Consider the following 72089-nt stretch of genomic DNA (forward strand, 5'->3'; position numbering starts at 1 on the left):
CCCAAAGGATTTGAAAGAAAGTTTTTGTCTAGGCGACTATACTTGGGCCGCACGTCTAAACCTTGATTCACAGTGTCTTATTGAATTCAGCGACTTTCAATTTAGACTTCCAGAAGCCATTGGGAAGTCAAGCGCAAACCATTATCAAAAGGTTTATGTTAACTGCCCGAAACATAAGACCTCCAGTTACAGACCGCACTCGCGTGCAGACTGTCGTGGTCTTTTCGAAGAACAAGTAATCCAAAGATTTTCTCCCCACCCTCCATCGACAGAGACGTCAACTGAACAAGGAGGAAATCAACATCCTACTACTGAAGGCGAGAAAGTTCCCGCCACCCAGCCTAATCAGGCTGGCGATACGTCTAGCATCACCCAGGTAGCCGCGAGCGCAGTTACAACTATTGACTTTGTGCCTATTCTCGTTCCAGAAAATGCGACCATAGAAGAGCGGCTTAATATCCTTCAACAGAATTCTGCTGCATACCATGAGATGATAGAAAAAGCCTTTGCAGAGGACCGTCGACGGCTTGATGAGTTCACGATCTCGGTCAAGAGGCTTGAGCTAGGGGCACAACAAACACAAGGTCAATTGGATGGCATGAACCAAAAAAATGCAGAAGAACCACGAAGAGCTGTTGGTCGCAAGCAAACACATCGCTTCAGAAGTCACGACGATTCGCAAGGAAGGATCCAAGGTCGCGACCCAGGTGGCCATGCAGAAGGCTGACCTCGATCAGGCCAGAGAGGTTCTACATAAAACACTGGGAGATCCTAGCGCCATTCTGGGCTCTCTAGGTCAGTCCCCCATATCTGGCAAGTACATACTCCAAATACTCAAGAAAAAGCAAGCGGCGGTAGTACAACTACATCCGCTACTGCCGCATCAGTCAGAGGTAAAGAGACTACTCTGGCAACGGGTGGGAAGAACAACGCCGCGTCATCAGTCACGCAAGAGGCTAGGACTTTGAAAATCAATGAAGGGACCCTTTCATATAATAGCCTGTTTCCCCAATACGACAGCGACGGAGTTGAATACGTGCACCACGATCAACCTCCAGCAAGCCATTATGGTATCGACCAAGTTGAAAGTCTAGCAAAGGTCACAAAGGGTCAGCCAGTAGTGGGTTTTACGTCACAGATGTCAACCCGACACAAAATGACCCATGGAGGCAGCGTATCTTTGGTTAATCAGGCTTCACAGGCGCTATCGCTGAGCTGGCCAGTTGATGATACAGTGGCTCACCCACCTCATCCTGATCCAAGATATGTAAGGAGAGAGGAGGTAGAAGCAACGATCAGGGCCGCGAACCAGAGGCCTAACCTGGAGGAAGCCTACCAGGGGCCCTTCCCACCGCATATTACACAGACACCTTATCCTAGGGGATATAAGAACATTACGTTCTCTACTTTCTCGGGAGAGGAAGTCTAAAATGTCGCGGCCCATTTGGTTAGGTTTCGAGTACAGTGTGGCCAGTACCAGAACGACGACAATCTGAAGTGTAACATCTTCGCTACTTCTTTATCGGGGTCTGCCTTCACCTGGTTCACTAAGTTGCAACCGGGATCAGTTGTGAGTTGGCCCGCGATGGAAAAGCTGTTCAAGGAAACCTTCGGGACTATCGAGCCGGAAGTAGATCTGGCTTCACTCACTCAGATGGCTCAGCAGCCAACTGAATCTGCTGTCATGTACCTTCAGCGCTTTCAGATCCAGAAAGGAAAGTTGAACGTGATTCTGCCGGAGAAAGAACTGGTGAAGTTGGCAATTAAAGGCTTAGAGCCCCGCCAACGCAAAAAACAGCATGGAAGCATGTTCAATTCCATGGGGGAACTGATCATAGAAGTAGGAAGTTTCGAGCACTTGCTCAGGGAGATGGACGCTATGAAAAACGCCTCGAAGGGGACATACATCCTAGGGAAACGCCGAACAGTGGCTGCGCTCAGCCATCAATCCAGTTCCTTTGATCCTTATTACAAGAGTGAGGAATCTAGTATAGTAGAGGCTGATGAGTCTGAAGAAGACAAGATAGCTGCCCTGGAACTCACCGGGAAAAAGGCTTCAACGCTAAAGCAACTGAAGCTGTGCAAAAAGCCGGTGAAGCTCAAGTCGGTGGTTTTCACCAAACCAGAGTTCGCAAGTTATACTTACGACGCGAACAAAGCGCATGAAATCTTGGATGAAATGATCGCTACGAAGATGGTGAAAACCGACTTCGGCCCATTTGCCAAACCAGAGCAGCTAAGGGGGAAGAAATACTGCAAACTCCATAATATGTGGAATCATAATACAGCCGATTATATTAAGCTGAAGGATCATATCAAAATCTGGTTAAATAACGGTAGTTTGCAAGTAGAGACGCAGACAACAGCAACAGCGTTGGTGGACCTAGATCCCTTCCCAGATACCGGCATCAACATGGTGGACGTGGCATGGGGTGAAAAAGATCAGCAGAATCAAAGTCCAGACCACGCGGCTAAGGATTTGAAAAGGGCTGGAGACAAAATCGTGAAGCGGGAATCCAAGACTCGTTTACCCATCGTCCTATGCTCGCGGTGCAAGGAAGAATGTGACACTCAAGCCCTGCATGAGGAAACATCCCAGATTGTCCTCTTTGGATCTCTGCCGCTAATACGGTTAGTATCATCCTCTAGAAATTTCCAACCATGCAGCCTAAGAGTACACGGTGGTTTAGAAACTCCCTCTCCAAGGGACTCAAACTTATTCAAAAAGTTGAAGACCGCGAGGGAAGAAGGGCAAGCAGATAAGCGACAAGGGGTTTTTACCAGACCTTACATTCCGCCGGTGTCGACGTCCTCCATCAAAGAAGGGAGATGGTATACACAGAAGAAGGGCAAGGCGGTGGAGATGAGCTCTTCAAGGAAGAGAAAATTCCAACGGAGGTTTGGAGAAGCAAAGCGAACCTTGGAAGCACTAGATCAAGGACTCATCAAACCATCGCAATTACTGAAACCTCCAGAAGAGTATCAGAGACAATTGAAGGCACTGGCCTCCAACAGATTCGTTTCCCCGCAAGTTCAGAAACAGCAGCCCAAAGTATCGCACAAAGAGCAAAAGCCACGTGCCCCCAAGAGCAGCGCTCAAGAGAAGTCCTTGGTTCCTGCGAGGCAAGAACCGCCGCCAGCTCATAAAGTCAATGTTTGGCGGAGAGTATCTAGCGAAGGAAGAAATAGTGAGCCTTCCATCTTTGACAGGCTGGGAGGCAAAGACAATCGGTCCGCAATTGTGCAGAAAGTTCAAAGTTTGGTGGTCACTCTCCCAGAGGAAGTGCCAGCGGCGAAACAAATTTCAGAGTCACTGAACCAGGTTCCTGTAGTACAGGAGTACGAACAATCCAAGGCGGTGATCCCAGCAGAGGAATCATTGGTTGCTTTCATGGTTAAACAGTTCAACGCCGATATCCCAGCAGATGAACCCAAGCTCAATCTTTATGATGACATGGACGAAACAAAAATGGAGGATACCTCTTGCAATATGGTTTATGTGCTCCCTGCTAAGTATGCCTTACCAATCGCTGCGCAGGAATGCGTAGAAGCTGAGGCTATTGGAGAACAGCAGTTGCAGATCACTTCAGCAGCAACAACGCCGGTGAAAAAAGCAGTGTTCCTTGAGACTGAAGATGCTAACAGCAAGGGTTTCTTCATGAGCTTCACAAGGCCCACACCCGCCATGGTGCAACACATGCGACCTTTGTATATCACAGCAGAAATTAATGGGACTAAGGTCAGCAAGATAATGGTTGATACCGGCGCGGCTGTGAATGTCATTACTACCAGAACCATGCATCGGCTAGGGATCAGGAAAGAGAAGATCCAATCCACGTCCCTTACGCTAAAGAACTTCGCGGGGACTGTGACCAAAACATTGGGTTTGCTTTTCCTACGAGTCAAGGTGGGTCCAGCAGAAGGGGTTTACGTTTTTTTTGTTACAGATTGCTATGCGGCATATAGAGCAATTCTGGGCCGCGACTGGATCCACAGGAGTTATTGTGTCCCATCCACCCTTCATCAGGAGCTGATCATATGGGACAGAGTCGCGGACAAGGCAGAAATTGTTAAAGCAGACCCGCGACCTTTTTCAGTGTCCGCCAGCTACGTGGACGCAAGGTATTACCTAGAACCAATCTCTCCTTTACAAGTCGTTGATATTGATGATAAGGGCGGCCCCACAGGGGTGACGACCTCTGAATTGGCACAATGGGGGCTCGCGGTCGTAAAAAATGACCTCGAAAGGCCTGGATATGCGGTGCCATCTCCAAGTGTTAATTAATGGATCACGAACTCATGGAGGAAGAGGTAGAGGCCTTCCATTCCTTGTACGAGAGGCTATCCTCATACTTGGTGGAAAAAGAGGCCTATGATCGAGTCGCGACCTTAGAAATTGTTAATGAAGAGTTCACGGACCAAGAAGAGGAGGAAGAAGAGATTCAGCTTGCTCCAGCGGCATTGGATGACACACCTCCGAAGGTTAGGGACCTTACTGAAAAGGTCAATCTGGGAACAACTGATGAGCCTATAGAAGTGGCTATCAGCACTTACTTAGAGCCTAGCGAGAAACAGAGGCAAGTCGAATTATTGCTGGATTTCAAGGATTGCTTCGCGGAAAAATACGAGGACATGCCAGGCCTATCACCAGACTTGGTATGCCACCAACTACCAACGCTGCCTGATAAGAGGCCTTTGAAGCAAGAGCCGCGAAGAATGAACTCGGAGACCCAAGTTCTGGTCCAATAGGAAGTCGACAAGATGCACAAGTCGGGCATTATCAGGGTAGCCAAGTACAATAAGTGGTTGTCCAATATAGTGCCTGTTCGCAAGAAGAATAGCAAGATGAGAGTCTGCGTGGATTACAGAGACCTTAATTTGGCTACACCTAAAGACGTCTACCTCATGCCTGTTGCGGACATGTTGGTAGACGTAGTTGCAGGGCACGAACTGTTGTCTTTCATGGACGGCACAGCGGGATATCACCAGATTCCGGTCGTGGAAGAAGATAGACATAAGACCGCATTCCGCTACCCTGGGTTCACGGTAATTTTTGAATATGTGGTCATGCCTTTTGGACTGAAGAATGCCGGAGCAACATATCAGAGAGCCATGAACCTAATCTTCCACGACATACTTGGGAAGATCTTAGAGGTTTACATTGATGACGTCGTCATGAAGTCTAAGAAGAGTGGAAATCATTTCACGGATCTCAGAAAAGTTTTCGAGCGCATGCGACTACACAAGCTCAAGATGAATCCCGCCAAGTGCGTTTTTGGAGTTCAGGCAGGCGATTTCCTGGGATTCATTGTCCATCAAAGGGGCATTGAGGTCCCTGAGGATAAGGCAAACGCGGTCATCAACGCATCTCCCCCGCGAACGAAGAAAGAATTACAGCGACTACTGGGTAAGATCAACTTTTTGCGACGATTCATTTCTAACTTTGCGGGCAAAATCCAGCCGTTTTCCCCACTGCTGAAGTTGCAAGGATAGAATGAGTTTGTGTGGGAACCTAAACATCAAGAGGCTTTCGACAAAATCAAGGCCCATCTGGCGAGCCCGCCAGTACTTGCTCCTCCCAGAGCTGGATTTCCATTAAAGTTGTATGTTTCAGCAGCTGAGGATTCCATTGGCAGCCTCCTCGCTCAGGATGATGAAGAGGGTGTCGAACATGCCATCTTTTACCTCAGTAGGACACTCACAGATTGCGAAACAAGGTACAGTCCAATGGAAAAGCTGTGTCTTACATTATACTTCTCAGCATGCAAGTTGCGGCATTACATGTTGTCCTTCACTATTTGCATAATTGCTCAAACCAATCTAGTCAAGTATATGCTATCGCAACCTATCCTGAGAGGCCGTATTGGCAAGTGGGTGCTCGCCTTATCAGAATTCTCACTACAGTATGTCCCACAGAAAGCAGTAAAGGGGCAAGCCATCGCGGACTTTCTGGCATATCACCCTATGCTGGGTGTCCCCGTGGTTAGAGATTTAGAGGTCGCTGCCACAACTTTAGATCACCCAGAATTGGCGTGCTTACCAGAGTACGCCGCACTGTATCAAGCCATAGTCTCACTCCAGTCCTGGGTGTTATATTTTGACGGGTCAAGAACGGATACGCTAGCAGGAGCAGGAATTGCACTGGAGAATCCGGGAGATCACTTTTCGTACTCATTCCAGTTGGAGTTTCAATGTACCAACAACCAAGCAGAATATGAGGCCTTAATCATAGGCCTAGAAGTACTGTTGGAAATGGGAATTAGAGATGTACAAATACTTGGCGATTCTCTCTTGGTTATCAATCAGTTGTGCAATGAGTTCAGATGCAATACCTTCACGTTGGTCCCTTATTGGAACAGGACATTAGAATTGTTGGACCAATTTGATAACGTACATCTTGAGCACATTCCTCGCGAGCGAAATTTTGCCGCAAACGAGTTGGCCCAGCTGGCAACAGGAGTAACATTGAGATATGCCGTATGGGAGAGAATCCTTAAAGTCGAGCGTCACACGCTTCCTTCATGGATGGCGAGAAGAGATCCTCCAGACGATACCTCAGTCGCGACCCTGGAATCCATTGACGTGGATTGGCGCATCCCTTTGATCAATTATCTCAAGCATCCTGATCAGACCACAGATAGAAGGATTCGTTATCTTGCCCTCAACTACTTCCTCAGAGGTGATGAACTTCGCAGACGAGGAGAAGATAGCGTGGATTTCAGATGTGTTTATGGCCGCGAAGCGAAACAACTCATGCGCGAAGTTCATTCTGGCATTTGTGGAGCTCACTAAGCAGGTCCAAAGATGCGATGGTTGCTCAGACGACATAAATATTTTTGGCCCAGTATCTTGAAGGATTGTATCGAGTTCGCTAAAGGTTGTTTGGATTGCCAAGCTCATGGGCCGGTCCAGCATGTTCCTAATATTCCAATGCAGCCCATTATACAGCCTTGGCCCGCAAGAGGATGGGCGCTGGATTTAATTAGGATGATTCACCCACATTCATCACTTCAACACAAGTTCATCATCGTCGCGACTGATTTCTTTACAAAGTGGGTTGAAGCAAAACCTTTGAAGGAAGCATCTGGTGGCACGTTGCGACAATTCCTATTCAGAAACATCATCTGCAGATTTGGGATCCCAGAAGTTTTTGTTTCGGACCGGGGGGCAGCTTTCATGGGTGGTGAAGTTGATAACTGGCAAGAGAATGGGGAATACAGTTCATCCATTCCAGTCCATATTATGCTCAGTCTAACGGTCAAGCGGAGGCCAGCAACAAGATCATTATCAATTTGCTGAAGAAAATGTTGGAAGCTAATCCACGACAGTGGCATGAGACACTTTATGAAACTCTTTAGGCCTACTGCATCTCTAAGCGGAATCCCACCGCGACAACACCTTATGGTTTGATGTTTGACCATGATGCAGTCCTGCAGTTGGAAGTCAACGTCCAATCATTACGAGTTCGAGAGCAACATCATCTCATTGGAGAAGACTACGTTCAGGCTATGTGGCAGGAACATGAAGACCTTACCGAAAAGCGCTTGGAGGCTTTAGATAATTTTGTCATGGAAAAGCAACGAGTCGCTCGCGCCTATGACAAGCGGACGCGGGGAAGGAGTTACAGCGAAGGAGAGTTGGTTTGGAAAGCAGTTCTCCTGCTTAGCAAAAAATTAGATGGTCGCGACAAATGGACTCCAAGATGGGAAGGCCCGTACATCATCTATAAAATCTTAGAGAAAGGAGCTTTTCATCTCAAGGACCTGGATGGAGATGTCCATCATAACCCTATCAATGGGAGATTCTTGAAGAAATACTTTCCCAATGTCTGGGACTCGGAGGAGTCGTAGACAGTTTATTCGCATAAGACATGGGGGACAATTCTAGTGTTCCTACACTCGCAAAGCCCATTCATGAAGGCCTGTTTTTGAGAGCCATAATCATTTCTTTGCTATGCCTAGCAACACTATACAATACTAAGCCATTTTAGCATAGCAACACTTCAATAGAAATTGTTTGTTTATATTCATATTTCGGTTTTTTGTTCTTCTTTGTTCTTTATTTCGTTGGTTGTTTGTTTATTATTAGAGTCAAAATGAATTTTGGGTAAATATCTTCTTCATAGTAGGCGCATCCAATTGGATGTGATGTCTAAGGTCTAGTTTGGATACTAGAAGTGCTGACAAAGGGTCTCGTCCCCTGCCAATCAAGTGAGCTGAGCTCCACCAAAATTGTTCCTCTCTTCACCTGGTCATATTCCAAAGGAGTTACCAAAAGGAGAAGAGAAATATCCCTAAGTCCAAAACGTTTTTTCTTGTTTGTTGCGTCACTTTATGTGTTGTTCTTGTTTTTGTTTTAAGTCTTAAGATGCCCTTTCAACTGTCTTTGTTGAGTTTATATCTCTAAAAAAAATAAAAAAATAAAATAATAATAATAATAATAATAATAACAATAATAATAATAGTAATAATAATAATAATAAATAAATACAACTCTTAGGGGGCAATTCTAAGTGTTCCTACACTCGCGAAGCTACTAAGCCGAGTCAGCGGCTCCGGAAGATTGTTCCAGCTTTGCCCTCACAGGAAAGGCTGAGCTCAAGGGAAGTGTGAGAGCCACCACCATGACCGCCACCTCCATCGGAAGTAGTCTTCATGTTGCCAAAGATGTCCTCACCATGCACGGGAAACAGTGAAAGGGTTTCAATCTCCTGGTGATCTTCTCCTCTTTGTTCCATGAAAGTTTGTTCTACATTCATGTCAAAGAAAGTAGAACTAGTTCCCCCTCCAGCTGAGATTGACCAATCCCTAGCACTCTTCTCCATGTTCATGGATCCATAACCGCCATAGTTCCCCATCTGCCCGTTAAAAGCAATTATCACACCAGCGGAAGAAGCAGAAGCAGGTGCAGAAGATCCAAAGTTAATATACTGATCCTCATGTTTCCAATTGGTAACATTGTCATCACCAACAAGCCCTGATCTTTGCATGGGCACATGAACATCCGAAGTGGACTTCTTCTTCTGCTTCTCCCGAGCCCTTTGGTTCACGAACCAATAATAGACATTCTTGAACTAGATCTTGCCGTACCCATTTCAGCTGGAGACAGATCCTCTGAACCTGCTCTATAGTTGGGGACCTAACTCCCTTGTTGTAGAAAAGCTCCTTGAGGATTCTTATATGATCTGTAGTGGGAATCCACCTAGTACTGCTCTTCCTGCGAAGCATGTTAGCACTACTCCCGGCTGCTTTGTTGCCTCCTCCATCCTCGGTTGGTTGCTGGGTTTGTGATTCCATTGGTGATAGGTTGAGAGAATTCAAGAATTGAAGAGTGGTGATGATGAGTAATTAAGAAGGGATTATTGGCGTGTGGGGGAACCGAACGGTTTTTGAGGAAGTAACTGTTCCATTTTCAATATTATCTTCTCACTGTGGAATTAACCGAGCGGTTTTCGAGGAGGTAACTGTTCTATTCACGAGATTATGTTTTCACGACCGTTGTTTTTCAACGAGTGATTAGTGCCTTAAATCTCGAAAAAGATGGGATTGTTGGCACCAAGAGTTTTCAGTTGGGGCCAGCAAGTGGATCCAAAAGATACATATTTTCTCAAAACCCTATCCGCAAGGCTCTTTTTGACGCGGAACATATTTTAGAAGTTCATATTTTTTTCAATATACAGCTATAGGGGCCTATATTTGGGGCCTTGCGAGACACGTTGACTCAGCTTCTCACGGATATTTGATTATCAGGATAAGAAAATATTATTGTATTCATAAAGTGGCTTTGCGGCCAAAAGCAGTACATTCATTACAAAGCCAAAAGTGGCTAGAATACAAAACAGGAATCTTCAGATATCTTCCGAATCTTTTCTCACTTGGAAGCAGCTATGGAATCCAACGTCGGGTTGAGCCGCGGCCCCTTTACATGGAAGCGATAGTGGAATACAACATAGGCTTGGCCAACACCATTATCCATGAGAAGAGGAGCCTCCAAGCCCCCTCAATTGGAAGCTGCTATGGAATCCAACGTCGGGTTGAGCCGCACCATTATCTCCTGGAGGGGCAGAGAGTGAAGGAACCGAATATCAGCTTGAGTCTTTGCACCCCCTCTAGCCTTGGTAACCACCATTAGTTGGACGTGAAGTATAGGAACAACCATTCTGTAGCTTGAACCCATTCCTTCAAAGAGTCCATCCCTTCTCATCCCTCCAAGATTCTATCAAGAAGAGAAAGGGGGAGAAGGAGGTGAGAACCAAAGCCCCTTCCATCTGGAGGGAACAACATGGGCCGGGTCTAGAAGGAAGGAAACAGAGGAGGAAAGACGAACCACATAGTGGCCTTCCTCCCTCTCCCTGCTTCGCTCCGTGTGTGGGATTCTAACAAAGATGATCTCGCATGATCATGGATCCCACACTCGGAGCCCCCTCGCGTTTCTAAACCAATCTGAAGCCTAGCATTGTCGTTGCAGGATTCCAGAAGGACGAAACAAGGGGTTGCCTAAGATTACGCCATAAGGCCTAACCTAGGCTTAAGATTACGCCATAAAGCCTAAAATTTAGAGGCTAAAGGTCATTTTATGAGGGGAAGATTTGTGAAGGAGAAAAAGAAGCAAGGACTGAAAGGCCATTTCTTGTATATTTCAGAAAAGTTGTGTTGAGTATTCCTTTCCCGAAATACAACTATTTATAGGGACTTCAGGCAAATCCCCACCCTTGGATGAAGCTCAATTTCAAAACTGATGTCAGTAAATCGAAATTAGTAATTCCAAATCTCGGGAAAAAAGGGACTAGCAGCATGTGAGGAGCGGTTTTTGAGGAGTTAGCTATTATTAGAGGATCAATAGCATGTGAGAAGACCGAACGGTTTTCGATGAGGTAACTGTTCTATTCACGAGATTATTTTTTCACGACCGTTGTTTTTCAACGAATGATTAATGCCTTAAATCTCGAAAAAGAGAGAATTAATAGCATGTGAGGAGACCGAACGGTTTTCGAGGGGGCCTACAGAGATTGGCCGGCAAAGCTCAATTTCAAACAAAGTTCCTCCACGCGGAGGTTCGCCGCAATACAACTAGCTTCAGCCTGAGTGGCCCGTTCTCTGACACGGGCCAGGTTGCGGCCCATTTCTTCATAAGCAACAAGAGGTTCATCAAGTTGGGCTTCTTCTGCAGCAATCGCATTTTCAACTAAGGCTAAACTGGTATGGAGGTCCTCGATCCGAAGTTTGAAGTCGGACCTTTGGATTTGTAGTTCTCGCAGGCGGATGGTTCGCTCATTTAAAATACCGCGAGAGATGTCCATTTCTCGAGAGAGGCTATTCAAAGCCTTTCGAGTGTCGTGAGCCTGGGCGTTCTCGGCCGGTTGAAGTTGGCGGGCCCTACCAAGTTCATTAAGCAGATCGTCAATAGCACTAAATTGCTGCAGGGTCAATGCCTTCTCCTGGCGAAGATACCTTAGAGCTTCCAAGACTCGCAGGAGGATGTCAGTCTCCAATACTCGAGGACCCAGATGTTCATGAAGCACCATCTTATCCTCATCCACAGCAGAAGGAGGAGTTACCTCTAACACCCTCATCAATCTCTCGAATCTAGTAGGAGGAGGAGGCGGCGGAGGCGCCACAGGATCACGAACCACCAATGCAAAAGGGTGGACAGCTTCCTCAGTTTCTTCATCTTCAACAGGTTGGTCTGTCCCTTCAGCCGCAGGAGAATCTGGAAACTCAACTCGCGGCTCACCATGGACAAGTGGACCAGATTCAAGCACAGAGCCCTCAGCTTCGACGGTTGTCTCATTTATTCGCGAGACTTGGGGGGCACCACCACCGTCAGTATCATTTTCCATCTCTGGGGCGACTGTCCCGCCGATAGGACCCTCAACGTTTACAGCCACCTCTTCAGTACAAACAGAATCCTGGTCAGATTTAGAAATGTCAGAGAGCGGGGTTGGATCAAAAAGGGAAATGGAAAGCATTAGCCAACAGTGGCTTACCTCTCGAGCTGTCGGGTCAATATCTGGTACGTGGTCACCAAGAGGAAGAGGCCCCGCCTCATTCACCTCTTGGACCTCTAGTGCCGCAAGAATCTCTGTCGTCATCAGTTCCTCATAAACGGCAGAAATCTCAGAGTGGCTTTCCACGCTTTCATCCTCTGAGGAGTCTTCATCAGAGATCGTTATTAGAATGGTAGGACCTTGCAGATGCTTTGTAGATGTGGGAGACGGAAGAGGCACCACGGGGTTAGTTGATGCTTGAACTAGCAAGAGAGTTGGCTTTTCTGCAGTGGTTAAGGGTCCAGCCTTGCTCTGGCGAGAGGGATCAGTGGTCCTTTGACGGACCTGTCAAAAGATACATAGTGAAAATCCTGCCCAGATTCTAAAATTTAAATAGGATAAGACGGGGCTGGAATTTACCAATCGCATTCCTAGAGGTTCGTCATCTTCAAAACTCTCTTCGACGAATTGAGCTCGATCGCATTTGCAAGCAAAGACAGCAGTGGCCTGTACAACAAAAGAGTCATAACTCAAAAAGAGGGGAAGCACCAAATATACAAGTTTGGGATCGTTCTTAACCAAATTACCTCAGTGGGATCTTCATCATGCGAAGACTCTCCCTCAGAAGTCTCCTCTGCTATTGCCTTTTGTTTCCCGGCTTGAACAAAGGCTGTCCAGCTCCGGGTAGTTTGCTGCAAAACACACTCTGGAATAAGAGCGGGAAAATCAACACAAGGAAAAGGAATGGTGAAGAAAGACAAAAACTTACTATTGCCCTAGGCTGGTGGATTTGTATCCCTGGACGCAATGATCGAGAAGGTAGAATAGGTCACGGGGGTTGTGCTGCAGGGTTGGAGAAGCGCTCAAGAATCTTGCGGTCCTTCGGACCAGGACTACTCATGCCACGAAAGATCAGGACGAAGAGTTCGTCATGTGGCAGGTCCCAACAGTTCACTGACACTTCTTTCCACCAATCAGCATAATCATCATCAACATCGTTGAGGGGGTATAGCGCTCTGACCCAAGGGGGAATCACTATCAAAGTAAACTGACTCTGAAAGGGAGCAGACCCAGGCAGGGCTAATCTCCGCCAAGAGGTGTAGTAATTGGCAGAATCAACCAGAGGCCAGGGTACCAACTGGGCCAACCCAAATTGGCGAGCAAAGTGGTTAGGGGCATAGAGCTCATAACTTACGCGGTCGCTGGGAAGACGAATATCCAAGCAGGAGATGACGTGACAAAAGGCCAGGAGGGCTCTTTCGCTATGATCCCGTCCACTGGGTAGAAAGCCATCATCAAGGGGAGGAGGGAATTGCCTAGAAAGGACTATTTTTGGGTCCGGCATCTCTCCCAGCAAGTACAAGTAAATAAAACACTCGGAGTAGGGTGGAGCTCGATACCTTACGTTGCGGCAAAGCCAGTTCCCCAAAAGGGAATCAACTGGAGGTTCCTTTGGAATATCACCGCGACGGAAGAGAGGGAAATAAATCTGCAGCCAAAAGGCAAGGATCCAGAAGGGGCTACTAATGTCGGTATCAAATGGGTGCATTACGGCTCTATAAAGGGAGCGATATAACGCACCCAATATAGGTTGCCCAAGGCCAACGCAAATACCATTGTAGAGAGCAGTGGCCAGAGAATTCCAAGGCCCAGTAGGTTTGTTGGAAGAAGTGCAAAAGATAAATTTGCAAAGCCAGAATTCCAGGAATGCGATACCTCCTGTATGGTCACGCTGGGAGCAGTAATAGTCACGCCAAGATGGGTAGGATCTGTTGTGATGCCCTCGACCAGCCATATCTATTCTCAAAGAAAATTGAATGCCATCAAACTGACCATGCACATAGGGGTCAAAGTCAATGGGCAACCCCGTGATGGTAAGAACATCCAGCAGAGTTATGCTCATCTGCCCAAACTGGAAATCGAATGTATTGCTGGAGGTGTTCCATAAGCAAAGAGCGGCGGCTAGCGGTGCAGGGCTAGTATTATTGGGAAGACAGAAGCATAGATCGATGGTTTGGGTGATACCCACCGGATCCCATCGGGCCAAATCTCTCGCTCGGACCTCCTGATACCAAACATTTTCCTCGGGAGCGACGGTAGGCCAGTAGCCCACTTTCCTCCTTGGTCCCCAACTGCTAAAATCACCAGGCACCTGCTGAAGAGCCGTTATGGGACGGTGGATGGGAAGCCCATAATAGGCCATAGCATCATCTGGCGAACGACCGCGAGGTGTATGACCCAGACTCGCTTGACTATCACCGCCACCAAAGCCCATCAGTCAACTTCTCTCCTCTCCGGTCTGACTTCTACAGCGAACACTCATGTTAGTCCGCCAGGTGAATGCGGCTTTCTCAGTGATTTCATCTGCCTGATCGATAACGATTAGTTTCTTGGATGCCATTTCTAGGTCGCAAGGAACACTTCTCCAATACACCTTGATTTATAGCTCAAATATTTTTGGAGATTAATTTATTAGCTGGGTCGGTGAGTGGCCCTAGTTGATAATTAATGAATCATTATTCCATCTTAAGAATCGCATCTAAGGCGACAGTGAAGATATTCCACCTTTTCCTACCACCGCAGGGCCAACATAGTGGCCTGATGTTTTTTAAATAAAACCTGATTAAAACCGATGCGGTTTTAGATGCTAAAGTTGCAGCAAATATGGTGGTTTCACTTGGTCACACGTCATGATGTCGATAGCCATGATCCAATCATCCTCTTCGGCATAAGACTCGCGAAGGATTAAATGACAACAAACAGTTTGCTGTTTTGCGTCTTATTTCGCCAAGTACTATAGGCCTTGATCTAGCCAGGAAAACGGCTCCAACACCTACATTTGAGAAAATCAACAGAGAGCCAACGAACAAGGCAGATACCTTGTTGCTATACACATGGCGAAGCTACCACCAAGGAAGAGAAGGATCCTCATTCGCGATAAAAAAACAGTCTCCTTCGCATGGGGGGCACGCTAAAGTCTTGATTTCCTACAACCTGCCCAAGTTTCTCCAGATCCATGGGAGGCAATAAAGTTGGCAAAGGAAGCGTCAGTTCATGACAAAGGCATTTCAGATTATAGCATTCAAATTTTATGGCCTATTTAGAGGCCTATATGGAAACAGTCAAGCCAATACAAGTGGCTTTGGAGCGACAACATTATAAGAGTAGTGCTGATTCAAGACCTCTTCAGTCAAGACGAAGACCTTTGACTTCGAGGTCTGGGGGGCAATGTTTGGACCCAAAATGAGCAGTTTGGCCTGACAAGGCACGTCTTAGAGAAATTGAGCCAATGTCAGTGGCTCAAGCTATATATTGTCGACAAGTTAGAAATATATATTTAGAGGCTAAATAAAGCCTACTATGGAAGCATGGAAGCATGAAAGCATGAAAAGTCAACTTTAGCACATTTTCCTACTTCGGCTAGGAGAAACCGAGCTAAACAAGGAAGGAAGGGCGGCAGACTAACCAAAAGAAATCTAAATGAGCTAAACCTTTCCAGATTAAATCTAGAAAGCCCAAGGATCATTTCTTATGAAGAGTGTCAGAGCTAGTTTTGAATGGAAGGCCTTCAAACAATCAGTCCAATTTTCTGCAGAAGTAAAACTGGAAAACTGGACCTGTAAGAGGTCCAGCAGCGTTTCCGGCCCAACCACTATATCAAAAGCTCTAAAATTTGACCAGGATGATCTACACTCATAGTGGAACATTTGTTATGAAGAAGTCACGGTCAAAATCTGAATGCTTGATGGAGATATAATTGAAGGAATAAAGGAGCCGAAAGTGCTTCCTTATCTCCAAAATTCATCATTCCTTATCTCCAATTATGCCTCCTTATCTCCTTATCTTCGAAATTCATCATTCTTTATCTCCAATTATGCTTCCTTATCTCCAAAATTCATCATTTCTTATCTCCAATTAATGCTCCACTATCATTTGTTTAATGCTAAACACTTTGGCATGATAGCCTATAAATAGAGGTTACAATGAAACACTTAAACACACAATTCACAACAACAATCTCTAAGATTATCCAAGCCTCTCTAGAGCAACCCTCTCCTTCTCTTACCGGTAGTCATACTCCAGTCCTAGTCTCCTCACGAGCTGACCGTTAGTGCTACCAAACCTTCCAGCCAAGCTAAAGTCACGCTTTAGCAAGCTCTCCTCACTTCCTAGTAGTTCTCGCTCTGCTCGATCTACAACATCGAGTATCGATTGTGATTTTCAAGAAGCTCAGCAAAAGTCCTCGCCACGAGGCACAAAGAATCCCACGACGAGGTTGGAGCTCTCCTCGTCCACAATCGCTTGAAAGAAGTCAGGTCAAAGGACACCCCCGACGACCGCACCCGAACGGTGCTGGCACGCCCGCTCAGAAAAGAGACTGTTGACCAGCTGCAACAAAATTGGAGCCAAACATCTATTATCACTGAATCTTTAAGAGCAAGAAGGAGAGGGAATCACCACCACCACCATCACCACGAAGACGTGAGCATGGAGACCATCTGACACACCACTAAGTCAACTCCCTTTTACTGTAGATTATATTTTGGTGTTTAGTTTGATTATGAAGTTAGTATATGCAATTATGAGTGAATGGTACTTTGTTGGGGCTAGGGTTGAAAGCCCTAGCCAATCTTGTATGAATTGATGTTTTAATTTACATTTGATGTTATTTCTGATTTTCATCTTCATATGCTAATTCAAGAAGTGAATGCATTCATTCAAATTTAGCTACTTTGAATGTGTTATGTTTGTCATCTCATGAAAAAATGTTTAGAGAGTAGTTAACCTTAGGCATTGATAGCATGATAGCATCCTCTATGTGCATGTGAAGGCTGTGAGTTAAAATCACCTTGATCTAGGATTGGTTTGCTTGCATGATTATCTAAACTCAAAGCTTTATGCATCTAGGAACAATGAATTGAGACTTAACTGATAATAGGATTTGTTCTTAGGTAGTTAATTCTAGACTTATCCGGTTGAAATTGATAACATTAAAGGAGTTTAAGCTTTTGTAATCTTATCCAGATGCAAAAAGGGTAATTGGGAAATTAGAATAACATCACTTGTATTTGAACTTCAATAGTTACAAGGGAGGTTAGTGGTAGACAATTATCCAACCTCTAACTTCATCCATTATATTACTAGTTTAGTTTAAAGTAGTTTAGTTTACATTTGAGCATTTATTTTAATTTGGTTCACCACTCTATCCATCAAACAATTTCACTACCACCACAATGCACATACTTGCCATCAGCCTAGATTTCCTTGTGAATTTAGGTTTGTGATTGTATATTTGCATATTCTAGCACTTCTTAGGTTAACACCCTAACTACTGAAAGAAATTCAATCCTCGTGGGTTCGACAACCTTTCTTAAACCTCTATACTATTACTTGTATCCCTTGTACTTGAAAGTGGCTATTTGGTTAGCAAGTTTTTGGGGTCGTTGCCAAGGATTGGAGTAAAATCCGATTCCTAGCTCGGTTTGCCTTTAGGGAAGCTAAAAATTTCTTTTCTTGTGTTCTTACCTTTGCTTTGTTTTGTTAGTTTTTTGTGGTAGTTACCTTATTTTCAAAATTGTGGTAAGTACTTTGGTAAGTAAATTAGTAAATTTTGGTAAGAAAAGGATAAAATGTGAGCATGTTGAAAATGAAAAAAAAAAAAATATTGCCTATTTTCTATTTGCTTATTACTTATTGTAAAATCATCTTTTTTTTTTTTTTTTGAGGAGAAACGTGAACACTTTCATTACTTCAGCCAACAAAGTTACAAAGGAACCCGCCACGTGTGTGACCCTGTTAAAATGAGAACCTAAACGTAACCCTATACTGACAAACACAGCACGCTCTAACGGTAGGAAGAGAGAGAAGGACATTACTCAAAAGAATGCCTCATATGGACCCTAAACCTCCCCTACCAAGCTCCGTTTCATTATTAAAAATACAACGAAAGAAACAAAACCAAATGAAACTAAAAAACACAGAAAAAAAATCTTCAAGGAGTAGAAGCCTCCTCCTCAGGCCTAGAGAGCAATGCACGACACTTTGCAGCTGAGAGAATCTTTGGTTTATGTTTCTTCCCAACCCCTGACTTACCTTCCGTGGGGGATGAAGACTTCCCTACCTCAAACTGCAGACCATTTATAGGAGAGGTCTTCATACCAAAACTAAAGGTGGAAGCATCCACCCTGCGCTTCCGCTGACCCGAGGAATCCGGGCTAAGAGCATCAGATTGCGCACCACCCATTGAAGCCCCATGTGAGCCTGTAAGCCCTGAAACAACACCAAGCCCCAAACACCCTTTTTTCAATAGGGAGGTAACTTCTCCTCCTCCACCCCTCTTGCCCAGCATCGATCCAACCATGGTATGCGCCTCATCAACACTGTCCTTCAAACTAAGAAGCAGTGAACTCATCTTCCCTTCCAACAAGAGAGGCCCAACTCTAGAGTGATCACCGACCTCCTTTGGATCGGGTAAGGTAGCAAAACCCGGTGGCACACTCACCCTACTAGGATGGGCTACACTCTCTACCACCATAGATGAACCACCCTACAAAACAACACTCCTCTGTCCACCCCCAGAAGAAGCCGCTGCCACACCAATACCCCATTCCACCGTCGAAGGGCTACCACAACCCCCCATACCATGCTTAAAGAACCCACACACCAAACACAAACCCGTAAATTTATTCCTGATCAATCTCTCTAGCAAAAGAATAGGAAAAAGAATACCTGAAGTGCATTGGGAGGGGCCGCTCGAGACTCACCACCACCAACACCTTCACCTCCTCATACCGCTTCAACCTCCTTTCATCCACATGAACAACCTGACCCAGACACCCCGCAATCTTCTGGACCCAAGTCTGTGTAGTGTAGGCCGGCGGCAACCCACTGATCTGCACCCAGATAGGTAACCGGTTAAGAGGCACATCCATAATCTCGCTCACCCCATCATAATCCCCTAAAACTAGAGTTGCCGAGCGATAGTACCACGATGATTTTGCCAGGACCCACTACTTATCCGTCGGATTAACAAAACGGAAAAGAAATCGACCGTTCAGACGTTCACAGATCACCAAACCATGATCAGAAACCGGCCAGACCTGCCCAATCTGCACCATGAAGCAGTGCGTTGCCGCCTTTGTTGTCTCCACCTAGACCAGACGGCCCACCAACCAATGGTAGTTTGGATCAGTCGAGTCCCCCACAGGATCCTCACATTGGTACTCGTCTCCCCCAATAGCTAGGGCCGCAGCAAGCTTCGAAGTCACATCATCAACACCGGCCATTTGGATTAAGGGAGAAGGAAGGAAGGAGGGAATGAGAGAACAAAGCAACAATAAGAACTAGACGGAAACGGCCTAACGGCTACAGCAAGACGAGAGAGAATTAAAAGTTCTCTCTCAGACGTAGGGTTTTCGTTTTTTTGTATTGCAAAATCATCTTTTAGTTGGTTAAAAAAAACAATTATATTTAAATATTTGGTACTTAGATTTATTTCTTCTAGATTAGGAGTTGGTCAAAATTTGTAAACATTTAAAGTAAATAGATTCAGAATTTTATCCATGTAACGTCGAGCTTATTCACTCAACACAACTAGGTCCATCGAATTAATGCGATGTCTAGGCCAATGATCGAATAAGAGAAAGGTAACCAAGGATTGGAAGTACACATGTAAATACTATTTCGCAAAATTTCATGTCATTCGCTGTTCAAATGAATGGTCAAACAAGAATCCGAAGTAACAGAAAATGCTGATTTCTGCAGAAATCCTGAAACACCGTACTAACTTCGAAATAGCATAAGTATCTCATCGCAACTCCGTTTTTCAAGAAACCAAGTTCAAAATGATCATTGAAGATTCTACTTTAAGCTTCAAAAACGGAGAGTAAAAAAAGAAGTATAGGTTTTTTGAAAATCATGGAATAGCCCACTGGTTCAGCTTGGGTGTTGTCTTTGAGCATATCATCAAACACATGGTGTGCTGTAATTGAACTTTGATCTTTTCCAGTCCTATTCATCTTAATGGAGTTACTAAAGTTGGGTAATAATCAAAAGTGCATTCCACAACAACCTTGAATAGATTTAAGAACAAAAATTTAACAAAAAGTAGAGGTTCTTACCAAAAAAAAGATGTAAGTTTCTGGTATTCATGCAAAATAGAGAGAAGTTTAGTGGTTTGAAATCGCAAAGTCCTCCAATTGTTCTGTCATAGTGAAATACGTAAATTAGAAGGGGTTTACAAGACATGCAAAACAAGAGAAGACATGGAGCTGCGGAAATTGGAAAAGTCCAGAAGGAGATTTGATCAATCCATAGCTTCATACCTCCTAACTTGATGAGGAGCAAGGCGTAGAGATAAGGTAGCTATTGGTTTTCGACCTTAGATGAAAGCAAAGTAGACAGATTTAAGTGTTTCTGAGTGTTTGGTTGGAAAAGAGTCTAAGTAATGAAATGGGAAGAGAACAAAAGTAGACTTAATTTTTTTTTTTTTTTTTTTTAGTTATCTGAGTGTTTAGTTGGAAAACAGTCTAGGTAATGAATATAAAGATGACAATTTAAATAAACTAAATAAATATAAGCTAAAAGACTTTTGTTAATAAAAGAAGCTGAAAATATAAGAAATAGATTAAGAAGTCGAAAATCATTTGATTTCTAGTTGGAGTACAAGACATATAAAGAAATGGGAGAACATATCTATGAATAATTTATAAATTGAGATAGGTACTAATCAAGATTAAGGAATGTTCAATTTTGACTTAAGAAGTAACTCCCTAAGCTAGTTTCTAGAATGGGGTCGTGACCACTTACCCGATTTTAGGCTAAAAATTGCCCACTCACTCTACTAAGAGTTTTTTAACCCCATTTACCCAATCTAACAGTGTTTGACAGTATTGCCCTCATACTCTCTCTCTCTCTCTCACTGCTTCATGCTCCGGCGAGGTTGGACGGGCGAGGCGTCATTGCCGAGAGCGACCGTCTGGACGCGTTGGACTTCCTCACCTTGACATGGAGCTTGCCGTCGTCGCCGATCTAGGCGTCGGTTTTGAGGAAGTCGCGGCCGTCGAGGAACATGACATCGGAGTCTACCTTGAAGGAGACGATGGAGGCGACGGTCTCGGGGAACTGCTCCATTATCAGCAGCTTGGCTCCGGAGCTCATCCTTCACCTTCTGCCTCTCTAGAATCTCGAATTGGTGCTTCTCCTCCAGCACCGCCTTTTCGTGCTTGTGTTTGGACCCAAAATGAGCATTTTGGCCTGACAAGGCACGTCTTGAAGAAATTGAGCCAATGTCAGTGGCTCAACCTATATATTGTCGACAAGCTCGAAATATATATTTAGAGGCTAAATAAAGCCTACTATGGAAGCATGGAAGCATGAAAAGTCAACTTTAGCACATTTTCCTACTTCGGGTAGGAGAAACCGAGCTAAACAAGGAAGGAGGGGTAGCAGACTAACCAAATGAAGTCTAAATGAGCTGAAACTTTCCATATTAATACTAGACATCCCAAGGATAATTTCTTATGAAGAGTGACAGAGCTAGTTTTAAGTGGAAGGCCTTCAAACAATCAGTCCAATTTTCTACATAAGCAAAACTGGAAAACTGGACCTGTAAGAGGTCCAGCAGCATTTCCGGCCCAACCACATGGAAATAAATTCTGAAATTTTACCACAGTAATCTACACTCATGGTGGATAATTTCATATGAAGAAGTCGAAGGCTTATACTGAAGTCTTGTTGGAGAAATAATTGAAGGAATAAAGGGGCAGAAACTGATCTAAAACCAGCTCAATATTCACATGTTCATGTTTCCTACCCACATGAAGAAAGCTAGATGCTTTTCCTTTCTTCCTTGGATATATTTCTCTACTACAACCTCTTTAATAGATCATCATCACTTCCATGTTTCTGCACCTTCATGCTTTGCTTTCATTTCATCATTTCTCCATCTTTTCCATATTTTACAAATCACTTTCATACTCCACTTTCATTATTTTTCTTCCACTCATCATTTCACTCTTCTTTTTCTTCCCTATATAAACACCTTCTCTTCTCATTCTAGACACACACATTCACAACATCAAAACAACTCTAAGATGATCTAAGTTCTCTCTAGAGCAACCTCTCTAAGAGCAACTCCTCTCCTTCTCTTTCTCTTACCGGTGATCACACTCCTTGTCCTAGTCTTCTCAAAAGCCGACTTTCAGTGCCACCAAACCCTCTGTCAACGTGCTTCGGTCCTAGTCTCCTCGGGAGCCGACGGTAGTGCCACGACCACAACGGTTACAGAACCAGCCAAGCAAGGGTAACACCCTAGCAACCCAGTCAAGCTAAAGTCACGCTTTAGCAAGTTCTCCTCACTTCCCAGTGGTTCTCGCTCTACTCGATCTACAACATCGAGTATCGATTGTGATTTTCAAGAAGCTCAGCAAAAGTCCTCGCCATGAGGCACAAAGAATCCCACGACGAGGTTGGTGCTCTCCTCGTCTACAATTGCTTGATAGAAGTCAGGTCAAGGGACACCCCCGACGACCGCACCCGAACGGTACTGGCACGCCCGTGCAGAAAAGAGACTGTTGACCAGCTGCAACAAAATTGGAGCCAAACAGCTTGTGTTGCTCAATCTCTTGCCTCAGCTCCGCTTCTCTGGATGACAATCCCTCTGCCGCTCGGTCCAACTCTGCAACTATTGAACTGCCGTCCTCGGCCATCTCCGGCTGTCGTGCCGGGTTCCAGTGAGGTTCTGTTTTGGTCGGAAGTGGGGAAGCAGTGAGATGGAGTCAGAATTTGGTGCTCTGCTTATTTGAGTGTGGTGATTGAGTGAACGAGATGTTGCCACGCAGTTACACTACACCAAAAAGTTAATCACACAACACTAATCACACAACGAAACGAAAATCATCTGTTGTGTGTTTTAGTAAGCTCTATTGTACAACGGTATTAGTGATATTTTGTTGTGTGAATGTCAACAAACTGATAACTTTTTTATCAGAACTAGATTGCACAATGGAATTAACCATTGTCCGTCGTCTGAGTCTTAAAAAATTTAGCGGCAGATTTCCCCCCACTTTAGAGTCTTGGTTGGCTCTTGAAACACTGAAATTTGGGTTACTAGGTACAACGGGTTTCACTATTTCCGTTGTGTGATTGAAAAACTAAGCACCAAATTACGTTTGAGGAAGCTTGAATGTCTTCCCCTAGATAGGACTAGTGTAAGCTGCTGTAATTGTACAACAGATTTAAGATTTTCTATTGTATGAACTTGGACTGGGCGGCAACATTTTGAGCCAAAATGTTATACGCGGCATATTTCCCTCCATGTTTTGACATTTTGATTTTGTATTAGTGTGCTCCTACAACAGTATGTTACACAATCGTTGTGGGAGTGACTTAGAGAATTTATTGAGGGTTAATTGTGTCCCAAAACCTAGCCATATCTTGACCTAATTGTAAAGTGGATAAAAAAGAAAACAAAACCTCTCTCTCGCCCCTCTCGAACCTGTCGACCCGTCTCGACCCTCGATCATCTTCTTCGCCACTTTCCCTTCCCCTTCTTATCCAAAATGCAAATCCTGTGCTCTCCTTACTTGTAATTCAAATCCCTAGATCCAAACCACTAATTCAAACCCGCAATTTCCCCCATTTCCCACTCAATTTTTCGAAATCCATACCGAAGTTTTCCTCAATTGAAAAAATGGGATTCGAATTGAATGCTTTAGGGTTTCGAGTAATCGAGCAGCAGTGCGATGAGCAACAACACGGAAAGTGCAAATTCTGAGCCTCTTGAGCGTGACGATGGCGCTGAGGCGGTTACCTCAATTCCCGATTCTTCTGGCATTGAGGATGCGGTGCCGCAGCTTCTGCACGTCGTCGTTTCAGAACCATCAAAGAGCAAGACGAGAATGAATCTAACGACGATGAGGATATCCCCAATAAGTTCAGTCGGTTTCTTCACGTTACAAACCCTCAAGCTCGCCGCAATTCCTTCACCTTCTTCTTCTTTACGCTCCGTTTTCAAACCATTATCCAAAACCTTCCTCTACTGCCATAGCCACACACCAAGACCTCAAGTTCCTCTCTTCTTCGTCAAGGGCTTTTTAGCCTCGGCCGTACAATCCACTGTCGCTACAGCACCAAAAGCAACAAGCCCAGATGAGAAAGGTTCTCTCTTTTCATAAACTCGTTGGGTTTTTGAATAAAGTAGAGTTCTTTAGATTATGTTTAGTTAAAATTTTTGTTTTGTTTTTTTTTTTTTTTTTTTTTTGCGATTGTAGGTGTGAAACCACAGTGGAAAGTGATAGATTTCAAGGGGCATGGATAAGGGAGAACAAGGATGCTGTTGCTTGGGTAAATGCTTTATCATTCTGCATATGGTTTACTGAGATCCCATTCTTCTGGTTTATTGAGATATGGTCATAGGCTGAATTGGATATGCTTCTGGTACTGTGAATTGAGATATGCTTATAATTTTTGTTTTCTTTTTATAGTATTGTAGCCTAGTTTCATCGGATTTGGGTGATATCTGGTATGAGTCTGGATTTGATCGGTCATGAATTTAGGTTTCTTTTTGGTTGTCCTTTTGTTCTGCATCTTAGAAAGTCAAATCTGCAATTAATTCATAGGTTTTATTGTAGGACCAACTCTGCAGTCTTTCTTTGTAGTGAAACTTGAATGGCTGGGAACCCATTAGCAAGTAGCAAGGCTTCGTTTTTCTTGTATTTCTAGTTGATGATGCCATTTTTGCTCTTTGAAAGCTATCATTATTGAAAAAATATGAACACAATTAGTATTGCAATCAAAGGATGAGCTGCATTAAATCTTAGTAACAAAAAACAGAGAAAAAGTATGGCATGCATGCTTATATTTAGATATGTTCCTTTGATATAGATATATTCCTAGGACTGCAGATGTAGGAGTGCTGCAGTACATGAAGAAATTAAAATTACTGCAAACACATAAGCAGGAGATCTTCCAATTAAAATTCCTCATGCAGGATTGTGTGCAGTAGCAGATCTTCCAAAAGTTTGTTGCCAAATTGAATGAGCACTATGAGAATGTTCTGATTGAAATGTGTTATAGCTTAAAATCAAATATCTTAGGAACAAGTGAGGGTGAAAGTGTTAGTAATTACTTTTCGTTATTTTAAAATCGATGCTGACTATAAGTTTAATAGTTTGCATAAGTGCCTTAAGTATGTAATAATAGATTCATATACTGATGGTGACATGGTGCAGCTCTTTCCGGTCATCTTTTAGTGGTTATTATAATATTTGATGGATATTGATCAATAACACATCAATGTATTTGCAAATCTGTATCTTACTTTACAATTCAAGGTCAAGGTGAAATTATTTTTTTCTTTTGAAGAATTTGTTGTTCCTCTGGTATTTATGTTACTTATACATAAGAAATCAGGTGGTTAAACTTTTACCTGCTTAAAAATACAGGAGCACTACTTTTGGCCTTCAGAGTCTGCTACATTAGGCTCAGTTGGACTGCCTGTACTTCAGAGATCAAAGTTTCTTTTCCTGCCTTCAGTCCTTTTTTTTTTTTAGTTAATTAATTAATTTTTTATATGTTTTATCAAGCATGCTACTATATCCCATATAAGTTGAAGATTTTCCAAATTACAACTAACAACAAGCAACTATGCTCTTATCGGATGTTAACTTATCTGATTCTTGTTACCATGGTTTTGAGCCACTGATCTCTATTAATGGATTGCACCAATTGCACATCCTCATATTCTTCTTGGCTGTCTTTCACGTAGCATACAGTGCTATCACAATGCTTCTTGGGAGGCTAAAGGTATGAAAAGTCTACTTTTGCATGTTTTTCTGTGTGTCTTCTTAGTAATCAAAGGTCCATATGCATAGATAAGTAAAGTCTCTATCATTGATTATATGGAAATATGAGTTTATGATGCGAACTTGATGAACTGGTTGGGTCCTCGATCCATGTTAAACAATATTTAGGGATCCTTACCATCCAAAAAATTAATAAACTTTGCATCTAATATATCTTCAATAATTGCTGAATGTTTCTTTCCACAGATTCGAGGATGGAAGGCATGGGAGGCTGAGACTTCATCGCATAGCTATGAGTTCTCAAATGGTATATGATCCTTTCATGTACATAAACTATTTTTAGAACTCGAAGCATTCCCCTTCTTATTGACAGAAATTTCTATACTTGTCATCTTGAGGCCTCATTTTGTTTCTTCAAAAGCAGTATATTAGTTTTCATATATACTTGACCTTTTGGTTACTTGTCTCACACCCAGCAAGGAATGCTGTATGCCTTTTTGGTCAAGTTTTAATTGATGTGTGTTTCATTTTGGAGTTTGTGTTATGATTAATGGAATTGAGAGGAAACGATACTGAAGCTATGTTTTAGTTCATTTAGAATTCTGGAGTTTAGTGCTTTTTGTTGCGGATAGTTGATTAGGTGGTCAGCAATTTACCCCAAAGGCAGTTTCTTGACACCTCTTGTGGCTTTCTTTCTTTGTTTTGTTTTGTCTACTGAGCATGGAAAATCTGATCAGTTTCTCAACGTCAAATTTAAGGAGATATAAGACATCATAGATTTGTATAAACTTCTTGTTAAGAGGATCTCATTTCTGTAGCCTTTACTTTTATGTCATCATACAATATACATACTATTAAAATGCAAACTAAGAGTAGAGGTAGAAATCTGTAGAGCACAAATTAGTTATTGCTATTCTAGTACCTAGTACCTCTCTGTCTTATTTGAGATAATTGTTCTGTCCTTACTTTTGTTATACTTACTAATTATTATCGCCGTCTTAGCTATGCGAAGAGGGGAAGGGAGGAGATGGTGAGTACTTAAAGTACTTGACTTATACAATCATAAGTCTACTTATCTATGTTTGTCTTCTTGCAGTAATGGAGAAAGGGTTTCAAATACAAATGCAGTAGAATCTACTGGAAAAGAAAAGAAAAGGAGAGATTTGATCTACAAAAAGCACTTTTGGCTGCTCTTTTCAATGCTCCTGAGAGACCCAAGGAGCCGGAGCTAGAAAGACCCGAGGAGCCGGAGCTACCAAAAAAAAGAACAGTAAGATCAAGCAAGGGTCATTGGGAGATCAAGCATGGACTACCAAGCTATACTTTCCTTCATCATGCAAAACTTAGGAAACTTAAAAGCTTCTTAGTCTATGATATGTATGAATGCTTTAACAATGTTCCTTAAATTCAATATTTGATGAATTGATGTATCACAATGCTTTTGGTACAAATATTGATCATTTGATGGTTTGCATTCAATTTGTCTTCCAATTGATCACTATTATATCCATTCAGAATTTGGGTATCCACACAACGCATTCATAGATATCAGTCATATCACACAATGGATTTTAATAACTAACATCATCTAGTTTTAAGCTCATACAACAGAAAATACTAGAACACAGTTGTCTTACTCTAAATCACACAACAGACAAACTACAAAACCGTTGTATGAAAATCTTAACCCACAACGGCATAAAAGCAAATTCTGTTGTGTGAACTGCTACACACAAGTGCTGCGCATGGATGCGTCCGACATCTATCGAGTTCTGGGACAACGGTGTTAAGGAATATACGTCGACTGACTTTATATCATACAACGGTGAATTCACCGTCGTCTGATTTTTCATCAGACAACATCGAGATAGACGACGGTGAGTCTTCAAATCAGACGACGTTTTTTCACCGTCGTGTGATGCAGTTTTTGGTGTAGTGTTAGCATGCACGATCCTGTGGTTAATTACAGTTCTCCAAAATCGAGACCTTGCCGTCTTGGGGCACGGCGACTTTTCACTATTGTACTTTGACTACTTTCTTTCTTCTTTGTTTCTTGCTAAATGGAAGGGACTATGAAAGCCAATAAGAATGAAAAAACAAGTTTTTGAGTGGTTATACATGTTTATTGCGGGCAATAATATGATTATTGGAAGACAATAATATGAGTATTGGGGGGCAATAATATGCATATAAATTGATCAATTGTGCCTGTAGTGTATTCATTTTGGTTTTGGGAGCTTATACAATTCACTGGACGGCAATAATATGATTTTGGGAGGCAGTAATATGATTATTGGGAGGCAATAATATGAGTATTAGGGGCAATAATATGCATATAAATTGATCAATTGTGCCTGTAGTGTATTCATTTTGGTTTTGGGAGTTTATACAATTTACTGGACGGCAGTAATATGATTTTGGGAGGCAATAATATGATTATTGGGAGGCAATAATATGATTACTGGGGGGCAATAATATGGTTACTGGGTATTATTATGGGGCAATAAATTCAGACGCCGGAATCAGGTCACCAGTCCGGTAGCCGGATTCCGGTGACCGGTAACTTGATTTCGGTGACCGGTCGCAGGATTCCGGTCATCGGTCGCTGGAGTCCGGTCATCGGTCGCTAGAGTCGGCGCCCGGCCACTAGTCACCGGAGCACAGCAAGGTGGAGGATGACTTCTCTCTCTAAGTGAGAAAGAAGGAGAGGGCAAAAAAGTCTCAAAAATAAATAAAAAGAATAAAAAAAGAATTAATTGGGTATTAGGGAAATAATCCCTTAGAGTGTTTTGGGTAAATGAGGTTAAAAAACTGTTAGCGGAGCAAGTGGGCAATTTTTAAGCTAAAATTGGGTAAATGATCATTTCCCCTTCTAGAATTTATGGCTCTCACACGCTTTTGTCTGCAATCATTAGAGGTGATGCAAAGGAACTCATTTCCGTCCTCAGTATGGATTTCTGCATGAAATCTGTTGACTCAAATATCTTTAAAGCTCAATAGGGTTCAATTTTCCCTAGGAGCGTAGAGAATTTATGCAATATTGATCAATGTGCCATTTGGTTAGAGGAATCGGGTCATTCCATGTCCTTGAACCAAACTTGATGAACCTGCCATTGTAGTCACAGAGAAATACGTAGGCAACATCTCTAAGAATAGTTGCCTATGGAGGAGGATTGTGTGCGTAGTCGCACTATCTGCGAGACAATAAAGTTCTCCAGAGTCCATTATTAAAATAAAAGCTCATAACTAAAATGGAGTCGATATGAAAAGAACTCAAAAATTTTATTCATAAGCCAACAGTTACATCATTGTTTCTAAGCACAAAGAAATCCAAAAACTAGCTAATGCAAAACAATGGTCGGCGCTTAACTTCTTTCGGTAACTCCAAATTAAGTATGATCAGGAAAGTGAGAAGAGATGTCGGTGGAGCAAAGCTCTCTTAAGTACCTAAAGTCAATGGCAATTGCATTATTACATCATTTTTGAAAAACAAAGACTTAAACAAAATCGCCGGTCACTTTATCCTGGCCAGATTTGAAGTCTTCCACTCTTAGCTCGAGATCTTCATCTTGATCTTCTTGTTCCATGAAGTGTACCTCCCTTGTTTCACGATACATCTTGTACGCATTTGCAACATTCACGGATGCCTTGCACATCTTTGCCCAATGTCCGGATGATCCACATCGAAGACAAGTGTCTTTGTGCTCAAACTCCCTTGATTTAGGTGCATCAGAGGTGTGATTAGTGCGGCTCTTAGTGTTGATGATGCCACCACATGGCCGGTGGCGTTGCCACCCTCTCTCTTCCCAAGATTACTTCATTGGTTCCATGTTCGCTTATTTTGGCAGTTAACTTCCTGAGTAGAACGATTATATGGGCCAGGATGTCCAAAAGTATCCCTAGATTTAGGGTTTCGCTCGCGGCGTCTTCCCTTAAGGGCGCCATTATAATTGGATTCCTAAATAGCGTTTGTTCCTACAGGTCTCGAATTATAGTTCTTTACAAAGATGTTATCATGCTTTTCAGCGACATTCATGGCTCCAATGAGCTCATGAAACCTTGTGTTCCATCTTGCATTAACATAAATTCGATAATTGTTAGCAACCATCAGAGCAGAGACGCGGAAGGTGGAGAGAATCTTCTCAATCAGCATCACATCTATGATGTCTTTACCACATAATTCCATCAAGGATCTGATGAAGGGCTTCCGAATTGTAGTCAAGTACAGAGAAATCATAGAAGCAGAGATTATACCATCTCACTTCTAAATCCAGAAGTAGGGAGGTATGAATGTTCCCAAAGTGCTCTAGAGTTTTGAGATTTTTTTTTTTCTTTTCTAGGGTTTTGGATATTGAATTAAGGTGAGGGCTTCGTGCTGATAACATGTTGTAGAGAAAGAGATTTGGGAGAATGATTGTGTATTCATTGATAATAGGGGCCTCTTTATATAGAGGATTCCAAGTACAGAATCTGAACAAGGAAAGCTAATCAAACACATATTAGGATATCTAGAAGATTCTATCCTATTACAACTGAACAAGTAATCAGAGTTTGGGTCTGACACATAATTTATATATCCTTAGGTCAACCCGATTTTATAATTCAACAAGCAGTACCAAACGACACACCCCAATGCAGTCGTCAATAAAGAGTCGTCCTTTAGGACTTACAGAGAACCTATTCTAACAAATAGAGAACTCCACAATCCAGAGTACACCTACCTTTTAGGAAATCCACGCACCATTGTTCTAATAAAACCTAACTGCTCAGAAGCTGTTTAAATAAATATTTCAACCGAGCAGTAGATTTTGCGACCCAAAACTAAAATAAAAAAAAAAAAACAAAAACATAGTCATATTCCCCTTAAACAAAATAGGAATAATGACCAAATAAAAAGTTAAAAATAAAAGGCCCAAAACCACTTGTGAGCCCAAAGCCCAGATTGGAGAAATCCTAGCAGTCTCCACCAAGATTACCTCCCGACTGCAGTGAAAATCATGCTGCCTCCACCATAGCCAATGCCATCGGACGTAGCAGGATCATCAACCCGACCCAGCGCCTGCATAGCTTACCAAATCCAACGGGCGCTCAACACTGTCACTACACCACCACCACAGGAGAGGTCGCTGCCCCTAGACGAAGGCCGAAAGCCAGCCTTACCTTCAGCTAGTCCACCTCCAGATGCCATAACCACCGTCGAACCAGCAAACCACGTCCAATAAAGGCCAACACCATTCACCCCATCACCATCAAATGAAGCAAAGATGTAGCGTGCAAACCAACCACCCTCAGCAGTAACAGAAGCCAAAGGAAAAGAAACCAGTCGCTATCCCAGTCGGGATCTAAATCCATCAGTGCTCAGCCCAAGTGATGTAGAGGAAGAAAGCGAAGAAGAAAACGCGGCAGAAGCCTGCTTTGGTTTACCTGACATCAATGAGGAAGGTGGGACAATGCTCCATCAAGGATGGAGAAAGGTGCAGAGACACCGGCGCACTCCCAGACTGATACGCTAAAATTAAGCGCTCAACTTAACCCTGCAAAATGTAGTCGTTAGCAATATAGAGTAAGCAAGGATCGTTCAAGCCGGGGATTGAGGGTAACAAATTAATCACACAAAATAAAAACAAACTAACTAAAACACAAATCAAACAAACAAATAGACTAACTAAAAGAAAAACGCAGAAAAAGGGGAAAGAAGAGAAGAAGCAATCGAAAATAGAATAAGAAAAGAAAAATAAATGTTTTGGGGATTTTTTAGATTTTACGAAAATAAAAGGGAAAACAAAACAAAGAAAGCAATTTCGATTTTTAAGTTTGAGAAAAATAAGATGGAGAACATGTTAGAGACTTGGAAATCCACCACCAATTACTTTCGAACAATATTCAATTACTAAGGTGTGAACAGAAATCAACCAAGAAACAAGTCGGAGCAGATCATGTCCCTTATTAATGTTTCCCTAATTACTTAGTCTACGTGAACGCACAATAGCTAAGCCTATCAAACATGCAATCAAGGTATAGAACGCTATCCTATCAACAACACATATAGTGTCAACATATTTGAAGCATTAAGATTTTATGGAAACGATTGATTATAGAGTTGCAGTCTAGTGTGGAACGCCTACCTAGCATGCTCTTCTAGTTATTTAAAACATCAACTTTTGTTCAAAGCCTTGCATACTTGTGGATTAGAAAACAAAACGATTAGGTGAATTATTTTCTAAACCTAGCTCCAATTACATGCATAAATCCTATGTTGGCCACCATAAAACAAACACATGCAAAAGTTTTCAATCATTCAGAGATAAACAACCAATCCACACCAAAGATTCAGAAACTAAATTTAAACAAACATATGTTCTACATAATTGGGGCTTCAAACCTCGCCCCTAACAAAAAGTAACTAGCCACACATCGTCTTAAATTCAATAAATAAAAACATGAGTATTAGATTACAAGATAGTAAAAACCGTAAAAAGGGGAGTATGAGAGCCACGAATTCACTTTTAGGCAGCCTTAGATGCAAGCACTCCTTCAAGATGGGTCACGGCAGAAGCTTGATGGAGATGGATGATGGATTGCACGATTTTTCTTCTTGAAGACTTGGGAATTTTAGACTTTGTGTGCTAGGGTTTGGGAGCAGAAGATGGCGCTGTAGGGTCGTGCCTTTTAACGTTTTCAGAGCCTCTATATATATAGAATACACAGCCCAAGTTTCCTTTTCCAATTCTGCTTTGAAAACCTCCCCTAGTTGCTTGAGGATTACTCTGATTGGTGCACAATTAAATGATTTTCAAGCCCTAGTAATCTTCCCAAAATCTTGAGGAATCATTCTAGGACTCTCCTTGTAATTTTCAGCATCAATAAACTTCCAAAAATGCACCCAAAATTCGTCCATAGAAGATATCTGCCAAACAGTCCTGTTTTGACTAGGATTCGATTTCTGACTCTGAAGCTTCCTTCTTGAACAAGAAACGACTTCGTCTTGACAGGTTTCTGGATGGTTCTTGACTCCCAAGTGTTCTATGACATCATATCTTCTAGATTGATCAACAACCTTCTGGAAAAACTCCAAGAAAATCTCCGGAAAAGATCTCCCAAAAACCTTCGTGAAAAGCTGACAGTTTCTGCCTTATCGGGAAGCCTACTTTGCATTTGATTTCCTGCTACCTCGTTGACGTTTCTGACCAGTTCTTTAGCTCTAGTTCAAGTATAACATCATGTATTCAAGGTTCGCTGGCCCTTTCTGCAAAGGTGCAGCCGGAAGGATGCAAGAATTGCGCCTCAAAACCGTTCCCAGAAAGCTGATTCTGAAACTGCAGTTTTCTGCTTTGCAGCAACTGTTTTACACAATGATTTCCGTGGACTTCCCTTGTGATTTCTGGCCAAATGGTTGATCAAAATAAGTCCTCTGCATCAGTACTTCATGATCCATGGCTTCGTTGCTCCCTTTAAGCTCTTATTTCTCTTGAATCACTCCACGAACTACCTAAAAAGAAAACAAAGTTAAAACTGACTTTTTAAAGGAAATAGCAAAGAAAAGTGTAAAGTATTGCACATTATATTTGTAGCATTTTATGCTCCTATCACAGACCTAGCAGACCTCTACTAGGTTTCATTTTGCAAATTCACAAATCTCATAATTTATATATCCTTGAACAAGTTTTATTTTTTATTCTAGTTAATAGGTTTTTTTTTATTTTGAGATGAACATAATTAATAGGTTTGGGTGTATTTTAAAAGAATCTTATGGGTGGATTTAATCTAATATATGATTAGGAATTTGGGTGTATAATAAAATTCCTTAAAAGTTGGCTGATGTGAAACTTATCTGAAAAAAAAATTTTGATTGGTTCATTGTAAATTTTCCACCAAGTTGTGTAGATCTGGTGGGAAAGAAGATTGTAGATTTCCAATGGCCTTTGATTATATTTTCTAGTGCAGTTCTGTCCATTGAAAGTTGAAACACGGGGATAATATTTTTTTTTTTTTGAGTTCAAATAAATTCCATTGATAGAACGGCCAGAACGACACGTACAAATGGTCCATATGGACACCCGATACTATTCACTATTACAAATCTTGCTCAATTATTCAAAGAGCTTGTCAAAATCTAAACATACAACTAGGCTTACAAAAAATACTTTTGATTTGAGCCTCCCTTTGCCAATGCAAGCAATTGTGGTGCGCCAGGAGGTTCAAATATTTAGTGCAAAAACATAGCAGAGTTTAGTGTGCAAGCTAAAGACCAACTTACAACTTACTCAATCTCTTTCCCCTTGCCCTTACCCAAAGGGCTAGAGGAACATGGAGAATCGGTGAGACTCAATGGAGAAGCAGGTTTCTTGTCATTCTTGGTCTTTGGTGGAGTTTTATTTCGAGCTCCAAGAGGACGTCCCCTTTTCTTCTTTGTCTCTGTAGCTACTATTGGCACCATTAAACCACCTGGAGTTTCCTGGAGCCCCAAAGACTTTGCCGTAAATTTGGTGGTGAATTTAGGCATCTTGAGCTTCTTTGGTTGAGCCACTTGTCCTCTATTTTCATCAATTAGAACTGGGGTTTGGACTTTCTGAGGTGAAAGGGGTAGGAGTGCGTCTACCTCTCTTGCTGAGCATCTGCTCTTCAATGGGCACAATAGCTAAACTATTATCTTTTCTTGTGTCAGGCTCCCGAAGCACAATAGACCTTTTGGCCTTGCAAACCCCTGTGTCTTTCAGATTCACAAAAGGTGATACAGTAACAGCAGTTGGAATAGAGGATTTAAAAGTAAATGGCATGCCATCAACCAGAAAATTCCTATTCAAAAAATCAATCTTTGGTACATGAGTTTGCACCACAGTCTTGTTTTTATTTTTTTCTGCAGCGGTACACGAACTTGTAGGATGGAAGACCAACAAGCAATCCTCACAACGTCCAAAAAGGTTGTCAAAGTGGTAGTGAATCACCTCTTCAACCCCATCATCAATTTTCAGCTTTTTTTTTCCAAAAAAATTGGTTTCAGGATATTATGGCTAACCCTAACCCTAATCTCCCCTTTGTTGTTAAAGAGCTTTTCATCCAGTTCAAGGGGATGGCCTGCCATAGTAGCGATATCCATGATAATTTTTTCTCTCATAAGCAGGAGGGATATGAGTGATACGTACCCAATAGTAGAGAAGATTTAGAGGGATCTTTTCAATTGGTGTCACACCATCATATTCCATCAACACCATTGGAGCTCGAGCATAATTCCAAGGCCTTCCTCTAATCACCTTGCGCAGGTCGCCACGGTGATCAAAAGAGAAGAGGAAAAGGCAGTTTGATCTCTCTTGAATTTTGAAGTTTTTTTCCAACACCCAAATCCTACGAAAATGACGACGAAGGTCATTGATCTCCACAGGCTTGGGAGAGAGGGATCTTCCCAACAAGTAAGCTTGAGAATTTCTTCTAGTTTTCCCACGTGACAGCATCGTGATATCAACCACATCATCCCCTGCAAGGGCAAGAGACGCTTGGAAGCTTGCAGTAACTTCCTCAAGAGAAGCCATTTGAGAAACAAAGATGAAAGAGAGGAGGAGAAGGGCCGTGAGATGGCTGCGGATTGGTGCGCAAGGCACAGTTAATGGCGGCTTGAAAAGCTTGGAGGCGCGGCTAAGGAGCACGCTTAGGGTTTTTGGTATTTCCATTTTCTTTTTTTGCGCATGTATAACACGGGGATAATATTAAGATAGCTTGAAGTAGAAAAATATTACTGTTGGGTATGATATGTTGCTACTAAATTAACAATATGAGTTATTGATAGGGAGAGGATTCAGAGCAGCGACGTGTACTTGCACCAACGATGGTTGTTTATATTAAATATACTTTTTGATTATTAAAAAAATGTTGATTATAAATATCAAAAGTTGAGATCATCTTAGAAGTGTTTGGTCACTTGCAATGTCAGCGCACAGAAGAATTTCTAGTCATTGATCATCGTTCTTACGGCCGGAGACGTCAGAGAGTTAGAATTTTTTTTTTTTTTTTTTTAAACTATACTCATAAGTTTTCTGAAAGGGTAAAGTTGGATTTAACCTATTTTGAAAATACCAAAATTTGGACTAGTAATAACAATTCGATTATAGTGTCGTTTTATGCGTAGAAGTTGCGAGCTAATCCGAAATTCCGAACACGATACTGTAGTCAATGATAGACTATAAATGATAGATGGGATACAATTTGGTCCTTCCGATCCAAATTCGGCAAACCTTCCAAAAGATCCATCTTATTATTAGTTACCTGCTGTGATTGGTCCGACGGTTGAACGCTGACACGCTAGAATGCCTTCTCTATCCAACATCTATCTCTTGGCCTACAACTCTGCTCAGGCCATTGCATGGTAGTCCCACTAAACCCCTCTCAATTTTCAAGGTTTGTGTTGTTGAAATGAAACTTTTTATTGCAGGGCAGTTTGTCTCTCTCTAAGCTTGAGCAGTGTGCTGTCCACCAAGGGGGTCAATGGAGCCTATGCTTCTGCTGGAAACCTCATCTGTCAGTGTTTTCTTTTAATTTTTCTTTTCTTTTCAAGTATTAAAACCAAGATATTGGTTGATTTCAAGTGTTGGGTCTACATCTTTGACTGCAGATTTGTGCCAGATGGTTGCGTTCTTGGAAGTTATACACGGAGCCATTGGTAAGTTTTCTGAGGCGGAATTGTATATGTACTTTTAATTTGTTCGTCAAAGACTATGACTTTCGAGTGTCATCAATATAAAGATTATGACTTTCGAGCTTATTTGCTATGAATTTTGAGGTCTGGTGCCGAGTGGAGTGGTGATTCCTCTGATGCAATGGGCAGGGAGGACAAACTGTATTTTTGTAATGCGTCAAACCCATGAGGTTATCTTCTTTTTCTTTCTTTCTTTGTTGTTATTGTTGTTTTAGTTTGATTTTAAGTACAATAACATGTACAATTTACTGTTTTGATTACGGAGATATGAGCTTTGACTGAAGTATATTAGGGTGTTAAAAAGAGATGAACTGAAATGCATATATGGTCATACAGTTTAATGACCCAATACAGTATATTATGGCTATATACTCTTGGTTCTCAGCATCAAGTAAAATTGAAGATGTTATTTGCATTTGGGGAGTACCATAAGTTCTCATGTAGTTTAGCTGCTTAATCTGTTATTCTGTTTTTGGTTTTCTTGCTCTTTTTGGTTCAGTAATACCATCTTTAGCGTCTCCAAAAGTAGGTGTAACTGATAATAGATAAAGATCCTAAACTCAAAATTCCTCCACACTCAAAACCAGTACTTTACATGGTCCACACTTGACCCTAATCTGGGTTACATCCAGATGCATTGATATTCAAAACTATAAAATGAAGAAGCAGAAAAATACTGAAGTAAAGAAAGATATAGGGTCTTCTATCTCTCTTCTTTCCCCTTGTTTTCAATAGACAACTCCAAATATACCCCCAACCTCACCAAACTCTCTAGTACAGAAACTTGCTACAAGCCTGCACAAACCGTGAGATCTATCTTATAGAATTAGGGTTGCAAAAGAAAAGAATCAAGCATAGGGAAAACCTCACATTGAAACTGTATTTCTTGCATCTCACTCAGGTTGAAAATGAGAAGAAGGAAAAAACAGGTTGAATCTGCCTAAACTTTCTCAACCTAAGGCACGCCTGGCCAGTTTCAAGTTCAATGAACAAGAAAAGAATATTGTTTGGCGAAATTACATAAATAATCCTAAATGTTGAAGTTATTCGCAAATGCTTTATTCATGTCACATTCTTCTATTAATGTGCTCTGCTTATTGTGCCCAAGTTCATCGATGTCTGTTCTTTTGATTTCTTTTTCAGGTCCAACAGTTGCCAGCAGTCTTTATAACTTTTGTTGCATGGAGCATCAGTGAGGTGATTTAGTTAATATTAATTTGCAATAGAAATTGAGTAAACAGTGCTAGTCAGATAAAACTCGATCATTAGCATGTATGCAGGTTATTAGATATCCAAACTACGCTTTGAATTGCATCGGAAGTTGTCCGCCTTGGCTTACTTATCTCAGGTTATATTCCTAATTATGATGATAAATTTAAATTTTACACAAAGAAACAACACAGAATACACTCAACTTAGAATGAAAGAAAACAGACAGAATATGATTTTATCTGCAATTATAATTTACTAGGTACTCTGCATTCCTTGTCTTGTATCCTCCTGGGATGGGTGGTGAAAGTAAGTTCATATACTCTAACTAGTCTTCATTTCATTTTTTTTTTTTTTTTTGTTAGAAGAATGATTTTTCAATTGAAATTCTGGAGATAGCCGGCTCCTCTCTGTACTTGATTTACTAAATGATCGGTGATTGTTATGCAGCCTGGATTATGTACCGTGCACTTCCATTTTTGAAGAAGTACTCCTTCAGCTATTATACTTTTCTGATGGTATGTTCTGACTTCTGAAAGTTTTCACCGGGAGATTGAATATATATGAATATGGCTCTTCTTAAGTTTTCAATGAGGCGCTGATGGGAGAGAGTGGGCCAAAAAAATTTTTTTTTATAATTTGACAAGACTAAAAAGTTTCACTGGACTTCACCTTTTGTTTAACATGATTCTAACCTTGAAGTCTGAGTAAATTTGTAATGGGATAAAATAATTTGGGAATTTCTCTGCTCTGAAGGGATGTGATTGTAATTTCTGTTATTAGGTAAGGGAATTCCACACTGAGTGAGCTTCATCTTCTTGCTGAATCTTACCAATTTTTAAACTTCTCCTTTTATCTGTGTATTTAGATCATGTTGCCCGAATATCATGAGCACATCCCTTTAAAATGGACCCAATTTGAAGCATTTGTTATTTTAGGTTGAAAGTGAAGCATCCCAATCTTAATCTATTTCCATCCCTAACTAGGTAAATTCAGGATCGGCTTCAGTTACTATAATATCCTTTTACAAATCAAAACTCATTTTTTTAAAGTCATATTCGGTCTCTCATTTCCCTTCCCCAACTGGAATCTCATATTCCCAAGAGCTTTAGATTATCTTTTCGAGATTAAGACAATCACAGTTTTCTTGGTCCTCCAGTAAGACTGTTCTATATAATCCTATTAAATCTTCCATCATGTCATTCCTTCAATTTGATGGTAATCTTCCTGGTGGTTTCCTTCAATGAACGATATTTCTCATTGCACATACACAAAAGGAAAGCTGGTTCCTTCTGCTAGTTTCTAACAAATTCCCTTTGTTTCAGTTTTTAATATCCCTGCTAAGTATTCATTGGAAAATCTTCTGATCCAGGTTGTGCTTTTCTGCTACCCTATCCTGTGTTTGAAAGTTTACCTGCATATGGTCAAGCAACGGCGATCAAAGCTGGGTAAACAAGACAAGAAGAAGAAGAAGAGGTGAAGGACCACTGAATAATGGTGATTCAGGAACACGTGCTACATATAGAGGGAGGCTTACAATTGGCTTTATATTAAAATTCTTGCATATTTATTGCTTGATCCAATGATCCACCACTTGCCCTTACCTACTTTGGAGTCTAAAATTGTCTCTCCAATCTATTTTAGATGTCTAACCACTGTTATTCAATGATGTGCAATTGTTATCGTCTTAATACATTGGTTTATGAATTTGATCTATTTTATCGGTGATATGAGAAATTAGAAAGAAATGTTAGTTGGCAGCACTTGATATGTTTTATTTCTGTGTACCAGAGTTGATGCTTGAAATTAGATCCTTCAAGCTGTGTAAGCAAGTCACTGAAACAGATTTGTTATGAGACAATAGCCTTTTGGTCCTTTGCACCTCCTTTGGATGGAGTTTATGGAAATAGAACATGTAGTTTGAGAAGCTAGTTTTGCCATTTGTTTTTCTAGATGCCTTGTATCTGGTCTTGTACTCACTATAGCTTTTATTATACTGATCAAAGCAAAACAAATTAGTCATGCTACACGTTATACGGTAAAGATCGCAGTGTAGATTCAGCTCTTCGACTTGCTTCTTTCCCTTCTCTTTGACTATTCCTATCACAGTCTCCAGCTTTGGTTGCTCTGACTGGATACTGCCCATGCCCGTAATCAGGGTGACCGCTCCTTCTATAGGTTGGGGATGAGTTTCTTGTCTATTCCTTCTGTTCAAGATTATCTCTAATTGGTTGTTATACCATGCTATTTCTGGTGTATGGAACTCTGATCCATAACACTTTTGGGGTAGCATGGGTAAAAGTATATGTCGGCACACGCACGCTTGCATAGTAGAAGACTCCCATTGTTACTACAAAGTACAAACAAATCATTTCAATTATCATTTCCTCTCAATAGCTTTTAAGACTTTTGTGTTCCCCCTTTTCTCTGTACCAAATCCTTTGTCTCTTTCAAGGTCTGTTGTTCTCTACACTGTTTAAGCTTTCAATTATTGACATTGTAGAAGTAGGGTTAGGACAACTGGCTCTGTGTCTAAGCTGCATAGCTAGGGTGGCTAAAGAGTGATCCATGTGCTGAACATTGCCTCGCAGCCGAAATGTATTTAGTGATCGGGTACTCATGAACACCGATTTATTTATACACACTCCTAAAATGTCATCATCATTCGCTAGTTGCAGTTCATATTGTTGCTTCACTATTCCATTCCCAGTTGAACTGCCAAAATTCACGTGATGTGAAGCACGCATTAGCTAATATGAAGGAGTACAACTTTGACAATCGAGTTAGGAAACAGTTACAGAATGACATTTCGAGAGTGCTAATTGCTTCTTAAATTTTTATGTTCAAGATTCGATTTTTTGTGGGGCAGAAGAGAACCACCAGAATGTGCTGCTAGCATGGCACATCTGAGAATGGTCCAAAGGCCAGTCCGTATTCTAAGGCCTATATGTCACAAGTTGCGGTTTAGCCCGTCTGTTGGTGTTGGTTCTAGTTGACTTAGCCAGCCTATTAGCTTTTAGTTTAATGAGTTGGTGGCTAATTATCCTTAATTATTCAATTCTAGAACGTGCCTCTCTTAATTTGCACCTAAAATTAATTAAACTGAGCACAAGATGAACAGAAACAGAACAATACAAAGTTTCATTGGAATCAACAATTAACAACAGCCAAATGCAAACATCAACAAACCCACCCACTTCACCAAGGAAAAAAAAAAAGAAAGACTAAAATTCAAAAACCGATTTCATCACTTGAACCGAGAGTGGAAGCGTCACAGTGGCTTAGGAGTAGTCTGTGGTGGGTAGTGGCTCGTGGGTGGCTGGGCCGATGAAGATCCAGTCGTAGATGAGGGCAGCAATGGCGGCACCAAGGAATGGGCCGAGCCAGTATACCCAGTGGTTTTCCCAGGACCAGCTGACGACAGCGGGTCCGAAGGAGACTGCTGGGTTCATTGAAGCACCATCGAAAGCACCACCGACCAAGATGTTAGCACCAACAATGAAACCAATGGCAATTGGTGCAATTATGCTGATGTTTCCGGCGGACCTTTTGTCGATGGCAGTTGCGTACACGGTGTAGACCAAACCGAAGGTCATCACGATTTCGAGCACCAATGCGTTCCATACTCCAACACCAGTCGACAGGGAGAAAGCAGAGATAGTCTGCATCACATAAGAACTATGTTAAGAAAAGTTTGTGGTTTTTTTTTTAATAATTGGAACTTATGATCGATAGTGACTTGGTGGCTTACCATTCCATTGGTTGCAACCTTGAGGAGCAAGCAAGCAACAACGGATCCGAGCAGCTGGGCAATCCAGTACAAGATACTCCTTACGAGAGTGATGTTGCCGCCAAGGAAGGCACCGAATGTGACAGCGGGGTTAACATGACCGCCGGAGATGTTTGCAGCTATGGCAACCGCCACGAAAAGGGCAAAGGCGTGGGCCACGGCCGCGGCTATAAGGCCGGCGGGTGTTGTTGATGCATTGTTAGTGAGCTCGGCTGCCAAAACAAAAAAAATACAAGATTACAAACAAATTCTAGGTTGTAAAAACATTTTTATCTATATGTTACAGTCTAGATTGACAATTTAACAATGAAACATATTTGTCGTAACATAAATAAAGGTGACTATAGTAGGGATCATACCGAAAGCTACGCCTGAACCCGAGCCAGCGAAAACAAAGATGAGGACGGAGATAAACTCAGCAAGAGCTGCTCTGAGAGCGTCGACGCTCCCGAACTCAGCCGGGTGTCCCACTGCAATACTAGAAATCGGCATTCTGAGGAATCTGGACTTTGCTAAACTTTCAGAATCCAAATTCTAGAAATGCTTTACCTTCTCTGCTTTGCTCGAGTGCCTTGGTTAGTGTCATAGTGAAGGTTATATATAGGGGTTCCCTAAAGAGAAAGTTGACGGCTTGCACAACCGGAATAGGCAGTCACCAGCCGGTAAACATCTGAATATCAACGACCGCGTACTATTGGCGGCCACATGTCCTTGTCTGGGTGCGCTAGTAGGCGGGCCTCCAATTTGATCTCATATTGACACGTGGACGGCTGATGGTGACTTGGGGCTTTGACTGAACGGTGATGGGGGGAATTTGATCACGTTCACCGGCCAATGGTTTGTTTTCGCGCCTTTGCGGTGGCGGGGCCTCCAATGATTGTCGTAGTTTTTGCTTTGCTCGACCGACCATCTTTATATTTTATAATTTTTTTATTTGTAATTTTATGGCTAATGCCTAATGGGGATTTAGATGTGCTGGCTTCGTTATCATTTTTTTTTTTTTTTCTATAGATGATTTATCGTGCACTAATGCTAATCAAACTTCGTCACAAGTACTAATTAACGTAATTATGGTGAGTAATTGCCTTTTCATTGGAGTTTGGAGGATGCTAGAAACCCAAAAGGATCACATTTTCAACCTATAGCTAATACCAAATAGATGGCTACTTCTTAGGTTAAATTCTGTTGAAATTAATAATGAATTCATTTTGCGACATCGATTGCTATATAATGTGATTAGCTAGTGGGTTTGATAAGAATAGTTTTTAATTTATCAATATACCGAGTCCGGAATGTTTAATGCTTTAGGGGTGAGACAGATTTCCCTAATTTGCTATATAAATAATAGAAGTATAAGCCAAAATTTGCATACGTTGGCTTCTTTTAGGTTTTTGGCTAATTAATTTAAAGGTAACATAAGTCTTAAAACAAATGTAAATAAAAATGCTTTAGAACGAAGCATCTAATTGAATTTTTAAAGTTTCAATTGTTGTTTAAACGGAGGATTAGCAATGGCATATTCTTACGGGGTTAGGTACGTAGCTTTTAAATGGATATATACAATACTTTGCCTACATACAAAATGACCCATTCTTTTAAGGTTTCTCTAGTTCTCAAATTTAAAATCAAAGGAACAAAGTGTCATTTTCATCTAATAATGAGTAGTAATTTAGGCCATCTCCAACCAGCAGGGCTGAGGCTAAATTTTAGCCCTAAATTCTGTATTGTTCATCGATCTGACATCAACCATCTTCAACCTGTCAAGACACACACACACACACACACACACACACACACATATATATATACATACATATATATATATATATATATGTTCTTATTTTTATCAGATTTTTACTATAGTAATTGAAATCATTTTTATGATAAAAAATATTTTTCCGTATGCTTTTTTTTTTTAAGATAATCAAAAATATTTGTAGCTGATTTCGAAATAGAATAAAGCTAAGGGTGTTGCTATTTGAACCCAACAAATTTCTTAGTGTACCCAGTATTTTAAATATTATCATATATTTCCAATTTTACCCCTGTTTAGATAAACCCAGCAAACATTATATCCATCTCCATCTTCAAGGATGAGACCTGATAGAAAGAGTACTGATATGGAAGGAGGAGATTGCGAGGAGCATTCCCGTGATCAAAGCAGAGAAGCTCGATAAGATTTGATGTGGGCTATCGGATCCGATTACATTCAAAAATTGCAGAAATTCCAATTAGTCAATTATTTGATTACATCTCACCCGTATCAATACAAGAAGCTTTGATCATCTTAAAACAGACTATTGTAGAAGAAATGAAGAAACCCAATTCAGGTAATTGAAGAAATGAAGAAAACCATTTCAGGTAGGGGAAAAGAATAACTAAATTGGCTAAAATGTGAGACCCGGAAATTTCAAGTGTCTCTTTTGAGTTTCGACGGATACGTTTTTGGTTGTTTCCTAATCTTCAACATATCTCTTATGACAATTCTTGCAAAATTATTATTTACAAAATTTGTTCAACTTCTATATTACTTTTAAATAATTATCTCTTTTCTACAATTTATATTCCTAACATATTTTCTCGATCCCATATCATTAACCTCTTTCTAGAGAACTCCATCGATACTAACCTTATTAAGCCCAATTCTCAAAAGAAAGAGAAACAAGCTTAACCTTTTTCTGCCAGAAAACAAAATCTCCCTTTCTTCTCCTCCTGAAGCTTCTCTTAGCCCTGTTTACGTCAGTCAATTTGCATGCCTTAATGCACCTAAATCGAAGCCTCTGATCGAAAAACGTCTTCATCAAAGTTGTTCATCATCATCTCATCTATAACATATCCAAAAATCAGTGCGATCAGATCTGTAATGAAGTCTGTACATCGATCTGAGTAGAGGTAGCTCAGAAATCAGCAGATTTCGAGTTTCAGCTTTTCTTTATCCTCTTTCCTTATCAGGATTCCTCAAATTCCTTTGGAAATAATTCTATTATGAGGTAATATCCTTGTTCAGTTTATATTTCCTTCTCTTCCTACCAATTTTAGAACTCAATATCAATGTTTTAAAACGCGCGCGTCAGGCGCGCCTTCAAGCGCAAAAGGCGCGAGGCGTGAAGAAAAGTGAGTCCGTTTTCCAGATGAGGCGCAGAGGCGCAGAAGGCGGAGATGGAGGCGTGGAAGGCGGAGAAAGCGCGCCTTAAGGCGTGCTGCGCGTACGCCTGGAAGTTTTTTTTTTTTTTTTTTAACACACCAAAACAATGTCGTTTTGATGTTTTGAGGGTTGATATTCATTTAGGTCGCGTATTATGCCCGAGCGAAGCCCCAAATCCCTCAACAGCCTCCTCCAGCCTCCTCCCGACTCTTCACTCTGAAGACCCAATCCCTTACTCGAAAAGTTAATCATGAAGAGCCCATATGTTTTTTGAAGAATTGGAACAAGAAGGAGGTACGATCTTGCTTTTCTCTCAACTTTCCTTGCTTTCTTTGGTTGTTTCGTGTTTATTTGGCTGCCATTCGAATTCAGTCTCATTCTCTCCCATTCATATTGCTTTCCTTCATTTCTCTGTCTGTCTCTGATTCTCAGTTTCTCACACACGCACAGATCGATCGAAAGAGGCGAATTGGAGCTCCGGTTATAGTAACATTACCCTGACGGAACCATCTTGCTGACTTAACCATCCTCTGATTCTCAGTTTCTCACACATCTTGCCGACGGAACCATCCTCTGATTCTCAGTTTCTCACACATCTTGCTGACGGAACCATCCTCAAAGCCAAGGTATAATAACATTACCCTTTACTGTTTTTAAAACCATGACTAGTGTTACTAATGTAGTTTGCTCAAAACCCAACTCTATTCCCCTGTTTCGTTCCCAAAATTTGACAACTGCTTTTGGGGTTCCCACATTTGACCAGCGCAGTCGAGCATTATAGTACGGTTAGTACCAGAGCAACCATAAACATATATGCAAAAAGAGTGTTTCCAGTTAATTTGATTACTGAATTAGCTTTAGTGTTTTTGCTTGATTGTTCATACTTCATACTGTAGGATGGTTGTTTTGTTCGTGTGAATTGTGTGTGTTGATTGATATGTTCTGAACTTCTGATATTGCGGAAGTGAAATTGTGAAATTGTTTGATATGGTTGTTTCGGAAGGATGGTGTATCATGGATGTGAAATTGTGAACATAGTTGTTTCATGACTTCACACATGGTTCAGTAATATTGTCTCCTTGAAATTGTGTAGGCACAATGAGTTCTAGTACTAGTGGGACAGCAAAGAAAGATCATGCTTGGCGATGGACTAAACCAATTCCCGGAGAGTTGAAGTACTTTTTGTGTGCATTTTGTGATCAAAGAAATACTGGTGGCATATTCAGGTTCAAGCAGCATTTAGTTGGCACTCATAAGGGAATCAAACCTTGTAACAAAGTTCCACCAAATGTGAAAGATTGGTGCACTATAGCGCTTAAAAAAAATGATGAAGAGAAACGAGGAAGGATGGCGGTGCGTCGGGAGATAGGGGGATTGGAAGGTCTAGAAGAAGATGATGCAGATGATCAGGAGGTGACAAATGTGGCTGCAAGTGAGAGTGGTAGTGCTCAAACTCCACTTGGTGGTGGTTCTACGGGTCAACCGAAGGCTAGAGGACCGATGGACAAGTTTGTATCCTCAAAAGCTCGTCAAGTTACATTGAATACCTCATACAAGAAAGAAGAAAGACATAATGTGTGTAGGGCAATTGGGCGCTTATTTTATACTAGTGCATTGCCTTTCAATGTGGCAAACAATCCTTATTATTTTGCGGCATTAGAGATGGTTGCCAAATACGGTCCCGGTTTTCAACCTCCAACAAGTCATGAGTTAAGGGCTTGGATTTTGAAGGAAGAAGTTGAAGATGTTCAAAAGTTGATGGTAGCACACAAAAAAGATTGGAGTCACTATGGATGCACTATTATGTCGGATGGTTGGACAGATGGTAAGAGTAGGGTTATACTAAATTTTTTAGTAAATAGCCCAAAAGGTACATGGTTCTTGAAATCGGTTGATGCATCGGATACAATTAAAAATGGAGAGTTGATGCTAAATTACTTGGATAGTATTGTGGAGGAGGTAGGGGAGGAGAATGTTGTCCAAATAGTTACGGACAATGCTTCCAATTATAAGTGGGCGGGAAAGGAACTTATGAAGCATAGGAGCAAATTGTGGTGGACTCCGTGTGCGGCTCATTGCATTGACTTGATGTTAGAAGATATTAGCAAGATGAAAGTTTTTGAAACTACCATTCAAAAAGCTAAGCAAATTGTGAAATTCATTTATGGGCACACACAAGTTCTTTCCATTATGAGGAAATTCACAAGCAATAAGGAGATTATTCGGCCGGCAGTTACAAGGTTTGCCACATCTTTTCTCTCTCTTCAAAGTTTATATAAGCATAAGGAGGCTCTTATTAGTATGTTTTCATCAAAAGATTGGTATGAATGTGGATGTACAAAACATAAGGATGCTTATGAGGTAAGGAAGTGGATCCTTCGTGACACACATTTTTGGAACCATGTTGCTTATTGCATAAAGAGTGTCTTGCCCCTTGTTTGTGTCTTAAGAGAGGTTGATTCGGAAGTGAGACCCGCCATGGGATTTATCTATGAGTTGATGGATGCTGCAAAAGATAAGATTGCAAATAATCTTGGAAATGTGGAACCAAAGTATGGACCGATTTGGAGGAGAATAGATAATAGGTGGAGTCCACAACTTCATCAACCATTGCATGCAGTGGGTTATTATTTGAACCCTCAATTCCGATATGAAGACAATTTTAAAAATACCGAGCATGTGAAGAAGGGTTTGGAAGAGTGCATGGATAGGATGCTAGTTGGTGAGGCTCGTGTCGCAGCGGAAATACAATTGGATTTATATGAGCGAAAGCTTGGTAAGTTTGGAAGTGCGATGGCTGAATCTACTAGAAAAATCTGATCACCCGGTTAGTTATTATTTGCTTAACTTGCTACTTTTAAATGCAATTTTACCAAATGTCTATATGATTTTGATTTATTAATCGATATTCATTTTATGTTCTTAGTGTTTTGGTGGGAAAAATATGGGACACAAACACCGGAGTTGATGTATTTTGCTACTCGGGTCCTTTCCCTTACTTGTAGTGCATCGGGGTGTGAGAGGAATTGGAGTACTTTTGAAATGGTAAGTTTTTTTTATCACTTTTAAGTTGAATTGTTAATAGTTAATAATTGCTAGTCTATTGAATTGTTGCATGCTTGTGTGTTGAATGTTGATTGTAGATTCATACTAAAAAGAGGAATAGACTTGAACACAAGAGGATGCATGCTTTAGTCTATGTGAAATATAATATTGCTCTAAAAGATAGGACTTTGAAAAGGAATGCTACAATGGCCGATCCTATTGTAGTGGAAGAAATTGAATCTGATGATGAATGGATAACAGAGATAGAGGATCCGGTTCTTCCCCTCGATCCACATTGGCTTGAGGACAATGTGGAAGATCTAACATTGAATGATGGGGCGGTAAGAAATGTGCCAATTGGTACATATCAAAGTACCCTAATTAATAGAGAGCCTCCTCCTCATGTGCAATCTCCTCCTCGTGAGCCTATTCCTCCTCGTGAGCCTACTCCTCCCCGTGAGCCTACTCCTACTCCTCCCCGTGAGCCTACTCCTTCTCTTGATGAGCCTATTGTTTTATACAAAAGGAAATCTAGTGAAGGAGCAAGTTCAAGTAAGTTCTTGGAAAAATATATGTTCAAATAATTGTATAACATAATATTCAAATAATTTATCAACTCTTATCTTTAATTGTCTATCACCTTTTTGTATAGGTAAAAGAAAGGCTCCAAGGAAATCAATGCGTCTTGATGACATTGCGGATGACCGTATTAGAATTAATCCATATGATGAGACCAATCCTCTCTTTGAGCACCATGGTGATGATAGTGATGAAGGTTATAGTGATGGAGGTGATAGTGATGGTAGTGATAGTTTGGATGGTGATCTTCTAATTGATGAGGATGATGATTTCCAAGGATGAAGTTGATTTCAATAATTGTTCTTGTTCTTTGGTCTTTCAACTTTATATCTTGGGATTTATTTTAGGTTTGGTGATTTTGTTGAATCATATGGTTTTAGTACTTGTTTATTATGAATGGATGACAATTTATAATGTTTTTTTGGTTACCATACATGTTATATATATAAGACTAGTTCTATACGTGAATACAGATAATTTATACGTAAGGCTTACGCCTTACGCCTCAAGGCGAACGCCTTGCTGAGGCTCTCCCGGCTACGCCTCGGCTACGCCTCAGCCTTTTAAAACATTGCTCAATATACTTTATTGAGTATCCTACTCAATGGGGTCCTCTTATTTTACCTTGCATGTTCAAATCGGAAGTGGCATTCCTTGATATATGACTGGGCTTGGCCAAATTCGTCTTGTCTCTCCATCTTTTCCTGTCGAATTTCATGAGGGAACTCAGCCATACGTTTGATTCAGTGGTGAGTGTCTTATTGTCCCTTAACTTTGTTCTCAATGTGGTTAATGATATGATTGGAATTGGTTTCTGGTTTTGTATCTATATTCATACAACATGCTCTCGTATGGCTTAGCTTGTATTTGAAATTTGGGTTTACTTGATCAAACTCCCTGAGTTTTATATTAACCTCTTACATAATCCATTTTTTTTTTTTGGATTGAATTCCTTGCATATCAAAGCCTATTCATGTGCATATCAATTTGAAAGAGACTCCATTTGCTCTCTCTGAACACATCAAAATTGATTGTGTTTTCATTATGTTTTTGTCTCTGGTTAAATGATTGGCAAGTATTGTGAATCCTTCACTTCAGCTCAGTGATGTTATTAAAGGCTAAATATCCAAAGCTTGTTATTTTCAGCCTCATTAAGGAATCTGGAAACCAATTCAGTTTCGTTCAATTTCTGACCAGCTGAAATGTTTTGAGCATAACTCTTTCAATTTTCATCCTTTTTACTTGATTCTTTTTGGGATGTATTCATTACACCTTGAACTTTATTTCTGGAAATTTTTAGCTTGATTGGTCAATGTATACTATGTCTAAACCATCAGACTGTCCAGTTCCAAAATAATCCAACTTTGTCATCTTTCACTTCCATATAGTTAGTGACACTTGCTTATTTCCGGATTAGGGCCTCCTATGACTCAAAGGAGATCAGTGGACGATGGCGTTGCATTAATTATTCACCCAACATTGCTTAGCTTTAGACTCCAGGTAGGGGGACTCGCCCTAGTTAGTGGTTTTCTATATTGTTTTATAGTTTGAAAATTTGTTCTCTATGATTATTCTTATTTGAGATAATGAGGGTGACTTGAGAGTGAGAGGAGCATAGCGACTTCCTTGGGCTTCGATCCCCTAAACCTCCGGAGGGGCCGTATGGACGGTAGAGTGTCTGACATCCTTTGAGGTGTGGCACTGCTTCTAGGTGATACGGCGTAAGTGGATACTCTCGCTACGCCTTGCCGGTATAAACGATAGTAATCGTGGTAAGGGTGTAGTTGGCTTTATGATCGGTCATCAGGTTTGTTAATCGGATATCCGAACATTTGAGTTTACAGAAAATGTTTTCAATGTGGATTTTATCTATATATGTAGTTTTTACTTACTCGCCGGCACCTATGTATATATATTACAATTGCTTTCAAACCTAGCTAGGGTTGAGCCATATTGGGCCCGCGAGGACGATTGCTCATCCCTACAATAGTTGTGTGATTGCAGGTACTGTGCACGAAGACGGGACAGCTAGGATTGGCGATGGGTGTGGCATGCTTTCTCTCAATTCTGAATTTGTGTATTGTCAAAAAGTTGTTCCCGTTAACAAGTTTTTGGATTGTGGATTCCAAATCCTATTATTCATCTCATAATTCTATCTATTTCATAATTCCTTGTTTGTAGTAAGTTTGTAACAATGGATCAGAACATCCTCTTCAATTATTTTTCTGCTGGTTATGTGTTTGCTATGAAGTTATTGGTTCAGAAATTGCATACTAAGTTCCTTTGGTATTCTACTCAACTTGATCAGCTTATCTCTTTCCAATCTTCTTGAAATCTGTTACTTGTTTGCTCTCAATCAATATTACTCGGACCAATGATTTGGAACTCCATGAAACTTGGTTTTAGAAATGGAATTTATTTTGGTATTCGACGTAACAAGTTTTTGCACCAAAAGTCTTCTCAATTTCACCTCATTCATGTTCACGTTTCTAGCTAGATTTTACCTTCCATCTCAAAGTAATTTTTTTGTCAAATCCTATTCAAATGCCTTGCGTATCTTTAGGAGTGTGGCTGAACTATTTTTAGCTTATGCTCCTAATGGTTCGCGGCACTGTAACGTGACCGATTTGAGGAGGTGCAAATCGGGGCGTTACATAAAGTCTCCCAATTAAAGAATTGACATTGTAGATGACTATGCAATCAATCACAAAACTTCAATTGAAACTCAAAGGCTCAAAGCAACGATAAGCAGGTAGCGGGCCCAGATCCCACTTCAGCCTCCTAAATGGGGATGTCGTTTCTGCTCACAATAATGAAACATGTTGTCATTGCCATTTCTCTTCTTATTCTTCATAGGATGCCTCAGATCTGACTCCAAGAGAAGGATTTGTGTATGCTGGGTTTATTATAATGAGGGCAAAATTGGAAAATATAGAATAACTTTTAAATGCTGGGTCTATTAAGAAATTTGCTAGGTTCAAATAGAAACACCCTAAAGCTAATTTTGAAATGGAATAAAGCATGGTGCATTTAAAAAAAATAAAAATAAAAAAAATAACCAACGGCGATAAAAAATTAAAATTAAAATTTAAAATTTAAAAAAACCCCAACGGCTAGATGACATCAACAACCAGCAGTTGCTGACGTCATGCACAGGTCATGCAGCACCCACAAGTAGGCCTCCCATTTCTGATCCATTTGGCCCTAAGGGCTAAAGGGCTAATTTGAGGGCTAAATTTGCCTATCTTTTTAGCCTTTTGGCCCTTAATTTTAACACTTTAGCCCTAAGTTGTTTGGGTTGGAGACTAAAATGGCTAAAAAATAGAATTTTAGCCTTTTATGTAGTTGGGATGGAGATGGCCTTAGTAAATAAGAAAGGCACCTCATATTCTGATTGGAATTCAATAGCAGGCCATATGATTAAGCATTCTTTTTTTCTTTGTTTTGCCAATGTAGAAGAAGTATACATTGCACAGAGTACGTATGCCTATTTATCAACATATTGGACAAGGTCCTAATTTGAATTTGTCATTTGCTGGATAAAAAGAAATGATGCAAGAAATGAATTTCTCAATATTATTTTTGTTTGAAACAACTATAATCTATGTGATTGTCATTGGAGTTGCTTATTTGATCACTACTAATAAGCCTATGCAAAAATGACCCTCACATAGAAGTTCACATTCTTTATATAATGTAACCACCGGCGGATCTACATAGTGCATGGGATGGGCTCAAGCCCGCTCGAAATTTTTGGAGGAAAAAAAACTTCTATATAAAGTGTCATCAAAATGCTAACGTCTTAATGTTGAAGTCCACCCGAAAATAATTAGGAATCGGTCTCTAGTCTTCTCTCCATCATTTCCATCACTCATCATCGATTGAGCCCTCGTTTTCTTCTTCACTCAGGTTTCTCACTCTAGTTTCTAGAGCCAGTCAACAATCGCTTGTTCTCTTCCAGATACTTTCGTCTCTCGACCTCTGTCGACGACATGATGTTTCTTACATTTGTACATATATAGTTGTACAAAAAAAAAAATACATATGAATATGTAGCCCACCCAATTTTCAAATCCTAGATCCGCCACTGAATGTAACGTCAACTAAGACAATATTATTAGAATATAGTTAAGATGTTAAATCGAGAAGAATATCGATGTAACGCAATAGGAAGATGATGCAGTGAACCCTAACATTTGTATGGTATAACTCTTTTCTTTTGGCAATCGTATACTATAACATTTCCTAATTCAAAAGTTTTATGTGGGTAGAGCTAGCATGTGGGCTTTCTTCTGATGAAACTAAAATATAATTTCATCATGCTCTTCAAATGTCACTCCCTGTGAAGCCCTGCTGGCATATGCAATCATTTAGCAACTACTATGGACTTTAGCTAATATGACACTATATAATCATTAGATGCACAGACTTTTATAATGGCTAGCTGGTGCATTTTATATAATCATATGAGATTATAAAACCGACAACATATGATATGTATGTGCATTTTAAAATTCTAAAGGCACGTGTAATCATCTGAGTATGACACTAATCGTTTCATTTAAAAGCCTTCATTTTCATTCGTATTGATCTTGTCTGCGAATATATTCGATCAAGAACCATGTTTTGCATATTAAACAATGTCTTGTATTTTCCATCTCCTTCATCACGTACTCACTCTTTATTTCTTAGGGTTTTATATCTTATCTGTTTGCTAATTTAATTAAAAGGGACGGTTCGACGATTAGTACTCCTAATTGAAATGATATCCATTAATTGTTTATAATTGATTGGATCAGATCTAAGTTGAATTCAGAGAGATCCAACGATCTGGTAGGGTTGTAAACTATAACCAAATTGCATGCGTTTTGAGGCAGCTAGTAAATGCCAGGTTGTGAATTCAGGTTTTGGATTATATATGAACTAGATAATAGCGAAGAGCACATGAGAGATGGCGCAGAACATGTAGGAACTTCGTGCTAGAACTAGAAGCTACACCCTCCAGGGCATCTGAACAACTCATTCCTAATAGATAATGTTCTTTTTTTGTCGGGTATAATGCTATGCATTTACTATTTTATATTTGTTTGTGAACAAACTCTAATTTCGACCCTTGAGTGAATTCTCTTAACTACCAAAATTATGAGTTCTCACAATTGTGATAGCTTTTGATGATCAATAAAAATTAGAATTAACCCACTTTATTACCCGTGCAAAGAGTATGATCGGACAGAGAATAAAAAGTTCAAGGCCATTTTTTTTCTTTCAAAATGTATATGATATACATCTTAGTGTACGTGAATGGTTATCTCTTGATTTTTTATTTTGCGTTGCGGCACAAAACCAAATGTTCCATCAGCACAGCCTTAAAAGTGACTTTCTTTATTTTAGTAAAAAGTATTTCACAAAAATATAAATTAACATTTTAAATCCCTTTTGCAACCAAAGAAAACTGTTTTTTTTTTAAGAGTAAAAGAAATTACAAACAAAAACCCCTGACACAACTCACTTGCAAACTATCAAACTATAAAGCAACTAACCAAAGAAAACCGTTGCAATAGGAGTATACCCTACTTTTTCTTCATTTAATATATTTTGTCTCAAGACAAGATTGACTGTAGTCAGATTATCCTAGACCAATATCCGGGACCTCATAAGCTTTTGAGAACCTTGTAGAATTTGACTTCTCTAAAACTTAGATTCCAATCTTAAAAAAACAGACGATATTTTTAAAAATTGATAATGGAAGGATTCAGAGCACCGACATGCACTTGCAGAGTTGCACCAACATGAATGGATGGCTAGATTAAATACATATTTTTATTATTTAAAAAATATTGATTATAAATATCAATGGTTGAGATTATCTTATAAGTGTTGGGTCATTCCGCAACTGCATTTAACGCTTAAGAGTTGGAAAAGGAAATGATTTCCAGGCCTCAATTCCAGCTATACAAACGGGCTTTAGGATACGACACATATATCTTTATAACCCAGAAACTATTTCCTTTTGTAGAGAAAGAGATTCGAGAGAATGATTATGTGCATTCATTGATAATATGGGTCTCTTTATATGGAGGATTACATGCACAGAAGTTGAATCATACAAAGAAAACCTAATCGAACATTGATTAGGATATCTAGAAAATTTTAGCATATTACAACTGAAACAAGTAATCGGAGTTTGGGCCAGACACATATAATTCACATATCTATAAACACTCCCCCTTGTGTCGCCTAAACGTTGATGCTCCTCTCGTTGCCTTGTCGAAAACCTAGCCAGGTAATAAAAACTCAGTGGGACAAAAATAACCTCGGTCGAATGAGATAAAAAATACAGCGCACCCTTCACATTTCGAGATCAGAACATGTAGACATCTCCCCCTGATGTCTGCGTCTCTCCTTGATGACTACGATCATGGGAGTTCGGATAACTTCCGTAGACCAATGATTTTAACATATTTCTCGAAAGTGAATTTAGGCAATGACTTAGTGAATAAGTCCGCCACATTATCTTCATATTGAACTTGGTTCACTTTGATCTTGAGGAGAGTTTGTTGTTGCTGATTGCAGAAAAACTTGGGCGATATATGCTTGGTGTTGTAGTCTTTGATGTAGCCATGCTTCATTTATTCAATGGAATATTCAATGCAAGCAGCATTATCCTCATAAATGCTCGTCGGCTCATTTGTGGTAGACCTCAAACCACAAGTACTTTGAACATGCGTAATTATGGATCTCAACCATATACATTCACGAACAGTTTTGTGAAAAGCTATAATCTCTACATGATTCGAAGATGTGACGACAAGGGTCTGTTTTGTAGACCTCTAAGATATCACGTTATTTCTCATGGTGAACACATAACCAGTTTTGGAACGACCTTTGTGCGGGTTAGAGAGATACCTGACATCAGCAAAATCTTCCAAAACATCATTCATGTTTTAGGGAGGGAAAAGAAGACGCCGGCCGGTGGAAAAAGCGGCAGTTTTTGTGCATGATGGGTCTGAATCTATGTCATCCTTCATTTTCTCTCTGTAGGGTAGAACAAGCCCATATCTATCATACCTCTTAAGTATCGAAAGATATCTTTTACGCTAGTCAAATGGATAGACAGCAACCAAAATAGATCCACAAACGATAAACAAGACCTGCAGCCAAAAGGCCATCAATGTTATGTTGCACGAATAGGTAGAACCCTGTGTGCACAAGCAGGTAACCGCTCAAAACAATGCTCCAAGGAGTGAGACCGATGGTGGGGCGTGCGTTATTAACATCAGACGAGCAATAGAAGATGTAAAACGCAGTGGTGCACATGATTGGATTTGAGAGATGGAGATAATTAGACTGAAAGGAAGGAAATTCTAGGCCATTCATTTGGAAAGACCACATAAGAATAGCAACATAAAGGAATTCAACCATACCGAAAAGGAAAATAGTGAAAAGAGGAGGCACGGAGCCTCAGTTTGGGGCCGGAACTTGAGCAAAAGAGGCCCTTGTAGGGCAGGAGAATGATAAGCCACCGACTCTCAAAACAGAGAAAACCCATATCACTGGATTTGTTGGTCAAACTAAAATAGCACAGAAATTTAATTTTCTGTTTGTCTGATTTAGTTCAATAATATATTATCGCAAAAAAGAAAACTAAAAAAAAAATCATTCTTCTCTCTATGCGCTCTCAGTGCCAACCCTAAGGATCTATAGTCATTTTCTCTGGTGTTGACAGCTATGCTTTCCAGATAGAGTATCCTTGGTTATGTTTAGTCTACCTTCTATGTTCTCTCTCTTCTTTCCTTCAGCCACCCCCTTGATGAACTTATTCCCTACCTCTGTTAGTTCCCCTATGGGAATATGGTGATTCTTTATGTGAGGTTCTGGGGTCTTTGATCGTTACTACTCTCTACAGCGAATGAGGGGTTTTGATGGATGGTGTAGCTGTTAAGTCACAATTCCCTTATGTATGTTATTGTTCCCCAAAATTATGGAACTTGATTTGTCTTCCATATTACTTCGTCATCCCTAAACCCTATTTCCTTAATGTAAAGAGAGGGAAACGTCTAGTTTACAACTCGAAATTGGAAGAATCAAAGCTAAGAAGAGAAGACATGGAATTTGAGCAAAAAAAAAAAAAATGCTAATCGGGTTCCGGCAAACTGCCACCCATGGAGGACTCCTCGTTCAGCCAAGGAGGACCATGGAGATATGAATTTTCCACTATTTGAAATTCAAATGTTTCCTTCACATCTTGTCCTTTTGGACCTTTGCATGCACCTTGGATCATTTATGGGTCTATTGTGTAAGAGATGCTCTTCCATTTTTTGTCTCCAATATAGCAGATTTGAAAGGAAATGTACCTTATCTCTTCCCATCTCATGGATGATTCATCACTTTTTGCTTCACCAAAGACACAATCTTTTCTCTCTACACCTTCAGAACACCATTTCCACCGCCATAACTCACATTCTCATCATTTTCACAGCCACCTAACTACATACCACTACTAACTACTCTAGGTTTCATCATCTCTACAGCATCAAAAGCTTAAGAATCAAGGAGGAAGAGATAACCGTCACCATATCATGACCTTGGAGGCCCATCTCCACCATCACTTACATCATCATCAATAGTTACTCCTCACTCCCTATCCCTTTACTTACTTGATGAATTTTAGAATGTTTGAGCTTGTATATTTGGTTATGAGTGAGAAGTGTACTTTTGACAAAAAAAGAAGAAGTGAGAAGTGTACTAGTTGGCCTAATGTTCAAAACCCTAGCCAAACTTGCTTGTAATGATGTTATTGTTTATTTATTGATGTAAATTCATGTTGTCATTTTCACTTGCTAAGTCCATAGTTGAATGCATTTACTAATCAATTTGAGCAATGTGTTTTTCATGACATGACGTCTTGGTTACCTAAACTCTAAGTTTTGTGCATATGGAGCAAAGGATTGAGACTTAACTGGTATTGATTTTGTTCCTAGGTAGTTAATTCTACACCTAACCAATTAGAGTTAAAAATGGGAAAATTTCATTTTACATCCCTAACCTTTACACCCTAAACCACTTGTGCCCTTGTGCTTCTAATCTCATCACGATTATCCCTATACTTATCAATTTCAATCAATCTTGTCCAACCCTAAGCTTTTTTGCCAACTATTTATGATACATTTTGAAATTCTTATCAATTACGATATAATATGACATGCAACGTTAGTAAATCACCATAATACACGGGAGCCGATTAAAGCCACATTTTCAATTTATAGATTACTTGACTAAAAAGCTAATTATTGGACAAGATTATCAAACTTAAAGAGCACACAGGGGTACATGTAATGAAAATAGAGTTGCAAATGCACAACTGATTTAAGGTGTAAAACTTAGGGAGGTAAAAGAAATTAGCCCCAATAGAATCAAAAGGGTTTAAGCCTTAGTAGTCATAAACTAGTTTTGCATCATTCATAACTAATTGTTTTATTGCTTGCAAGGGAGGCAAAAGCTGGAACCTGATGCCCTAACTCCCACCCATTTTATGACAACCTTAGCTTAGTAGTCTTACTTTCATTGCAATTAGTGTAATTTTTCAACCAAAAATCTCAACGAACAATTCACTATCCATTTGTGCATATCACTCTTCACATGTCATACCTTGTAATGAGTTTTGGTTTCGTGAATTTGTAAATCATGAGCATTCTTTATAGTTTCTTTTAGGTTTTCCGTAGCTAAGAAAAGATTTGTCAATCCTCGTGTATTCAGCATCCTTTCTCAGTCCCCTATTTTATAACTTGTATCCCTTGTACTTGAGAGTGGCTTGAATGCTAACAGTGGCAGTGGCCTATTGGCGTTGTGAGTTTGTGCTTTTTAGCTCTAGATGGTCTATTAGATGGTATACAATGGCCATGGCCACATGGGTGGTTGTTTTTTTTGCTAGTCTGGTCAGTTGTGGTGTTCATCGTGTTCTAACAATGAATCTTAGTGGTGGTGGTCCTTAGGGTGCTGAGGGTAGTTGGTCCATTGATGATGGTGGCAATGGATTCGGGTGGCTATGCAACTAGCGACGAGCTTTGTCTATTAAAGTTTGATGTTAGACTTTGTTAAGTGAGTCATATAATCTTCGCATATGATGAAATAAAACAGAAATTTTGTAAACAAAAAAAAAAAAGGATATAAAAAAAAAAAACAAGAAGCAAATGAAACACTTCATTGAATTTATTTTCCTCTTCTTTTTTCGCCACTTCATTAAATTTATCATCTTAAGTGTTTCTACACAAAAAAAATTTCACTTAAAAGTTTAATTAGCTAAAGTTGAACTACAGGATAAATTGCTAGACTTCTCCCCAGCAACAATGATTCAAAGCTCAATCAGGGAGAAATAGTTGAAAAACCATATAATCAGTAATACAAAGAATACATCTACTCTATTATAGTAGGAAAAATGAAATGACTAAAATAGAATGAAATGGAGGCAAACACACACTAAATTATTATATGCAAAAAATTGTCTAGATCAAGCATGATTACACTAATTAAGCAAATAAGCAAAGCGCAACACATAAGTACATTTTCGCTTGAACTTCTGATCATATCATTAAGCAAAGACTCAGAGTACAGACAAATGCATTGTTGATCTTCTTTGGAATGCCATCAGCCTCAATGCTCACAGGCCTCCTCGTTCCTAGAGTATATAGGCACGCAACTACGTAATTATTAACTGACACCAATGCCCCTCTGTAAATTTCACACCGGAGGTATAGAGTAATGCACAACTCTAATTCGAAAGTTTTTGGTCGAAGACTCCTTAACGTCATAATTCTTCGTCACCCAAAAATTAATATTTACGCTATTGCTAATAAATAAGGAAAGCAACTTCTCAAAACTCCAAGTTTTAACTCATTAGCATTTTCTCCCTCCAAAGTAGAAGGTGGTAATTTTTGAAACTACTCGTTTTCAACATCAAAGGCACATATCGACCAAGAAGAACTTGTCCCCCAATTGGGTGTTTGCGAAAATTTTTCTTTGGTGAATTTAGGGTTTGAGAACCAAGTACGCCAAGACTTGCACACGTATTTGCAATGAAAGAGTGTTGTGGTTGGTAGTTTGAAGAAGATCTCTGCTATTATGTCGTTTGGCAGTTGCATAATATTGTAGGGTTTTCTGACATTGTTAATCTCTTCTGCTTCTTTTTGTTTTGAATCGTCCGTGCTGTTGAGAATGCCTGGTGGGTGGCTGCGAAAAGTTCTAAGTTTCTTCATGGAAAAATGACGTCTGTCGGTTTCGGCGAGTTGAAGTTCTAAAACGAGGAGCGTCTTGGACGAGCACTCTAGTTTGAAGAAGAGGCTTTACAAAATGGCCCAATATATATCCAAGTACATCTTTAAGAAGCGTAAAACGGGTTCAATCAAAACGGTGGACTAAAACTTGATCTACTAACCAAAATTTAAACCATCTTCCAGATGGACCATAAGAACAGAAAGAGTGCTGGACTCGGCCCAAAGAGCACAAATCATGAGCTTTCGTTATTCAATGCCCTGCTCTTTTATAAAATTAGGGTTTTTATCTCAAACTGAAAAAAAAAAAAAAAAAAAAAAATTAAATCAACTTAGGGTCTTTTAACCTTACTCATGATCGAGTCCCTTCTCTTTCGGAGTTAGGGTTGGAGTGTGTTAGGGTTTTTGCCGAAATTCGACAACACAGTAGCCGCCATATCTGCTCCCTGAGAATTCCCTGATCGCTAAAGGTGCATGTGAGGGTTTCTCTGCATTGTGCAAAAGGTGTGGTCTGCTTTTGAGAGAGTTCTGTTGAGCATGTGATTACTCCATCGACTTGAACGGCCAGTTGCAAGGAAAGTCTTTTGGACTCATACCGAGTAAGAAGATGTGGTCTATGAAAGCCCTTGAAATTGGAGTTAGTGGAGTAGTGCGAGAACGTGAGGAGATGACTGAGTTGGATTGTGAAGAAACAGAGAGGGGAGTTGGCAAACCAGGGACCTATGTGCATTGTAGCGCAGTCAAGGGTCGAAAATTAATTTGGGAGCAGCCCATAAATGAAGTAGCAATGGTGGATCCTACTGATGCTAATGAACTGGAAAGTAATGAGAAAGAGGGGCCAGATTTAGAAAAGGACTCTGATATGTCGAAACTGTTCAATGTTCCAATTGTTGCTTATGGTTTTGGGAGTGGAAAATATTAATAAACTTGTTACGACTGACAAGGGAGTCAAAGAATGTATGAAGGAACAGGGAGATGGGAAGAAAAGTATTTCTCCAAAGAAGAAAGTTCGAGGGAAGGGTAAGAAGACTTTAGTGATAGGTACTATTTCTAAGGATGGCTCGAAGCAGGGGACTTCCTCTCTGAGTAAAGGAAGAAAAAGTAAGGGATTTTCTCTTACTAGTTCTCCAAGGAAGTTATTTGTTTTTGGTTCTCCGAACAAGCACATGAAGAAGAAGAATGGAGCTATTGTTGAGTCAAGTTCCGCGAAGGGGACTAAAGTGGTGGGACCCAAGGCTCAAGCCCACCACGAACAATGAGTCTCTTAAGTTGGAATGTGTGCGGGCTTGGGAACCCGTCTACATTTAATGCCCTTAAAAAATTAGTAAGGGCGCAAGATCCCGACTTTGTTTTCTTGATGAAGAAAAAGAAAAAGAAAAGTGCAATGGAGAAATTATGTGGTTCACTGGGATATACTAATTGTAAGGTGGTAGAAAGGACAGGCAAGCAAGGGGGAGGCCTGGCGTTATGTTGGAAGGATAATATGCATGTTAATGTGTTGGATGCTTATTCTGGCTATAGTGATGATTGATAACAAACAAGTCAGATTGACTGGCTTCTATGGTAATCCTGAGACAGGTGAAAGACACCATTCTTGGGAAGCACTTCGCCGTCTTTCTCAATTGTTTCCTCATGTTGGTTGGATAGTTTTGGGGATTTTAATGAGATTCGAAATGATGGGGAGAAGAGTGGAGGGAGGTTGCGACCTGTTTGTCAGATGAAAAGGTTCAACAGAGTTATTAAGGACTGCTTTCTTCAGGAAATTGACTTCTCGGGCCCGTTATTCACTTGGAGTAATGGATCAGTTCATGAAAGATTGGACAGAGGTTTAATGAATAATGAAGCGGCGGCTGTGTTCCTGAAGTTACATGAGTTTCATCTTGATATTGGAGCTAGTGATCACCTTCCGCTAGTGTTCGATTTCATGGGAACTGGACTCCCAAAGAAATAGGCAGGGAAGAGACGTTTTCATTTTGAAAGTTTTTGGGTCAAGGAACCAAAGTGTGGGGAGATTGTTAGGGAGACAGGGGAAGGAGAAGCTAGTTTGGCTGACAACCTTCTTCTTAAATTGGAAAAATGTGCAGCGGCCTTATGTGATTGGAATAGAAATTGTTTCAGTGGTAAGAAACAGGGTTGTGTGAGAGCTTCCACCTCCGAGATCCATACCTGCCAACCATGAACATAGGTCAGAGGGAAGACCGAGCTAGCCAGCCTTCGACCCTCCGATGCCTAAGTTAGATACATGTAAGAATCTAGACTAGGTAGGAGTAAATGGAGAGTGGTGGCTTATCTTGAATGAGTGGAGAGACATGTATTTATAGTGTGGGGATGGGGTTGTCACCCATTTGTTTCCAATGTGGGACTAGTTGTGGTCCACCCGATACTACTAGTGTATGGTATCGGCATCATGTCTGGGCGTTATCGGCATCATTTTAAGTAGCTAGTGAGCCTTGTGCTTCCAATATTTGTGCCTAGGCGGTATATATACCAACAAGTCCCCCAAGTATCCGGTCAAGAGTTCTCTTGGGTGGGGAGTTTGTCATGGTAGAAATATCGGAAGTGCAAGGTGAGCATTTTCGGCACATGACTTCCGTACAACCATTACCCCCAGTCCCCCAAAGTCCCCAGCTAAGAGGAGTCTTGACTGGGGTGGTGATTTCATTTTCCAAGTAAAAACGGCGCAAGTATTCATTGGACATTTGGCTAGAGTGTCTCCCTTGGGGTAACCAGTCCCCCAGTCCCTCGAGTCCCTTAATAACAGGGTTTGGACCAAGGTCCGCTAGCATGTGGCATTATGTGTTGCTCGCTATAAGATGTATTTGGTACACTTGGTGTCTGCTGGGATAACCTTGGCTATGTCAACCCACTTTTGCATATGGCGATATAATAATTTTGGTGTGAAGCCGATAATGGCTGAAATGAGTGGAGCCGATAGTGGCTGGAATGTACGTGGTGATATCGCTGTTGTTAAGCTTAGCACAGCCTTTTGCTTTGCATGTAGTGGCATGCAATCATATAATGGAGAAAGATGAGACATGGTGATATTGTATAATGGAGAAAAACCATGGCGATATCGAATCATGTAATAGGGAAATAAAACATGGCGATATAGTATAATAGAGAAAGCATGGCGATACCACGTGTGAGAGAAAGATAACTCATGCCAATATCATATAATGGAGAGATAACACATGGCGATATCATATAAATTAAGGAGAGCGTGTCGTAATCATGCTTGTGGCGATATTGGGTGTTTTCTACGATAGTGCTAGGCTATGTCATCACAACCATGCTTGTAGCTATTTCATCTCGATCATGTGTTTAGCTTGATCGCATTGAGGCATTTCACCTTGATCGTATTTCATGTAGCCACCTCGTTTTGATCGCATTGAAGCATTTCACCTTGATCGTATTGCATTTAGCCATTTCATTTTGATCGCATTGAGGCATTTCACCTTGATCGTATTTCATTTAGCCATTTCACCTTGATTGCCTTTCATTTGGGCATTTCGTTTAGGCATTTCACATTGATCGCATTTCATTTAGGCATTTCGCCTTTCATTCGAGCATTTCGCCCTAATCGCCTTTCATTTAGGCATTTCACCTTGATCGCTTTTCATTCGGGCATTTCGCCTTGATCGCATTTAAGCATTTCATTGTGATCGCATTTCACATTGTGATAACATTTAAACATTTCATTGTGATCGCATTTAAGCATTTCATTGTGATCGCATTTCACATTGCGATCGCATTTAAGCATTTCATTGTGATCACATTTAAGCATTTCATTGTGATCGCATTTAAGCATTTAATTGTGATCGCATTTAAACATTTCATATTGTGATCGCATTTAAGCATTTCACATTGTGATCGCATTTAACCATTTCACATTGTGATCGCATTTAAAAATTTCACATTGATCTCATTGGCAATACAAGGGTTTGCGAGTGATAGCACTTATAGTGCTATATCAGCACAACCAGCCGTTAGTGATATTATTTATCTGAGCCATTGCGGGTTATGCGTTAGGCAATAGTTTGGGATTGCTATACAGCGTGTCCATGCCTTTAGCAATATTTTGGTGGAGAAAGATAAGAAATGGCGATATAGAGCCAATTTCATTGAAAACTGCCAAAGGCAGTGACAGAATATACTGCGATTGCAGGTGAATACATGGCGATCATTGGAGAAGACATGACGGTCGTCCGAGAATACATGGCCATCATTGGAGAACACATTTCGATCATTGGAGAATACATTGAGATCGTTGGAGAATTGGTAGAGTCTCAGAGGGATTATATTGTAAGGTTGTAGGTAAGCCAAGATAATACTGCCATGGGCAGGTTTCAAAGAGTATAGTCCCGAGTGTCGCTAGGGCACTTTCTAGGAGTTAGGAGAGTGCCTGCTAGAGTATAAGCGTGAAGCTAAAGTATGGGCGAGTATATGGTGCTAAGGCATGGCGAATACGTTGAATATGTCGCTGAGGCATGGCGAGTGTTCAGTTGAGGCATGGCGAGTGTGTCAGTCGAAACATGGCGAGTGCACCGCGTTGAGATATAGTGAATGTAGGTCGCCTAAGACATGGGTGAGATGCCGCTGAAGCATGAATAACATATCGCGGAGCATGTAGATGACATCGCTGAAGTATGGATAGTGTATCGCTGAAGCATAGATGATATACCACTAAGGTCTGGATAAGATACCGCTAAAGCGTGGAGAACGTATCGGTGAAGCATGAAGGATATATCACTGATGCATAGATGACGTTGAAGCATAGGTAATTACTGCTAAAAGATAGATAATATACAGCTGAAACATAGGGCAGTTACCGCTGAAGCATAGGTGAGATACTGCTGGAGCATAGATGAGATACTATTGAAGCATAGAGAAGATACTACTAAAACATAGAGAAGATATCGTTGATATGTAGATAATATACTGTTGAGGTGTGGCGAGTATAGGTCGCTGAGGCATAGATAATAGACTGCTGAAGCATATATAAGATGTTGCTGAAGCATGGCTGGTATATCATGGCGAGTACGTCACTTAAGCATGGCGAGTACGCCGTTGAGGCATGTCAAGAATGTGCCACTGAGGCATGGCGAGTATTCTACTAAAACATGGCGAGTGTATCGTTGAAGCATTGGAAAGTATTAGGAGTATGTCATTGAAGCATTGGGAATATGTCATTAAAGCATTGGGAACAGTTGCGAGTATGTCATTGAAGCATTGCGAGTATTGGGAATATGTCATTGAAGTATGATTAGTATGTATCATTGAGGCAGGGCGAGTGTGTGCCATTCGAGCATGGTGGTAGGGTGTACAAGTCCCCCGGAATCGAGAACATTTACCATGAAGAGTGTATATCATTCAGGCATGGCGAGTATGGTGTACAAGTCCCTCCAATATCGAGAACATTTATCATGGTGAATGTATGTCACTCAGGCATGGCGAGTATGTGTCATTCAGGCATGGCAGGTAGGGTGTACAAAGTCCCCCCAGTATCGAGAATATTTATCATGGCGAGAGCGAGGATTGATCTCGCTATTGAGATTTCATGTGTATATAAGCAACAGAGGTACTAAACATGTAGCAGTATGTATTTAAGATTAAAGTGTATAAATTAGAGTTGAGTATAGCTCAATGGGCGATGTGGTGTGCGTGATACTGTTTAGATCATTAGGTCTGCTAGAATATGCAGTTGGATTGCGTTTGAGCAAGTTGGGTGTGAGTGAGCCAATAAGCATTGAGCATGTAGGTGTGACCCAAGCAAGTGAAACTATGCTCGATACCCAAGTGAATCATAATCTAAATAAGTCTAAGCTCTTAATGATAAACAAATGTCTATGCATGTCATAGTTTGTGGAGCGAATATCGCAAGTGTATACGTAGTAATGTAACCAAGATAAAAGTATGGCATGTGTGCTTAGCATGTATTTGTAATGGAGATGCTAAACATTTTGCATTTTGCAAGTATGCTTAATAATCATGGAGACATTTAAAGCATATCATTAACATTTAGGCGTAGTGAATATGCTACTAAAATTATCGCATTTTATAGGCATGCTTAGATTGTAGTAATCAATGAAGCATGTGAAGTATAGCATTAGCTCAAATTAAAAGGGTGTAGATGAGAACTTATCTGGAGCCGTTCGTAAGTGGTGAAGATATTATAGAAAGATTGGAGTTGTCTATATATAAAGCTTCATGTCGGCTAGCGAGTACCGATAGTGCATTTGCTTTTGCTCATATAAGAAAGGTTTTCCGTTAGGGTGATAGTGCCTCGTCAAAAATGAGTAAGCAATTAACAACTTGTTCTTTTATGTAGTTGAGATTTCATGTATTGAAGCATAGTATAATTACTTCATCACATTAATTGACAACTAGATGCTTGAATCTCACAAGCATGGGCGCGAGTGTAGACTTGTATCTCCCTGAAAACATTGAGTTACATATGCATCGAGTAGCTCTATGTGTGTGTCGGTATATGGAGAATTGGACTGGTATGCCGATAATACTTATAAACATGGTAACGTGGCATGGCCATAAGTTCATAACTGGCCATAAACATGCACATATGTAGCAATAAAGGGAGAGGATATGTAGTATAGGCATGTTAAATATGTGCCTCCCATTTGAACTTCAAACTGGTAATGAAATTTAAGGAAATATTTGTAGCGGAATAAAGTTTGTAGGCATTGGAGCCCATATAGAAGATTTGCACAACTATATTTGCCTGTAGTGATGCAAATATTGGTCCAGAATGACCAAATTGAGCTTGGACCCAAACTCATTGCTATTTTGAATGGTAAAATGTGCGTTAGAGCCCGAGAATTCTGTGTACAGCATTGCAACTCAACCATGATATTTACAGATGAAGGCCTTTCGAGATAAAGGCATGAACAAATTAAGGATGATTATGTTGTCTATGCATGGCACAGCAGTAGAAAAGAGTACTTCGATTTAGGGTTTTCAATATGATAATTCTATTCATCCCACAAAGGGGTATATATACAAGGACAAAAGGAGTAGTCTAACTCTAATAGGAAACAATCATTCCTATAATTACAGGATAACCTAAATAAATAAGAATCCTAATTACATACAGATTTACAGCAATTCTACACTCCCCCTCAAGTTGGTGCATAGATATCTATCATGCCCAACTTGTCAACCGAGCTATCGAATATCTTCCTGGACACTCCTTTAGTAAGAACGTCAGCTAACTGCTCTTCTGAGTTTACAAATGGAAAACGAATAACCTTTCTGTCAAGATTTTCTTTAATAAAATGACGGTCAACCTCCACATGCTTTGTTCTATCTTGCTGAACTGGATTATGTGCAATCTCAATGGCAGCTTTATTATCACAATGCAAATCCATAGGTTGTTTGAGCTTGTAACCTAGATCTTTTAGGACATTATGAATCCATAACATTTCACAGACTCCATGTGCCATACCTCGAAATTCAGCTCCTGCACTTGATCTGGCAACAACTTTCTGTTTCTTGCTACGCCAAGTGACAACGTTCCCTCCTATAAAAGTGAAGTACCCAGATGTAGAACGCCTGTCAGTTTTATCACCAGCCCAATCTGCATCTGTGTATCCAACAACTTCCAATTCATATTTTTTTCTCAAACAGTAACCCTTTACCTGGCGCCATCTTCAAGTACCTCAAAATCTGAAAAACTGTATCCATATGCTCTTCACTAGGACAATGCATAAATTGACTGACAACACTCACAGCATAAGCAATATCAGGTCTAGTATGTGAAAGATAAATCAACCTTCCTACAAGACGTTGATACCTTCCTTTATCAGTTGGAACTTGATCAGGATAAATAGCAAGTCTGTGATTCATCTCAATGGGTGTCTCAATTAGACTGCAGTCTAGCATTCCCGTTTCAGCAAGTAAGTCAAGAACATACTTCCTCTGTGACAGTGAAATCCCCTTCTTAGACCTCGCAACTTCAATACCCAGAAAATACTTCAGTTGTCCCAGATCCTTCATTTCAAACTCCTTTGACAAATACTTTTGCAACTCATTCATCTCTTTCGGATCATCCCCTGTAACGATCATGTCATCAACATACACAATAAGAGCTGTAATATTGCCATTTTTGCGCTTGATAAACAAGGTATGGTCAGAATTCCTCTGTTTGTATCCAAAAGCTCTCATGGACTTTGAAAATCTCCCAAACCAAGCTCTTGGAGACTGCTTCAGGCCATACAAAGATTTCCTCAACTTACACACCTTGCCAACTTCACTTGGGTAATTCTTAACACCAGGGGGCACATCCATGTACACTTCCTCTAAATTTCCATTAAGAAACGCATTCTTCACATCAATCTGGTGCAAGGGCCAATCTTTTGCTGCAAGTGAGATTAGAATCCGGACAATATTGATCTTTGCCACAGGTGCAAAAGTCTCCTCATAATCAATCCCATAACGTTTGTGTGTATCCCTTGGCAACCAACCTCGCCTTGTATCTATCAATAATTCCATCGGCATTAAGCTTCACAGTAAACACCCAACGACATCCTACAGTCTTCTTTCCAACCGGCATAGGTACTAACTCCCATGTTGCATTCTTCTGAAGAGCTTCCAATTCTTCATTCATCGCCCTTGCCCATTTTGGATCCTTCAATGCATCCTGCACGTTACTAGGAATAGATACAGTAGACAATTGATCAACAACGGAAATCCTATGGTTAGACATAAAGTTAGCTATAGGGTATTTAGCTTTGGCTTTGATATCTGGTTCATATTGTTTCTTAGGAATTCCCTTGGTAACCCTTTGTGATTTCCTAGGTTCAACACTTTCTAACCCAAAAGACTCATTAAAGTTTAGGGGTACCTGAGGTGGATCATTCTGAGCGGAATCTTCAGTTGGTGATGTAGAAGGGGAAATATCTTGTGTGTGAGCTTCAGATATGTTTAGATGTTGATTCAAATTATCCAAATAGGTCATCTCAGGAAACGATCGATCGTTAGCTTCAAATGATCGATCGTTTGCGTTGTCTTCTTCTGCCTCAATCTCTGCCTATTGAAACAATCGATCGTTAGCTTCAAACGATCGATCGTTTGTGTCGTCTGCTTCTGCCTCAGGAAACGATCGATCATTTTACCTGAACGATCGATCGTTTTGTCCACTGGAAGTTTCCGTCTCTCGTAACGATCAATTGTTTGACCCTGACGATCGATCGTTTTTGGCCGTTTCAGAATCTCTTCCTTCAAATCGCTCCTCCAAATTTTCCAAGTCTTCAAAGACATCAAAATCAACAATTGGACAAGGATTCCCTTCACAACCTCGCTCCCTCTAAAGGGAAGACTGATAAGCTCCCCATGAGTAATATGGCTCAGATTCACGGAACGAGACATCAAGAGATAGATGTACTGTGTTGGTGAGCAGCTCATAACATCTGTAGCCCTTCTGAAACTCAGCATAACCTACAAAAATACAGTTCTTTGCACGGGGATCAAGTTTGCTCTGGTGTGGCTTTGGTATATGAACATAATCTGTGCACCCAAACACTTGGGGTTCTAAATTAGGCATAGAGGGGATGGTCAAAAGTGTATGAAGCTTTTGATGAGGATTCTGAAACTCAATTACCCTTGAAGGAGTACGGTTGATGAGATATGCGGCTGACTTCACTACTTCTCCCCAATAAGACCGAGGTACATTCATGCCAAATAAGGAAGCCCGAACAACTTCCAGCAACTGCCTGTTCTTCCGTTCTGCCAAACCATTCTGTTGAGGAGTATAAGAGTTGGAGGTTTGATGACGAATCCCATGTGACCAGCAAAATTCAATCATAGGGCCATTCACAAACTCTCCACCATTGTCAGATTGAAACACTCTGATGGATTGTTGACACTGAGTTGTCACCATTTTGTGAAATTCGGTAAACAGCCCAAATACTTCACTCTTATTCTTCAGTAATGACACCCACGTCATGCGAGTACAATCATCAATAAATGTGACATAATATCGAGCTCCAGAAAGAGAAGGAATTTTTGCAGGACCCCAGACATCAGAGTGAATTTTCATAAAAGGAACAGGACTTTTATTAAGACTTGGTGAATATGAAATACGGTGGCTCTTGGCCAGTTCACAAATGTCACAATGGAAATCCAAATCACTGACAACCGAAAACAAATGAGGTTGCAACTTTTTAAGATAACTAAAAGATAGATGACCTAAACGGCGATGCCATAACCATACAGCTTCCTTTGCATTCTCTACCCCATTAATCTGATTAGCTTGCCCCAAAAGATGCTTCTGGTTCTCTCCAGTCTCTATCAGATACAGGTAGTATAATTTTCCCCTTCTAACACCATAACCAAGAATCCGCCGAGTCAGAATGTCCTGAAACACACAGAAAGATGGATAGAAGGTCACAATACATGCAAGTGCTAAAATAATTTGCCCAACAGATAGGAGATTATAAGCTAGGGATGGAACAACTAGGACAAATTCAAGGGTTAAGGTATCAGATAAAGCAATCGAACCTTCTCCGGTGACTGGAGTTGGAGTACTATCAGCAGTAGAGATAATATTTTCAGGGGAATGTCTAAGGTTTTTCACAAGATTAGGGTCATTGGTCATATGATCAGATGCACCTGTATCAATTATCCATGTTTTATTCAAATTAACCTTACCCTTCATACCTGACTGCGCTACATTAGCGGAGGCATTGTCTAGATGCTCTTCCTCTATAGTAGCAATGGCAGCCTTGCCCAGATTCTTTCGCGGTTGCTTGGTGAAGTCCCACCAATCAGGGTAGCCAATCACTTCATAGCACCGCTCCTTGCTATGACCTAATTCCCCACAGATAACACATTTTTTGTTTGCATATGGGTTTGGTTTACCTTGAGGACGGCGTGGAGAAAGACCTAAGAAGCCTGGAGGAGGACCCGATTTGCGTTGAACAGCCATAACAGAAGACTCGGTAGGTACCGAACGCCCCATAGCTTGTTTCTCTGATTGCACCTTGTTGACACCCAAATTTCCACGAGTTCAAATTTAATAACTGACACGTGAAGAAGGTGAGTCATCAACCTCGTAACCTAGTTGGGTCTTCAAGCAAGCCCATTTCATGCCAAAAGGAAGCCTTCTAGTTAGCAAGAGATACAACAAGATTCTCAAACAACTAACGTGCCTCTTCAAAGCAGCCGACACGCTTAATTACCACGCAATACACGTAGGCCCAAGCTACGTTTGGGGCTTATACGGCGGGATGTGGTGTGGAAGGTAACGGATCCTATGAGGCCCATTGTTACGATAAGGCCCATCGATAATTTTGGACTTGGGAACCAAAATTCATGCTTGATGGACCAAAATCTTAACATGGGGTTAGTAGAGAGAAAAAGCAGGCCCAACAAGACTTAGAGCCCACTAGAGTCACTTCCCTACCCAAAGTCCATTACGCCAGTCTCTAACCCAAAACTCGTTGGAATCATCTTCTTCCCCAAAGCAGAAAACGTTGTTCTGTCAAGTTGCTGCTGGGATCATTGCTTCATCCTTTTGCAGAAATTAAGGGATTAGATCCCTCAAAGATCACAGCAGCACATAATCTGGGATTGCCGTCGTCCTTATACGCAACCTTCACCCTCATAGCCAGAACACACTCTTTTGGCTTCATGGAGGAAGCAAAAGCTGAAAACCTTAGAATGATCCCACCAAAATTGAGAATACAACTTCAAAACCCCCAGTCCTTAGCACGAATCTTCCCCTCCTATCTCCACTATAAAAAGTGGGTTCATCACCGTTGGAAGGAGACCACAACAACCCAGAAACATCAAGCAAGAGATCAAGCTTTATCTCTGAACCTCTAGCCATCGATTCCTCCCAATCAACCTTAACCCAAAGCCCAGAAATCATGCCATTGCTGGAACTCTCTCTCTGCTAAACTCCCAGGCATCCAGCTCCCACACCATATCCACCTATAAGTTCTGTTTGAATTAATTCCAGTTGCTGCTGTTATCACCTGGGCCAATCGCTGCTGGTATCTTCAAGCCAAAATGCTGCTGTTACCATCCAGCTAGTCACAACGAAGTTGTTCTCAGGTTCAACCTTTGTTCAATTTTGGGCCTAGTCTCGCTTAATCAAGAGGGCCCTGCTGCAAAGGTTCAAAACACAAAATAGCCCTCACACACCTTACGAATGTAAGCATAGCTCTTCTCCAAGGAGAATTTAGGCTCCTTGCGCAAGATTTCTCCACGCACCGTACCTGATCATACTCTGGGTCAAGTCCACTCAAAAACATGTGAACACGCATCTGGGACATTGCTGAAGTTTCTTGAACTACAGCTGCAACATTATCATTCTGAGAGGCCACCCTTTGATCAATCTCCTGGAACATTGCCACTAACTTATTGTAGTAGGTCGGAATGGGCCGTCCATTCTGCTTTGCTTCAAAACACCTTTTGTTCAACTCAAAGATTCGGGTTTCATCAGAATCATCATAAAAGGTTTTCTCTACAGCTTTCCAAATATCTTTTGCAGTAGGAAGACGAATATACCGGTTCATAAGAGAGGATTCCATGGAGTCAATGAGCCAACTTTTCACCTTT

The 72089-nt window shown here is 40.7% G+C and overlaps 3 protein-coding genes and 1 long non-coding RNA gene across 6 annotated transcripts; 3 read left to right on the top strand and 1 right to left on the bottom strand.

Annotated features, from left to right (window-relative positions):
• Nucleotides 1–25674: 25674 nt before the first annotated feature.
• Nucleotides 25675–27264, top strand: LOC133728938 (uncharacterized). The gene is made up of 3 exons (XR_009856110.1): nucleotides 25675–25792; nucleotides 26038–26098; nucleotides 26888–27264. It is a non-coding gene; the product is annotated as an uncharacterized LOC133728938 (long non-coding RNA).
• An 8682-nt stretch (nucleotides 27265–35946) lies between these two features.
• LOC133733870 (uncharacterized) lies at nucleotides 35947–39450 on the top strand. The gene is made up of 9 exons (XM_062161518.1): nucleotides 35947–36148; nucleotides 36215–36300; nucleotides 36395–36442; nucleotides 36563–36648; nucleotides 37622–37675; nucleotides 37759–37826; nucleotides 37950–37996; nucleotides 38138–38205; nucleotides 39060–39450. Exons 1-9 carry the CDS (start codon nucleotides 36090–36092, stop codon nucleotides 39165–39167), a joined length of 624 nt encoding a protein of 207 aa, XP_062017502.1. The 5' UTR covers nucleotides 35947–36089; the 3' UTR covers nucleotides 39168–39450.
• Nucleotides 39451–40801: 1351 nt separating this feature from the next.
• On the bottom strand, nucleotides 40802–42050 carry LOC133731909 (aquaporin TIP1-2-like). The gene is made up of 3 exons (XM_062159359.1): nucleotides 41837–42050; nucleotides 41439–41689; nucleotides 40802–41349 (listed from the first exon to the last, which is right to left on the bottom strand). The coding sequence occupies exons 1-3, from the start codon at nucleotides 41967–41969 to the stop codon at nucleotides 40969–40971; spliced, it is 765 nt and encodes a 254-aa protein (XP_062015343.1). The 5' UTR covers nucleotides 41970–42050; the 3' UTR covers nucleotides 40802–40968.
• Nucleotides 42051–45221: 3171 nt separating this feature from the next.
• LOC133734173 (uncharacterized) lies at nucleotides 45222–48817 on the top strand. Of its 3 annotated transcripts, none has more exons than XM_062161810.1 (4): nucleotides 45222–47449; nucleotides 47549–47667; nucleotides 47766–48219; nucleotides 48320–48817. In XM_062161810.1, exons 2-4 carry the CDS (start codon nucleotides 47590–47592, stop codon nucleotides 48526–48528), a joined length of 741 nt encoding a protein of 246 aa, XP_062017794.1. In that variant the 5' UTR covers nucleotides 45222–47449; nucleotides 47549–47589; the 3' UTR covers nucleotides 48529–48817. The 3 variants fall into 2 exon arrangements, 2 of the variants coding, with proteins under 2 accessions (XP_062017794.1, XP_062017793.1); XM_062161809.1 differs by having other exon boundaries at nucleotides 45222–47667.
• The last annotated feature ends 23272 nt before the right edge of the window (nucleotides 48818–72089 follow it).

Source organism: Rosa rugosa, chromosome 2 (assembly GCF_958449725.1).
Source record: "Rosa rugosa chromosome 2, drRosRugo1.1, whole genome shotgun sequence".
Lineage (NCBI taxonomy): Eukaryota > Viridiplantae > Streptophyta > Magnoliopsida > Rosales > Rosaceae > Rosa > Rosa rugosa.

Bases quoted from the DNA above. Each gene is read 5' to 3' on its own strand.
- LOC133733870 (XM_062161518.1), top strand. From the start codon at position 36,090: ATGCCTTCTCTATCCAACATCTATCTCTTGGCCTACAACTCTGCTCAG. The intron at 36,443-36,562 runs GTAAGTTTTCTG...ATGAATTTTGAG, and splicing joins AGTTATACACGGAGCCATTG to GTCTGGTGCCGAGTGGAGTG. The intron at 38,206-39,059 runs GTATGTTCTGAC...CTTCTGATCCAG, and splicing joins GCTATTATACTTTTCTGATG to GTTGTGCTTTTCTGCTACCC.
- LOC133731909 (XM_062159359.1), bottom strand. From the start codon at position 41,969: ATGCCGATTTCTAGTATTGCAGTGGGACACCCGGCTGAGTTCGGGAGC. The intron at 41,690-41,836 runs GTATGATCCCTA...TTGTTTTGGCAG, and splicing joins GGGTTCAGGCGTAGCTTTCG to CCGAGCTCACTAACAATGCA. The intron at 41,350-41,438 runs GTAAGCCACCAA...TATGTGATGCAG, and splicing joins AGGTTGCAACCAATGGAATG to ACTATCTCTGCTTTCTCCCT.
- LOC133734173 (XM_062161809.1), top strand. From the start codon at position 47,539: ATGTTCTTAGTGTTTTGGTGGGAAAAATATGGGACACAAACACCGGAG. The intron at 47,668-47,765 runs GTAAGTTTTTTT...TGTTGATTGTAG, and splicing joins ATTGGAGTACTTTTGAAATG to ATTCATACTAAAAAGAGGAA. The intron at 48,220-48,319 runs GTAAGTTCTTGG...CTTTTTGTATAG, and splicing joins TAGTGAAGGAGCAAGTTCAA to GTAAAAGAAAGGCTCCAAGG.